General features: G+C 47.3%; 1 protein-coding gene across 1 annotated transcript; it reads left to right on the top strand.

The window, feature by feature from the left end:
- Nucleotides 1-18,034: 18,034 nt before the first annotated feature.
- On the top strand, nt 18,035-66,762 carry LOC143956812 (uncharacterized). The gene is made up of 2 exons (XM_077466985.1): nt 18,035-18,157; nt 62,912-66,762. Exon 2 carries the CDS (start codon nt 63,146-63,148, stop codon nt 64,124-64,126), a length of 981 nt encoding a protein of 326 aa, XP_077323111.1. The 5' UTR covers nt 18,035-18,157; nt 62,912-63,145; the 3' UTR covers nt 64,127-66,762.
- Nucleotides 66,763-72,089: the final 5,327 nt, after the last annotated feature.

The raw sequence follows: 72,089 nt of genomic DNA, 5'->3' as shown, positions 1-72,089 counted from the left end.
CTCTCCACCCTCCGACAGGGACAACTGACTCATGTGCCCTGTGTGGCTCACGTTCTTAACCTGGTGGTGCAGCAGTTCTTGGGCAGGTACCCGGGCTTACAGGATATCCTGAGGCAGGCCAGGAAAGTCTGTGTGCATTTCCGCCAATCATTTAATGGCAGTGCTCGGATGGCTGAGCTCCAAAAGGAGTTGAACCTGCCCAAGAACCGCCTTATATGTGACATGTCCACCAGGTGGAACTCAACGTTGGCCATGCTGCAGCGGCTGCACACGCAGCAGAGGGCCATCAATGAGTACCTGTGCGACTACGGCACCAGGATATGGTCAGGGGAGCTTGGTTTTTTCTCACCACGCCAGTGGGGCATTAAAAGGGATGCATGCACTGTCCTGTCACCGTTTGAGGAGGCCACAAGGATGGTGAGCAGTGACAGTGCATGCATCAGTGACACTGTACCTCTTGTCCACCTCTTGGAGCATACGCTGCGTGGAATAATGGACAGGGCACTTGAGGCAGAATAGAGGCAGGAAGAGGAGGACTTCCTTGCCTCTCAAGGCCCCCTTTATCCAGACAGTGTTCCTGCTGTCCCACCCATCACACAGGAAGAGGACGAGGAAGAGGAGGAGGATTGTATCAGCATGGAGGTGGAGGCTGGCACTCAGCCTCAGCAGCAGCAGTCTTTTAGGGATGATTTACAGTCCCAAGAAACACGTGGACTTCTACATGGCTGGGAGGAGGTGGCTGCGGATCATGTTGTCCTTAGTGACCCAGTGGACTCCGGACCGAATGCCTCTGCTAACCTATGCTGCATGGCCTCCCTGATCCTGCAAAGCCTGCGGAAGGATCCTTGTATTTTTCGGATCAAGGAGAGGGACCATTACTGGCTGGCCACTCTCCTTGATCCACGGTACAAAGGTAAGGTTGTGAACCTTATCTCGCTGTCGCAGAGGGAGCAGAGGATGAGACATCTCCGGGAGGCCTTGCAGAAAGGTCTGTGCAACGCGTTCCCAGAGACTGGGAGGTTACAAACTCCTGGTCCTGGAAAACGTGTTGCTGAGGCTTCGTTCAGAAGGAGCGGTGGAGAAGATGGCCGTCTGACCGATGCGTTCCGACAATTTTTTAGTCCGCAGCCCCAAGGTATGATCGGTTCCAGCAACCATCGCCAGCGTCTGATTTACATGGTGCAGGAATACCTAGGGGCAAGGTCAGACTTGGACACCTTTCCCACCGTAAATCCTCTGGCTTACTGGGTCTTGAGGATGGATCACTGGCCAGAGCTTGCACAGTATGAAATTGAGCTACTGGCCTGTCCTGCATCCAGCGTTCTTTCGGAATGCACCTTCAGTGCTGCTGGTGGCTTTGTAACCGATCACAGGGTGCACCTGTCCACCGACTCAGTTGATCAACTGACCTTCATCAAGATGAATCAGTCTTGGATCACCACCAGCTACCAAGCACCTGAAGCTGATGTAACCGAATATTTTTTTTTTTGAAATGTCACATCCCTTCAAGACTGCCTATGCTGATGCTGAGTGACTGTCCTGTTATGTTGACTGACTATCCTCTTCCTCCTCAATGATCCTGCTGATTTCTTGGAAGAACATTTTTGGTTCTGGGTGATGCCACCAGCCCAATTTGTCAGCCCCTGTTTTACAGGGACATGTAATTACAGTGTTTGATGCAATGCTTTGCAGCAGGGCTCATTCCTGCACTCCAAATAGAGTATATGGGAGAGGTTGCAGTGTTGTGGTACCAGCACCACTGCCTAAGGCCAAATCTTTCAACCCATGTTTAACAGGGGCATGTAATTACAATTCTTGATATAATAATTCACAGCAGGGCCCGTTCCTGCGCCCACCGAGAGTAACTGTGAGGACTTATAGTGTCGTGGCACCAGCACCACCACCACAACCACCAAAGGCCCAATTTTTCTACCATTGTTCAACAATGGCATGTAATTACAATTCTTTTTTTTTTTTTTTTTTTATAAATTTATTTTTATTGAAAGTTTTCAATACACCAATAACATACAAACATACCAAACGGTCCCAAAAACCTCCCCAAACCCCCCCCCCCTCCCTTCCACCCTCCCCCTCCCCCCACCCAACCAAACTCCCTCCTGTGAAGCCCTCCATCCTTCCTCTTAGTTCAGTCTATAAACACCGACAGTACCACTCATATAAGAAACACATAGCCTGTACTGTAACTGAATAGTGAACTACTTGGAATGAGGATATAACCAATCCAAGGGAAAGCACCTCCCTGCCCCGCCCCTCACCCAAACCTCAAGGAGAAAACCCCTCGCCTAGCGATTAATTCACAGTATCTGCGGCATCAAGCCAGCTCCGCCACACCCTCTCAAATTTGTTAGGGCACCCTCTGCTAAGATAGGTGGCTTTGTATAACGGCAAAGCATTATTAATTAAACCTTTCCAATAAGAAACCGTAGGAGGTTCGGGTTTCTTCCAACCCAACAGGATAGCTTTACGTGCATAAAACAGCGCCAGAGAAATCAGAGTCCTCTGCGCCCTTCGAGGTGCCAACTCCTCCACCAGTCCGAGCAAACATACCGCAACTGTGACTGGAATCGGCACCGAAAGGACAGATTGTATAACCTGTGTCACTCCCTTCCAGAACTCCTCAATCCGCGGGCACTGCCAAAACACATGGTCAAAGTCAGCTCGGTCAGCTGTGCAGCGCCAGCACCCCCCCGCGCCGGTACCGTAAATCCTAGCCAGTCTGGCTGGGGTATAGTATACTCTATGCAGAATTTTAAACTGGATAAGTCTGTCTCTGGCCAATACTAGGGTCTGAAACGGGTGTCCCCACATGTCGTCCCAATCCTCCCCTCCAAAGTCAGGTATTAGAGCACTCCAAACATCTCTACAGTTTTGGACAGGCTTCGGCCTGTCCGGGAACAGCATGCTGTATACAACGGAGAGAGGCTTTTTCAGGTCCTCTGTCCGCAGCACAGTCTCCAGAGGCGAGACTTCCACCTGTAAAACCCCAGGACCGAACTGAGAGAGAAAAGCGTGCCGCAACTGTAAGTATCTAAAAAAATACCAATTTGGGAGATCATGATTTGCCTTAAGCTGATCAAACGTCAGGAGCTGCCCCCCTCTCACCACATGCTTCAGTTGCTTAATGCCTACCCTAGCCCATATTACCGGATCTGGTATGTCCCCAAAATGTGGCAATTTAGGATTGAACCATAGAGGAGTGTCAGGAGACCAACTCCCCCCTGGCTGTTTCAACAAAGTCTGCGCTTTTTCCCAGGCCCGTATCGTTGCCCGCATAGAGGCCGTCAGAGCTAATGAAGCCCCCGAACCCCTATACACCAGATAGGACAGGCTCTCATAGGAGCCCAAGAGGGCCGCCTCCAGTACATTCGCCGAATCCCCGTCCTCCCGTGTCTGCCACCGTCTGGCGACCACCATTTGCCCAGCTAAATAATATTTAAAAAGATCCGGCAATGCCAAGCCACCTTGACCCCATGGCTCTTGCAAAACCCTGAGACTTATGCGGGGGTGCGCAGCGGCCCATAAAAAGGATCCAAAGAGACTATTAACCCTCCGAAAGAAAGAGCAGGGAACCCAAATAGGGGAATTACGTAAAAAGGTAAAGGAACACAGGCAGAACCTTCATTTTGAGCAAATTAACCCTACCTATGAGGGACAGCGGCAGATGCTTCCAAGCTTCCAGCTGCCCCTTCACCCTGGCCAGCAAGGGAAGGAGATTCAGAGACATAAAGTCGCCCACTCTTGGTGAGACTCTCACTCCCAAGTATTTAAATTCTTGCACCCAGGCGATGGGGACCCTAGTGGTCGCCAACTCCCGCGCCTCCCCGTCAATAGCCAGCACGTTGGATTTCTCCCAATTGACCCGGAGCCCGGAGAACTCTGCAAATTTGTCAAGCACCCCAAACACCGCCTCTAAAGACGGCCCTGCATCCTTCAAGAAGAGAAGCATGTCATCTGCATACAGCGCCACACATTCCCTAATGCCCCCCACCTCCAATGCTCCTACCCCAGGTGATAGCCTCAGGGCTATAGCCAGCGGTTCTATTGATAATGCAAAAAAAAACGGGGACAAAGGACACCCCTGACGCGTGCCCCTGTGAACGCCGAATTGGGGTGAAACTAAGTTAGCTATCTTGATACCCGCCTGTGGAGAACTGTAGAGCAAAGAGATCCAGGTCACATAGATCTCCCCAAAGCCCATTTTCCGCAGAACTGTCAACATGTATTGCCAGTCTACTGAATCAAAGGCCTTGGTCATATCCAGGGAGACCACCACTCTAGATCCCCTGTCTGCGTTTTCAATCTGTAGGTGAGCAAACAATCTGCGCAGATTAGTATCAGTAGATTTCTGCGGTATGAAACCCGTCTGACCTATATCCACCAGAGTCGTGATAACCTGAGAGAGTCGGGTAGCCAGCACCTTGGTTAAAATTTTTAAGTCCTGGTTCAGCAGTGCAATCGGTCGGTATGACGAGCATAATAAGGGGTCCTTGCCCGGCTTCGGCAGCAAGATCACCTGTGCCTCCAGCAAAGAAGCCGGGAGACACCTGTGTTCCAAACAGTAGTCATATAGGTTTTTAAGTCTAGGAACCAATTCTTCCAAATGCTGTCTATACCACTCGATGCAGAAGCCGTCGGGCCCTGGGGATTTACGGGGAGGAAAGGACCTAATAGCTTTTTCAATTTCTTCTGTCATTATGTCAGCCTCCAAAAAGTCCCTATCCGCCTCAGACAGCCTCGGGATCTGCAACGATGCTAACACCCTGTCCAACTCCGCCATGTCATAAGTCGGAATGGGTGCGTATAGAGTCTTGTAGTACTCCACAAATGTGTCCAGTATGTCCGTCGGGGTTGTCAACAGGTCACCCTGAGTGTTCTTGATACAAGGGATATTAGTCTGTACCCGTTGCTCAGCCACCAGCATGGCTAACAGCTTACCATTCTTATCCCCTTGTTCAAAGATGGCTTCAGCCATTTTTGTCCTAGATGTGTGTGTTAGATCAGAGTAATGAAGTGCCAGATCACGCCTTGCCTCCAGCAGTGCGCCATAGGTAACATCAGACTGATTATTCGCGTGCTCCATAGCACACACCCTCTCCCTGTCCTGCAATTCTTGATCTATCTGATTATGGGACCTGCGGGCCTGTTTAATGGCTGAAATATAGTGCCCCCACATGCAGGCCTTAAAAGCATCCCAAACTATGGCGGCGTCGGCAGACCCCTCGTTATCCTCCCAATAATGTGCAAGGTGTGGCGCTACATGAGAGGACACCTCTTCCACCTCCAGCCACCCCGGGTTCAATCTCCACCCCCTCCCCGTAGGACCAACAGTGGATCCAATATAGATTGACAAGGGCGAATGGTCTGAAATACCCCCCGCTAGATATTGTGCCCCCCCCCCCACTAATTGCAGCATAGAAGCATTTGCAAATGCTAAATCTATTCTCGAAGAGGATTTATGAGTTTTTGACAAGTATGAGTAACCTCTGGTGACAGGGTTTTTCCAACGCCAGAGCTCCGTCAGGGAAGCAACCGCCGCCCAGGCAGAGAGATCGGCCGACGCCACCCTAGAAGCCTTGGACGAGTCCAAGGCAGTAGAGAGGATAGCATTAAAGTCCCCGGCTATAAGGAGAGGGAGATGCGCGTAAGGCGCCAATTTACCCAAAAGGTCATACAGGATCTGAATCTGGAAGGGGGGTGGGACATACACATTCACCAATACCATTTTGCACGCACCCACATCCGCCACAAGCACCAAAAACCTACCACCCGGGTCCGAGATCACATGATGGATGGTGCACGGTACCGCCTTGCTGATTAAAATTGATACTCCCCTGGAGTAGGTAGAGTATGTAGCATGTAACGCCCTCTGTACCCAGGCTCTGCGCAAGGCCAGCACCCTGCTCCCATCCAAATGCGTCTCCTGCAAAAACACCACATGAGGATTGAAAGTTTTTAAATATTGAAACATTAAAGCTCTACGGAATTTATCATTAAGACCTCTAACATTCCATGAAACTACATTAAACCCCGATCCCGCCATCATTCCCCACATAACTCGTTAGACGGTGAATACAGTACCAACAACAGCAGTGATACATACAACGGCAGACTGAATTCAGAGATAACATTAAACATATAGATAAACCATTTACCTTGGAGGGCTGCACCTATCACACCCATTACCCCGTGAACCCCAAAAACACCCTGCTGCCGTGTAACAACACAAAAAAACATGTACACGCAGCTTATCCCCAAACTGAGTCCAAAAACAGTCCCGGAAGGCATAGCCTTGATGGGTCAAAAAGGACCACAAGACAAAAAGTAAGAAAACCCCTATAACCAAGAAAAAAAGGGGGTCAAAAGTCCAAAATAACACGGACATAGTGTTCATGTGCCTGGAGCTCCCACTCCCTTCACAGCCCGTCTGTCCCTCGGTATGAGCATCCGGAAAGCCTGTGACGCCCCGTGCCTACCATCAACTCGTTCATCCAGGTGGGGGTAAACACAAAGATAATACAGGCAATCATGGCAGGCCGCCCCACCCGCGGCAGGGAACCTGCAGAAAAATGTACAGGAGAAGCTGCCTCCGACTGCCACCACCCACCCCCCACCCTGGCCAAAGTGCGTCAAGCTTCTTGGTAGGTATCAAGGATATTCCAGCTGGGGACATATGTGTAGAGGAGGCAGGCCCCCCCGACTGGGGGCACCAACCACACGGCAACCACGAAGAAGAAAAAAAAAAGGAGCAGGCAGCTACCAAACAATCCACCACTTGATGAGCAGGAGTGTCATAGCAGGCCAGTTACAGTGATTGCAGCCATTGATCTGCTTCCGCGGGAGACTCAAAGAATTTCACCGATCCTCCATGTTGCACCCGCAGCCGGCTGGGATAAAGCATAGAATATTTCAGCTCACGCTCACGGAGCTTCCTCCTGACGTCAGTAAATGTCTTGTGTCGTCTCTGAAGATCCGCAGAAAAATCAGGATACAGGTGCACCACCGTGTTTTCAAAAGGCAGAGTCTGATGTTTGCGGGCCTCACGTAGGATCCGATCCCGGTCCCGAAAATTGAGAAAGCGTACCAAAAACGGTCTAGGGGGGGCCCCCGGAGGACCCCGACTTGTCGGGACCCTGTGAGCTCTCTCGACCACATACGTTGGAGGGACATCAGTCAAATTAAGCAGCGATTTAAAGAAACCTTCAGCAAATTCAGCCGGATGGTCCCCCTCTGCCCCCTCCGGTATGCCCAAGACCCTGACATTGTTTATGTGTAGACGGTTTTCAGCGTCATCAGACTTGGCCACCAGAGTCTGGACCGTGCGCTGCAGTGCTTGGATGGCCGCATCGTGGCGGTGAGTAGTGTCCTCCGTTGCAGAGATGCGCGATTCAGTCTCCGAGAGCCTGCCCCGGAATTTATCAAAATCTGCTCTTATAAGGTTGCATTCCTCCGCCAGGTGATCTATACGCACCAACAAAGAGGTTCTGCTTTGCTCAATCGCTGCAAGAATAACAGTGGTATCATTCGTGGGAGGTACCGTGGGTGCAGATGTGTTAGCCTCCTGTGGGGCCGCCTGCTCCATATCCGCCATGAGAGCCTTAAATTGATTTAGAAAGTCACTAGGGGTCTGTGCAGGCTGTAACGCTGCTTTCTTAGCTGCCGACTTGCCTTTGGAGGGCATGAGGAAAAGATAGCGGGCAAGCTGGCTGTGAATACACTTGTGAGTAGAGAGGGTGGTGCGGCCCTTTAAGGATATGTAACCGCTGGGATGTAGCAGAGAATGATGATGATGACAAACAGCACAATTCTGGTAGCCCGCTAGCCACTCACAGCCATAAGCAAAGCAGTACAGAATGCAGACAGACTTGCTATATACTAGGAAGGTGGAGTATGGCCCTTTAAGACAGTCAGTTCATGCAAGTCATCAGTTCAGCAGGTAAAACAGCAAAAAATGTCACCAAGGCTGCTACCCTCTCCCCCTCTCCTCTCTCCACCGCTTCCGTGCAGATAACAATGCCCCCCAGTTAAGGACTCACCGCCCAGCAAAGTTAATACAGGGCCTCCACAGAGCAGACAGTCCTCCCCGCAGTACAGGCGCCTCTGCGCGGCTGTTCGGGACGGATCTTGGCCGTCACGGAATCCGTTTTTGGCGGCGGGGCCCGAGGATAGTTCTCCTTCCCTCCGTTCCGCTCCCCTGTGCGGCCGATTCCCGCACTCGGTACTCCACCGCGGCCGGTCCGAAGGCTCTACAGGCCGCAACATGGCGGCCGGACACCGCAGATCAGCTAGGCCGCAAGCCTCGAGGCCTCCAGGGACACCGCTCTCCGCTCCAATAACACCTCCCCGCAGCCCAGCGGAATGTCAGCAGCACAGGAGAGATACTTTGGCTGTCCCCAAGGTCAGACAGGCGAAGGATGCCACAGGATTATGATCAGGATGGCAGGAGCTCCAGCACCACATGTCCTCCTAGGTCTACATCCGGCCACGCCCCCGTAATTACAATTCTTGATATAATCGTTCACAGCAGGGCGTTCCAGCGCCTACCAAGAGTCACTTTGAGGGCTTACAATGTTGTGGCAACACCAACACCTTGTTCCGCCATTTCTGCAGAGCATATAGGGCAGGCTCCTACTTTCAAACATCCAACTTACAAACATCTCCTACTTGCAAACGGAAGGAGACAACAGGAAGTGAGATGAAAAAAGATGGACGACAAAACAAATTATACAGGGGTGATAACCCTTCCCTATGTTTTCCAAAAAGCTTAAAAATAGATTTTTTGACTGGAGCTACACTTTAAAAATGTACCAGTTCAAAATTACAAACAGATTCAACTTAACACAACAAACCTACACAGTCCCTGTCTTGTTTGCACCGCCTGTATACTGCTGTTCTGGGTATATAGGGCCTGGGGTCACCACACCTTTCTTTTCTTTTTTTTTTGGGTACGGGGTTCCCCTTACAAGACCCTAAGGGGCTGGTAATGGGCAGGCGGGGCTACCCATGCCATTTTTCTCAATGATTTTCATCCATATTGCCGGAACCAGATATAACATTAAAACCGCAAGCAGTTTTAAATGACTTTTTTTTTCCGTTAGATGTCACTTTGTGCAGGGACTGTTCTAAACACGGGAAACACGTGGCACTTCACAGGCATACTACAGACACCCCCCAGGCACCATATTTAAAGGAATATTTTACTTTTTTTCACTTTAATCGCCATTAAGATCAGTGCTCCCAAAAAAAACAGCCATTTTTAAAAACATTTTAGGCATTGACCCATGTCCCCTGGGGCAGGAGCCAGGTCCCCAAACCCTTTTTAGGACACTATCTTGTATATTAGCCATTAAAATTAGCACTTTTAATTTCGAACGTTCGAGTCCCATAGACTTCAATGGGGTTCTAACGTTCGTACGAATTTTTGTTTCGTTTGAAAGTTCTGGTGCGAACCGAACCGGGGGGTGTTCGGCTCATCCTTAATAAAGAGGAATAAAACTTAAACTTTTATGCCGCGTACACACGACAGGACTTAAGTCCGGCAGACTTTCGACGGAGTTCTGATGGAGTTCTGACAGAGTTCTGACAGACTTTCCGAATGAACGGACTTGGTCACACACAATCACACCAAAGTCCAACGGATTTGAACATGATGACGTATGACTGGACTAGAATAAGGAAGTTCATAGCCAGTAGCCAATAGCTGCCCTCGCGTCGGTTTTAGTCTGTCAGACTAGCACACACCAGCGGATTTCTGGGTCCGGCAGAGTTCTGTCAGAAAAATTTGAAACATGTTCCATTTCTAAAGTCTGTCAGACTTTTGCAAATCAAAAGTCCGCTGCAGCCCACACACGTTCGAATAGTCTGCCGGAATCATTCCGTCAGACTTTTGATGTTGAAAAGTCTGGTCGTGTGTACGGGGCATTACTGTTTGGTGTCATGTGTGTGTGATGGGGAACGGAAGCGGAGTGGTTGGCAAGTAGACATGGGTGCCGTCAAAATTTTTTATTTTGTTCCATTTCATTCCGTACAAAAAAAAAAATTGTATTTCGGAATTTGTTTATGAAATTAAATTCGGATTCATACGAAATACGAATTTTCGTTAGTTTCGTAAACTTTTTGTTAAAATAATGAAAGTTCCTTATGGATTTATCATTATGAGGGGCTCCCACCATCCCTGTGCTGTGCTGACTTCCTGGGTTTTTAACTTTTAGTTTTGTTAACTTTTCGTAACAATTATGAATGTTCGTTATGATGAATTTACCATTATGAGGGGTTCCCACCATCCCTGTGCTGAGTTCCCGGGTCTGTACACCCACTATGCCCATTATGAGGGGTTCTCACCATCCCTGTGCTGAGTTCCCTGGTCTGTACCCCCGCTGTGTCCATTATGAGGTGTTCCCACCATCCCTGTGCTGAGTTCCCGGGTCTGTACACCCGCTGTGCCCATTATGAGGGGTTCCCACCATCCCTGTGCTGAGTTCCCAGGTCTGTACACCCGCTGTGCCCATTATGAGGGGTTCCCACCATCCCTGTGCTGAGTTCCTGGGTCTGTACACCTGCTGTGTCCACTATGAGGGGTTCCCACCATCCCTGTGCTGAGTTCTCGGGTCTGTACCCCCGCTGTGCCCATTATGAGGGGTTCTCACCATCCCTGTGCTGAGTTCCCGGGTCTGTACACCCGCTGTGCCCATTATGAGGGGTTCCCACCATCCGTGTGCTGAGTGCCCGGGTCTGTACACCCGCTGTGCCTATTATAAGGGGTTACCACCATCCCTGTGCTGAGTTCCCGGGTCTGTACACCCGCTGTGCCCATTATGAGGGGTTCCTACCATCCCTGTGCTGAGTTCCCGGGTCTGTACACCTGCTGTGCCCATTATGAGGGGTTCCCACCATCCCTGTGCTGAGTTCCCGGGTCTGTACACCTGCTGTGTCCATTATGAGGTGTTCCCACCATCCCTGTGCTGAGTTCCCGGGTCTGTACACCCACTGTGCCCATTATAAGGGGTTACCACCATCCCTGTGCTGAGTTCCCGGGTCTGTACACCCACTGTGCCCATTATCAGGGGTTCTCACCATCCCTGTGCTGAGTTCCCGGGTCTGTACACTTGCTGTGCCCATTATGAGGGGTTCTCACCATCCCTGTGCTGAGTTCCCGGGTCTGTACACCCGCTGTGCCCATTATGAGGGGTTCCCACCATCCCTGTGCTGAGTTCCCGGGTCTGTACACCCGCTGTGCCTATTATAAGGGGTTACCACCATCCCTGTGCTGAGTTCCCGGGTCTGTACACCCGCTGTGCCCATTATGAGGGGTTCCTACCATCCCTGTGCTGAGTTCCCGGGTCTGTACCCCCGCTGTGCCCATTATGAGGGGTTCCCACCATCCCTGTGCTGAGTTCCCGGGTCTGTACACCCGCTGTGCCCATTATGAGGGGTTCTCACCATCCCTGTGCTGAGTTCCCGGGTCTGTACACCCGCTGTGCCCATTATGAGGGGTTCCCACCATCCGTGTGCTGAGTGCCCGGGTCTGTACACCCGCTGTGCCTATTATAAGGGGTTACCACCATCCCTGTGCTGAGTTCCCGGGTCTGTACACCCGCTGTGCCCATTATGAGGGGTTCCTACCATCCCTGTGCTGAGTTCCCGGGTCTGTACACCTGCTGTGCCCATTATGAGGGGTTCCCACCATCCCTGTGCTGAGTTCCCGGGTCTGTACACCTGCTGTGTCCATTATGAGGTGTTCCCACCATCCCTGTGCTGAGTTCCCGGGTCTGTACACCCACTGTGCCCATTATAAGGGGTTACCACCATCCCTGTGCTGAGTTCCCGGGTCTGTACACCCACTGTGCCCATTATCAGGGGTTCTCACCATCCCTGTGCTGAGTTCCCGGGTCTGTACACTTGCTGTGCCCATTATGAGGGGTTCTCACCATCCCTGTGCTGAGTTCCCGGGTCTGTACACCCGCTGTGCCCATTATGAGGGGTTCCCACCATCCCTGTGCTGAGTTCCCGGGTCTGTACACCCGCTGTGCCTATTATAAGGGGTTACCACCATCCCTGTGCTGAGTTCCCGGGTCTGTACACCCGCTGTGCCAATTATGAGGGGTTCCCACCATCCTTGTGCTGAGTTCCCGGGTCTGTACACCCGCTGTGCCCATTATGAGGGGTTCCTACCATCCCTGTGCTGAGTTCCCGGGTCTTTACACCTGCTGTGCCCATTATGAGGGGTTCCCACCATCCCTGTGCTGAGTTCCCGGGTCTGTACACCCGCTGTGCCCATTATGAGGGGTTCTCACCATCCCTGTGCTGAGTTCCCGGGTCTGTACACCCGCTGTGCCCATTATGAGGTGTTCCCACCATCCCTGTGCTGAGTTCCCGAGTCTGTACACCCGCTGTGCCCATTATGAGGGGTTCCCACCATCCCTGTGCTGAGTTCTTGGGTCTGTATACCCGATGTGCCCATTATGAGGGGTTCCCACCATCCCTGTGCTGAGTTCCCGGGTCTGTACACCCGCTGTGCCCATTATGAGGTGTTCCCACCATCCCTGTGCTGAGTTCCCGAGTCTGTACACCCGCTGTGCCCATTATGAGGGGTTCCCACCATCCCTGTGCTGAGTTCTTGGGTCTGTATACCCGATGTGCCCATTATGAGGGGTTCCCACCATCCCTGTGCTGAGTTCCCGGGTCTGTACACCCACTGTGCCCATTATGAGGGGTTCCCACCATCCCTGTGCTGAGTTCCTGGGTCTGTACACCCGCTGTGCCCATTATGAGGGGTTCCCACCATCCCTGTGCTGAGTTCCCGGGTCTGTACACCCGCTGTGCCCATTATGAGGGGTTCCCACCATCCTAATGCTGAGTTCCCGGGTCTGTACACCCGCTGTGCACATTATGAGGGGTTCCCACCATCCCTGTGCTGAGTTCCCGGGTCTGTACACCCACTGTGCCCATTATGAGGGGTTCCCACCATCCCTGTGCTTAGTTCCTGGGTCTGTACACCCGCTGTGCCCATTATGAGGGGTTCCCACCATCCCTGTGCTGAGTTCCCGGGTCTGTACACCCGCTGTGCCCATTATGAGGGGTTCCTACCATCCCTGTGCTGGATTCCCGGGTCTGTACATCCGCTGTGCCCATTATGAGGGCTTCCCACCATCCCTGTGCTGAGTTCCTGGGTCTGTACACCCGCTGTGCCCATTATGAGGGGTTCCCACCATCCCTGTGCTGAGTTCCCAGGTCTGTACACCCGCTGTGCCCATTATGAGGGGTTCTCACCATCCCTGTGCTGAGTTCCCGGGTCTGTACACCCGCTGTGCCCATTATGAGGGGTTCCCACCATCCCTGTGCTGAGTTCCTGGGTCTGTACACCTGCTGTGCCCATTATGATGGGTTCCCACCATTCCTGTGCTGAGTTCCCGGGTCTGTACACCCGCTGTGACCATTAGGAGGGGTTCCCACCATCCCTGTGCTGAGTTCCTGGGTCTGTACACCCGCTGTGCCCATTATAAGGGGTTCTCACCATCCCTGTGCCGAGTTCCTGGGTCTGTACACCCGCTGTGCCCATTATAAGGGGTTCTCACCATCCCTGTGCTGTGCTGACTTCCGCTGATTGGGGAAACAAAATGCCAGTCATGTCTCTGTTAATTTGGATATGAAATTCCGAAATTCGTTAACGAAATTTCGTATTTCGTATAAAATTCATAAGCATAGAAATTCCCCACAGGGTTCCCACCATCCCTGTGCTGAGTTTCCGGGTCTGTACACCCGCTGTGCCCATTATGAGGGGTTCCCACCATCCCTGTGCTGAGTTCCTGGGTCTGTACACCTGCTGTGCCCATTATGATGGGTTCCCACCATTCCTGTGCTGAGTTCCCGGGTCTGTACACCCGCTGTGACCATTAGGAGGGGTTCCCACCATCCCTGTGCCGAGTTCCCGGGTCTGTACACCCGCTGTGCCCATTATAAGGGGTTCTCACCATCCCTGTTCTGTGCTGACTTCCGCTGATTGGGGAAACAAAATGCCAGTCATGTCTCTGTTAATTTGGATATGAAATTCCGAAATTCGTTAACGAAATTTCGTATTTCGTATAAAATTCATAAGCATAGAAATTCCCCACAGGGTTCCCACCATCCCTGTGCTGACTTCCTGGGGTTTTAACTTTTAGATTCATTAACTTTTTTCACAACAATTAGGTATTGAAATTCGTAAACAAAATTTTGTATTTCGATCGGAATTTGTGTGCATAAACATTCGTATTTCGGATTCTTGCAAATGTACGAATTTCCGGAAATTTTGACGAATTTTCGTTTCGTACGAAACGAATTGCACATGTCTACTGGCAAGATGAAGATGAACAACCCAGCAGCCCCCATGGGGGTACCACTACAATAATCAACAGTATAACACCGTGCAAAGCCCCCCTTGTATTCTTCCATGAAATATCCACCCTATTGAATCGGGCCTAACATGGAGTGCTGAAGTGACCAACAAGAGAGCTGCAGAGGCATGCCGCAAAGGACCGAACAGACCCTGTTAAGAAACACCTCTGGTACCAGATACACAAAGGGGTGTGCACGAGGTGGATCGGTGAAGGGGTAGCAGTTGAAGGTTTATGCACTCTTATTACTGGTGGATCAGAAGTCTTCTTCTTCTTCTTCTTCTTTTTTCTTTCTTCTTCTTCTTCCTTCTTCTTCCTTCTTCTTCTTCCTTCTTCTTCTTCTTTCTTCTTCCTCTTTCTTCTTCCTCTTTCTTCTTCTTCTTCCTTCTTTCTTCTTCCTGCTTCCTTCTTCTACTTCTTCTTCTTCTTTTCTTCTTCTTCTTCTTCTTCTTCTTCTTCTTCTTCTTCTTTTCTTCTTCCTTCTTCTTCCTTCTTCTTTCTTCTTTTCTTCTTCTTTCCTTCTTCTTTCTTCTTCTTCTTCTTCTTTGTTCTTCTTTTTCTTTCTTCTTCTTTCTTCCTTCTTCTTCTTTGTTCTTCTTTTTCTTTCTTCTTCCTTCTTCTTCCTTCTTCTTTCTCCTTCTTCTTCTTTTTTCTTCTTCTTTCTTCTTCTTTCTTCTTCTTCTTCTTTCTTCTTCCTCTTTCTTCTTCCTCTTTCTTCTTCTTCTTCCTTCTTCCTTCTTTCTTCTTCCTTCTTCTACTTCTTCTTTTCTTCTTCTTCTTTTCTTCTTCTTTTCTTCTTCCTTCTTCTTTTCTTCTTCTTTCTTCTTTTCTTCTTCTTTTTTCTTTCTTCTTCTTTCTTCCTTCTTCTTCCTTCTTCTTTCTCCTTCTTCTTCCTTCTTCTTCTTCCTTTCTTCTTCCTTCTTCTTCTTCCTTCTTCTTCCTCCTTCTTCTTCTTTCTTCTTCCTCTTAATTCTTCTTCTCCTTCTTCTTCTTCTTCTTCTTTTCTTCTTCCTTTCTTCTTCTTCTTCTTCTTTTCCTTCTTTCTTCTTCTTTTTCTTATTTCTTCTTCTTCTTTTGTTTTATTGAACTGTCAATAGGAGGAGAGGATTCATCAAATCTCTCTCTCTCTCTCTCTCTATATATATATATATATATATATATATATATATATAAACATGAGTGATTAGATGGACAGTTTGAGTAGAAGTTGGATCTCTTTATTCTTGTTATATGTTTTTTTTATTTTTTTTTAATTATTATTATTTATTTATTTTTTTTCTAAATATCTCTATTTACCAATAAAAGAATAATAAAAAAATAAATAAATACATAGACTTGTTCCTGTGATACAATATCTGACACGTTCGGAATACATTTAGGAGGTGTATAAGGACATAAGATAGACACACTGAATAGTCTAACAAATGTGAACCTCGTGTTGCTCCAGTTTTTTGGGGGACCGACTGAGGGGGGATCAGGAGAATACTCCATGCACCCCTTTTGGGGATCATGCTGTGCCCAGGGAATACCCCCCCCAAACCCCCCCCCCCCCCCCCGTGGTAGAGACTGGCTGAAGGTTCCCGACAACCAAGGCTGCCGGGAAGGAAGCGTTGGAGCTGAGGCCTCATGTCCCTTTAGGTGGGGGCCTGTTATATACTCTTTTTATTCTTGTTTTTATAAGCAAGACATGAGGGAATTTAACTATTGCACTATATGAGATATTATATTGGTGGATGTTTTTTATTCATATAAGGCGCTGTTAATGCTTGGTTTTAAATTAGGCACATAGATTGTTTCAGGCATGTACTGGCCATCGGGACTACCGGGAGTTTCCCGGGGGGCCGATGGCTCAGTGGGCCAGTTTTAGTTATAGCCAGGTGGGATCACTAGGGTGGGACTTTTGGGGCTATAGCCCTGAATATGGGGCTCATGGCCCAGAGTCAGACCAGGAGTCTCCAACTACAGGGTCCCGGCCCATTACCGGGCCATGGGCTCTCTGCAGCCGTGCGGCAGGAAGTACAAGAGAGCTGGAGAGCGGGCAGGCCCTCTCTCTGCTGACCCTGATGTAAGGAGGGGGCTCTCTGGGGACCTGGATGTAAGGGGGAGGCTCTCTGGGGACCCTGATGTAAGGAGGGGCTCTCTGGGGACCCTGATGTAAGGAGGGGCTCTCTGGGGACACTGATGTAAGGAGGGGCTCTCTGGGGACCCTGATGTAAGGGGGAGGCTCTCTGGGGACCCTAATGTAAGGAGGGGCTCTCTGGGGACACTGATGTAAGGAGGGGCTCTCTGGGGACCCTGATGTAAGGGGGAGGCTCTCTGGGGACCCTAATGTAAGGAGGGGCTCTCTGGGCTCACTGATGTAAGAGGGGCTCTCTGGGGACCCTGATGTAAGGGGAGGGCTATATAGGGCCGTTGATGTAAGTGGGGGGCTCTCTGGGGACCCTGATGTAAGGGAGATGCTCTCTGGGACCAGGATGTAAGGAGGGGCTCTCTGGGGACCCTGATGTAAGGAGGGGCTCTCTGGGGACACTGATGTAAGGAGGGGCTCTCTGGGGACCCTGATGTAAGGGAGATGCTCTCTGGGGACCCTGATGTAAGGAGGTGCTCTCTGGGGACCCTGATGTAAGGAGGGGCTCTCTGGGGACCCTGATGTAAGGAGGGGCTCTCTGGGGACCCTGATGTAAGGAGGGGCTCTTTGGGGACCCTGATGTAAGGAGGGGCTCTTTGGGGACCCTGATGTAAGGAGGGGCTCTCTGGGGACCCTGATGTAAGGGGAAGGCTATATAGGGCCGTTGATGTAAGTGGGGGGCTGTCTGGGGACACTGATGTAAGGGGGAGGCTTTTTTTGCACAGTTTATACAGTTTATATACTGTTTTTTTGCGTGTTTGCAAAATTAAAGTGGGCCGGTCTGGATGAAGTCCAGGGCCAATTTTTTGTCCCAGTCCAGCCCTGGATTGTTTCTGGATTTGTATTTTATAAGTGCAGTTAGCTCATTCCATTTGTTCGCTGGGTTCAGGACTACTTTGTGTTTCTGATTTTTTTTATATGTAAAAGTTATAATTGAGTTAATTTACTAATCTATAGTGAAACCAAATTAGTGGAGTATTACAAGTTCGGAGGGGGATGCTCCTAGACCCCGAGACATGGTATGTTCTCTATAGGGGGGGGGGCTCGGGAAGAGGGGGACGGTCCTTCTTATGATAAAATATCCAACCTAATGGTTTATCTAAAGCTTAGATGATTTCACAGATCCTACATATTACTCAATATACATCGATCGCTTCGATTCTTTAATAATCACACCTGACTGTTTATATTGTTTCTGTCATATAAAAATATTTTATGTTCTTTTTTTTCTTTGTGAAAAACAAATGAAAATATATAAAAAAAAAAAAGGAATCCGACGGTTAACTAGAAGGGGTGTAACTCCGGCAATGCATATGTGCCAAGTCTGACGTAGAAAAGTTCTGAATAATCTATTTTCTTCACGTTGTTTTTATACTTTTCAGCTATGTGGAGCAGCACCACCTAGTGTCCGCTCTGCATACTGCGCCCCTCTGTATTAATCAGTTCCGTTATTTTAGTGAGACAAATACAGGAAATACCAGACTGAGGACGTAATAATTGGGTGACACCCTTTTTTTTTTTTTTTAATATCTGTTTTCGGCCATTTTAGATCTGCTTCCAGAAGGTTGAACAGCTTCTCCGTCTCCATCTTAAACACACGGCCACCAGCATCGGATTTTCTCCACGTCAGACCACACAGGTAAGTCATGTGGATGTCCTATTCATAGTACAGGGCTCCTGTCCCTGCTATAGACAGACCAATCATCTGTGACCGGCTCCTCCCCCTTGTATATGTATATGTGTGTATGTGTATATATATATAGAGAGAGAGATTGTTTTCCCACACTCGGCCTCTGTCTTGGTAAAGAGGGTCACCGCACTCTCTCAGGTCCCCTCACACGGGGGGGGGGGGGTCCTCTTTGTCGCTCAGCGGGGGAAATCGCTCCGTTTGTTCCCAGTTGAGCAGTCGGATGTCCGGTTGGTCTGCGATCCCTGTGCAGAGACCTGTCAGTGTCCCTCTCTCCTCTATGGGGAGATCGAATGACAACAGACAGACTGTTCATTCTCATCCGACCCGCTGGACGGATAGGGAGCGTAGCGCCATCCGTCTGTATTCAGAGGATTTTGTCGGATCGGATGTCAGGCGGGTGTCACCAGATACATATCCACTGACATTCTCTTCCCCATAGAGGACAATGGGGGGGGGAGGGGGGTCTGATCGGGTCCATCTGACAAATGGGCAGGCGGACGTGATCGATTCGATCGCGTGAAAGAGGCCTAAATATTGATTGAGATATTTTTGCTGATTTGTGATTTCAGATTTTACTTCTCAATGTTGGTTTCCTCTCCTATACGTACTGACCACCAAACTACCCTCCACACTCCTCTCCTCTACATACTGCCCACTGTCATACCCCCCACACTCCTCTCCTCTACATACCGCCCACTGTCATACCCTCCACACTCCTCTCCTGTACATACCGCCCACTGTCATACCCTCCACACTCCTCTCCTCTACATACTGCCCACTGTCATACCCTCCACACTCCTCTCCTCTACATACCGCCCACTGTCATACCCTCCACACTCCTCTCCTGTACATACCGCCCACTGTCATACCCTCCACACTCCTCTCCTCTACATACCGCCCACTGTCATACCCTCCACACTCCTCTCCTCTACATACCGCCCACTGTCATACCCTCCACACTCCTCTCCTGTACATACTGCCCACTGTCATACCCCCCACACCCCTCTCCTGTACATACCACCCACTGTCATACCCCCCACACTCCTCTCCTGTACATACCGCCCACTGTCATACCCCCCACACTCCTCTCCTGTACATACCGCCCACTGTCATACCCCCCACACTCCTCTCCTGTACATACCGCCCACTGTCATACCCCCACACTCCTCTCTGTACATACCGCCCACTGTCATACCCTCACACACTCCTCTCCTGTACATACCGCCCACTGTCATACCCTCACACACTCCTCTCCTGTACATACTGCCCACTGTCATACCCCCCACACTCCTCTCTGTACATACTGCCCACTGTCATACCCCCCACACTCCTCTCTGTACATACCGCCCACTGTCATACCCCCACACTCCTCTCTGTACATACCGCCCACTGTCATATCCTCCACACTCCTCTCCTGTACATACCGCCCACTGTCATACCCCCCACACTCCTCTCCTGTACATACCGCCCACTGTCATACCCCCCACACTCCTCTCCTGTACATACTGCCCACCATCATACCCTCCACACTCTACGGATTCCCCGACTCCTCCGTTCATCCACCTCTGCTTTTTACTGCACCTAATCACTCTCTCCTCTAGCAAGCTCCACTCCCGTCCTCAAATTACTCTCCTTCCCGGGACACTTCACCTTCTTCCTTGTTACTTTCAGCTCATCTCCGCTCCGCCCCGTCTCCACCTCGCTCCACTTTTCCTTTACGATCATCATAGTAAGGCTCCTTTCACACTGAGGCTCTTCTAAACTGCCAATAAAACACTGAGCACTTTTGAAGAGCTTTTCAGGCGCTTATGAAAAGCGTTCCATTCATTTCAATGGAGAGGGTCGTTTTTTCACCGCCCTGCCAGCGCACGCCCCCCCCCCCCCCCCGTGTGAAAACATTCATTGATTGTAATTGAAATCGTTTTTCGGGAACTTTTCAGGCATTTATTTATTTATTTATTTTAAGCGTGAAATCGCCCGAAAAAAGCGCCTCAGTGTGCTGGCCATACACGGTTAGACAATCGCTTGGAAATAACTTTCGCAATTTGAAAAATCTGTCCAACGTGCATGCGAGAACGCCATCGTTGTATCAATAGATGCCGCCCAATATTCGACATATTATCGATCGATAACAACATAAATAGTACATTTGATCGATTATATGATCAGCGGAAATATTGTAACAAATATTCGACCTTTGAGAATCCTCCCGCTGAAACCCGTCGGATATCGTTGCCGCGCGCGATATTTTATATTTGCCGATGTGAACGAAAAGTCGATAACTAGAAAGATCTTTCTGTTCCTTACTTGTTGAACTGACTTCCGGGGGTTACATTTTAACATGCACATGCGCCGTGGGCTCAAATAGGCTCCCTGATTAGAGCCGTGGGCTCAAATAGGCTCCCTGATTAGAGCCGTGGGCTCAAATAGGCTCCCTGATTAGAGCCGTGGGCTCAAATAGGCTCACTGATTAGAGCCGTGGGCTCAAATAGGCTCACTGATTAGAGCCGTGGGCTCAAATAGGCTCCCTGATTAGAGCCGTGGGCTCAAATAGGCTCACTGATTAGAGCCGTGGGCTCAAATAGGCTTCCTGATTAGAGCCGTGGGCTCAAATAGGCTTCCTGATTAGAGCCGTGGGCTCAAATAGGCTCCCTGATTAGAGCCTTGGGCGCAAATAGGCTCCCGGATTAGTGATGGCCGAACGGTTCGCCCGGCGGTCGTTTCGCGGCGAATTTCCGACATTCGCGGTCCGCACGTTCGAACGCCTTTTTCCGTCGTTCGCCGCGGCGGACTTACGTGTTTAATGTATACAAGAACTTTAACCTTTGGTGACACGTTTATCATGTGATACAGGACAGCCAATTGAGACATGACAGCACATGGACACTTGTACATTCCCCCTAACCTATAAATACACCCGATCCGGTGGCCATTTTACATTCTTTCTTCTGTTAAGATAGGGACAGGTTCCTGTGTGGAGTAGGGAGAGATAAACCACTAGCTATTTGGTACACAAAAGTTCTTTTCAGGACTGGTATAGGTGTTAGGTGTTGATAGGTTTGCTGTGCTGCTGATTCTTGCAGCAGCCTGAGTGTCTTTTGTTAGTTTAGAGAAAGGGAAAGGACGGTGTATGCTACAGGGACAGCCAGATTAGTCTTTCATCATCATCATCATCATCATCATCATTAGCTGTTACTATCAAGGTCCACAAAAGAGCTGTTCCAGTAACCACTAATCGTTCTCTTTTTTTGCCAATTTGTATAGGGACAGGAAGGAAGCAGTGTTGTCAGGCAGTGAGGGTAATTTTAAAGACTTGCTGTTATTATTAGTTCCACAAAGGTTCTTTTCAGGACTGGTATCAGTGGTACAGTAATAGGCTTGTACATGTATAATATTCTTTCTTCCAAATATAGAAAGGATATTATACTTGACTGCTGCCCTTCTGCTGCAGTCTGCTAAACATTCACAACTCACTTGTTCCACAAAAGTTCTTATAAGGACTGGTAACTTGGTATAGGGTGCTACGGTACATAGGCTTGAGTGCGGTACAGTCTGCTGTTCTGTAAGGACCGCTATCGGTCCACAATAGATAGGGTTGACGTGCACCACTGCTGACCGCTGCCCTATACTGCAGCAGTCCTTCAGCGGTATAGGGACTGACGTACAGTCTGCTAATCACTAACACACAACCTGCTTGTTCCACAAAAGTTCTTATAAGGACTGGTAACTTGGTATAGGGTGCTACGGTACATAGGCTTGAGTGCGGTACAGTCTGCTGTTCTGTAAGGACCGCTATCGGTCCACAATAGATAGGGTTGACGTGCACCACTGCTGACCGCTGCCCTATACTGCAGCAGTCCTTCAGCGGTATAGGGACTGACGTACAGTCTGCTAAACACTAATACACAACCTGCTTGGTCCACAAAAGTTCTTATAAGGACTGGTAACTTGGTATAGGGTGCTACGGTACATAGGCTTGAGTGCGGTACAGTCTGCTGTTCTGTAAGGACCGCTATCGGTCCACAATAGATAGGGTTGACGTGCACCACTGCTGACCGCTGCCCTATACTGCAGCAGTCCTTCAGCGGTATAGGGACTGACGTACAGTCTGCTAAACACTAATACACAACCTGCTTGGTCCACAAAAGTTCTTATAAGGACTGGTAACTTGGTATAGGGTGCTACGGTACATAGGCTTGAGTGCGGTACAGTCTGCTGTTCTGTAAGGACCGCTATCGGTCCACAATAGATAGGGTTGACGTGCACCACTGCTGACCGCTCACCTATACTGCAGCAGTCCTTCAGCGGTATAGGGACTGACGTACAGTCTGCTAATCACTAACACACAACCTGCTTGTTCCACAAAAGTTCTTATAAGGACTGGTAACTTGGTATAGGGTGCTACGGTACATAGGCTTGAGTGCGGTACAGTCTGCTGTTCTGTAAGGACCGCTATCGGTCCACAATAGATAGGGTTGACGTGCACCACTGCTGACCGCTGCCCTATACTGCAGCAGTCCTTCAGCGGTATAGGGACTGACGTACAGTCTGCTAAACACTAACACACAACCTGCTTGGTCCACAAAAGTTCTTATAAGGACTGGTAACTTGGTATAGGGTGCTACGGTACATAGGCTTGAGTGCGGTACAGTCTGCTGTTCTGTAAGGACCGCTATCGGTCCACAATAGATAGGGTTGACGTGCACCACTGCTGACCGCTGCCCTATACTGCAGCAGTCCTTCAGCGGTATAGGGACTGACGTACAGTCTGCTAAACACTAATACACAACCTGCTTGGTCCACAAAAGTTCTTATAAGGACTGGTAACTTGGTATAGGGTGCTACGGTACATAGGCTTGAGTGCGGTACAGTCTGCTGTTCTGTAAGGACCGCTATCGGTCCACAATAGATAGGGTTGACGTGCACCACTGCTGACCGCTCACCTATACTGCAGCAGTCCTTCAGCGGTATAGGGACTGACGTACAGTCTGCTAATCACTAACACACAACCTGCTTGTTCCACAAAAGTTCTTATAAGGACTGGTAACTTGGTATAGGGTGCTACGGTACATAGGCTTGAGTGCGGTACAGTCTGCTGTTCTGTAAGGACCGCTATCGGTCCACAATAGATAGGGTTGACGTGCACCACTGCTGACCGCTGCCCTATACTGCAGCAGTCCTTCAGCGGTATAGGGACTGACGTACAGTCTGCTAAACACTAATACACAACCTGCTTGGTCCACAAAAGTTCTTATAAGGACTGGTAACTTGGTATAGGGTGCTACGGTACATAGGCTTGAGTGCGGTACAGTCTGCTGTTCTGTAAGGACCGCTATCGGTCCACAATAGATAGGGTTGACGTGCACCACTGCTGACCGCTGCCCTATACTGCAGCAGTCCTTCAGCGGTATAGGGACTGACGTACAGTCTGCTAAACACTAATACACAACCTGCTTGGTCCACAAAAGTTCTTATAAGGACTGGTAACTTGGTATAGGGTGCTACGGTACATAGGCTTGAGTGCGGTACAGTCTGCTGTTCTGTAAGGACCGCTATCGGTCCACAATAGATAGGGTTGACGTGCACCACTGCTGACCGCTGCCCTATACTGCAGCAGTCCTTCAGCGGTATAGGGACTGACGTACAGTCTGCTAAACACTAATACACAACCTGCTTGGTCCACAAAAGTTCTTATAAGGACTGGTAACTTGGTATAGGGTGCTACGGTACATAGGCTTGAGTGCGGTACAGTCTGCTGTTCTGTAAGGACCGCTATCGGTCCACAATAGATAGGGTTGACGTGCACCACTGCTGACCGCTCACCTATACTGCAGCAGTCCTTCAGCGGTATAGGGACTGACGTACAGTCTGCTAATCACTAACACACAACCTGCTTGTTCCACAAAAGTTCTTATAAGGACTGGTAACTTGGTATAGGGTGCTACGGTACATAGGCTTGAGTGCGGTACAGTCTGCTGTTCTGTAAGGACCGCTATCGGTCCACAATAGATAGGGTTGACGTGCACCACTGCTGACCGCTGCCCTATACTGCAGCAGTCCTTCAGCGGTATAGGGACTGACGTACAGTCTGCTAATCACTAACACACAACCTGCTTGTTCCACAAAAGTTCTTATAAGGACTGGTAACTTGGTATAGGGTGCTACGGTACATAGGCTTGAGTGCGGTACAGTCTGCTGTTCTGTAAGGACCGCTATCGGTCCACAATAGATAGGGTTGACGTGCACCACTGCTGACCGCTGCCCTATACTGCAGCAGTCCTTCAGCGGTATAGGGACTGACGTACAGTCTGCTAAACACTAATACACAACCTGCTTGGTCCACAAAAGTTCTTATAAGGACTGGTAACTTGGTATAGGGTGCTACGGTACATAGGCTTGAGTGCGGTACAGTCTGCTGTTCTGTAAGGACCGCTATCGGTCCACAATAGATAGGGTTGACGTGCACCACTGCTGACCGCTCACCTATACTGCAGCAGTCCTTCAGCGGTATAGGGACTGACGTACAGTCTGCTAATCACTAACACACAACCTGCTTGTTCCACAAAAGTTCTTATAAGGACTGGTAACTTGGTATAGGGTGCTACGGTACATAGGCTTGAGTGCGGTACAGTCTGCTGTTCTGTAAGGACCGCTATCGGTCCACAATAGATAGGGTTGACGTGCACCACTGCTGACCGCTCACCTATACTGCAGCAGTCCTTCAGCGGTATAGGGACTGACGTACAGTCTGCTAATCACTAACACACAACCTGCTTGTTCCACAAAAGTTCTTATAAGGACTGGTAACTTGGTATAGGGTGCTACGGTACATAGGCTTGAGTGCGGTACAGTCTGCTGTTCTGTAAGGACCGCTATCGGTCCACAATAGATAGGGTTGACGTGCACCACTGCTGACCGCTGCCCTATACTGCAGCAGTCCTTCAGCGGTATAGGGACTGACGTACAGTCTGCTAAACACTAATACACAACCTGCTTGGTCCACAAAAGTTCTTATAAGGACTGGTAACTTGGTATAGGGTGCTACGGTACATAGGCTTGAGTGCGGTACAGTCTGCTGTTCTGTAAGGACCGCTATCGGTCCACAATAGATAGGGTTGACGTGCACCACTGCTGACCGCTGCCCTATACTGCAGCAGTCCTTCAGCGGTATAGGGACTGACGTACAGTCTGCTAAACACTAATACACAACCTGCTTGGTCCACAAAAGTTCTTATAAGGACTGGTAACTTGGTATAGGGTGCTACGGTACATAGGCTTGAGTGCGGTACAGTCTGCTGTTCTGTAAGGACCGCTATAGGTCCACAATAGATAGGGTTGACGTGCACCACTGCTGACCGCTCACCTATACTGCAGCAGTCCTTCAGCGGTATAGGGACTAAGAGTTTTGTCACAGGGTCATTTAAAAAATGACATGCAGAGGAAGAGGCAGGCCCTTCCGCAGGGGTGGTAGGGGTAGGGCAGGAGCAACAGGCTTGAGCCAAAGTGGGAAGTTGCAGAAGGTGCGTTCAATTACTTTAAAGGATGCACCAGACTTGGTTGAGTGGCTCGCTCAGCCTTACTCTTCTGCACCCTCCTCATCCTCTCGATCTGCACCCTCTTCTTCACTCTCTGCTATGTGCACCCCCAAAGACACTACCACCAACAACACGACCACCACCACCACCACCACATACCTTCCGCTTGAGTCACTGGAATTATTTTCCGATCCATATCAAGAGGACATTTCTGATGCGCAGCCACTCTTGGTATTGGATCAGGAAGAGGAGGTAGCAACAAGCGCTACTCAGCAGTCTGACGCCAGTACCCAGATCAGCCCAAGGAGGAGGTTGGTCCCCGGTGTTGCTGCCTACTCTACTTATAGCGGTGGGGAAGGTGACGTTGATGATGACGTGTCTAGTGATGTCACGTGGGTGCCCACAAGAGAGGAAGAGGAGGGGAGTTCAGAGGGAGATATGGACCAGCAGATAGGGAGGAGAAGCAGCAATGACTTACATTGCACAGCAGGGACAAAGCAGACTGCAAATGTATCAGGAGCGAGTCATCGACCATGTACGGTCACATCTGGCGCTCCCAGGACACCGGCACATGGCTCCGCAGTGTGGGCTTTTTTTAACGTGTCCGCTGCTGACAATAGCGTTGCCATCTGCAATCTTTGCAGTCAACGCGTTAGTCGCGGTAAGCCCAATACTCACCTAGGGACGACCGCCTTAAGAAGGCACATGAGCAGCCATCACCGAGCCCAGTGGGAGCAACGGAACACACAAAGCCACACTGCAGGCTCTCACCGTCCAGCCTCGTCTTCTACTTCTCCTTCTCCTCTCTCCTCACAATTGTCCTCCACTCCACCTTCCATCACGCCAAGCTCACATTTTTCTGCAAAAAGGCAGGCTTCCGTGGGCCTAATGTTTGAGCGTAAAAAAATGATGACGCCGGATAACCCTCTTGCCCAACGGTTGGCGGCTGGCTTGTCAGAACTCATAGCCCGCCAACTACTGCCATATAAACTGGTGGACTCGGAGGCCTTTCGCAAATTTGTGGCCATTGGAACACCACAATGGAAGGTCCCAGGAAGGAAGTATTTCTCAGAGAAGGGCATCCCAGAGCTATATGGCCATGTTCAGCGGCAAGTGAATGTATCTCTGGCACACAGTGTCGGTGCCAAGATACATCTGACCACAGACACGTGGTCTAGCAAACACGGGCAGGGAAGGTATATCAGTTTTACTGCCCACTGGGTGAACCTTCTGACGGCCGTCAAGCATGTAACCCGTGGCACCCGTGTAGATTTGGTTTTACCGCCACGGATTGCATGCAGGCCTGACTCTTCTTCTCCTCCTCCTACTCCATCCTCCTCCCTCTCCTCCTCAGCTGCCTCCTCCTTTTCCGCTGCTAGCGTCTCTTCCACTGCACCGCCCAAGCTCCCCAGAACCTATTCCACATGCCAGGTGAGACGTTGCCATGCCGTGCTGCGTCTGTTGTGCCTGGAAGCAAAGAGCCACACTGGCCCGGCACTCCTTTCAGCTTTGCGTTCACAGGCAGATGAGTGGCTAACACCGCTCAATTTGACAGTTGGTAAAGTGGTGTGTGACAACGGTGCCAATCTGCTTAGCGCATTGAAACAGGGCAAAATCACGCACGTGCCGTGCATGGCACACGTCTTAAACTTGGTCGTGCAGCGATTCCTTGTCAAATACCCTGGGGTCCAGGACATCTTGCGGCAGGCAAGGAAAATCTCGGCCCATTTCAGAAGATCTTACACGGCCATGGCTCGCCTTGCTGACATTCAGCGGCGACACCATCTGCCGGTCAGACGTCTTATTTGCGATTGCCCGACGCGATGGAACTCAACCTTCTATATGCTTGATAGGCTGCTCCAGCAGAAACGTGCAGTTAACGTCTACCTGTATGAACTCTGCGAAAGAAACGGTTCTGGGGAGCTGGGTTTTTTTTCACCGCGCCAGTGGCTGCTCATGCGCGACACATGCAGACTTCTGCGGCCATTTGAGGAGATCACCAAACTGGTCAGTCGCAGCCATGGCGCCATCAGTGACATGGTACCTTATGCCTTCTTTCTGGAGCGTGCATTGCGTCGTGTCATTGATCAGGCTGTGGAGGAGCAGGAGCGGGAAGATGAGGAAGTCGCAATGCTGGATGAATTCCCAGGGGGGGCTACTCTATCTGAGACAAGTCAACAACAGGAGTCTGATGAGGAGTCAGAGGAGGATGGTGCCGGGGCGGATGAGCAGGAGCAAGAAGAGCATGCTTTAAACCTTTCTGGGATCCCTGTTGTGCGAGGATGGGGAGAGGAGAATGAAGAGGACGACATTATCCTGGATGATGAGCAGGAGCCAGGCCACCACACCGCTTCCACTTTAGTGCAAATGGGGGCCTTCATGCTCCAGTGTTTTAATAGGGACCCCCGTATAAAAAGCATGAGGGTCAAGGACCAGTACTGGGTGGCAACGTACTTAGACCCCCGGTACAAACACAAAATGGCGGAAATGTTACCGCCGTCGCAGAGGGCTGTCAGAATGCAGCACTTCCAGGCCTTGCTTCGAGAAATGCTGCATTCTGCTTTTGCGTGCGCTGGCAGAGGAGCAATTCCCACTCCCAGAGAAGGATTTGCGGGTACCAATCCAACAGCGCCTGCAAGAAGAGGCCGGTTTGAAGATGTGTTGGTGACTTCGGATATGAGGTCATTCTTTCAGCCGACCCATCGACAGGTGTCATCCGGATCCAGCATCAGGGAACGCCTAGACCGTCAGGTGTCCGACTACATTGGGTTAACGGCCGATGTGGACGCTCTGAGGAGTGATGAACCCCTAGACTACTGGGTGGGCAGGCTTGACCTCTGGCCAGAGCTTGCCCAATTTGCAATCGAACTGTTGGCTTGCCCCTCATCCAGTGTCCTGTCCGAAAGGACGTTCAGCGCAGCAGGGGGGATTGTGACCGATAAGCGTACTCGCCTAGCTCACCACAGTGTTAACTACCTCACATTTCTAAAAATGAATGAGGCATGGATCTCGGAGGAATTCAACACATGTGATCAGTAGACCATGTATATGTCTATAAACAATTTTTGGAATCAAGCACACAGACCTTCTTAATTCATTTGGCTCACTTCCCTGACCCAAAAAAGCACACCGTACTATATGCCCCTACCCTCCTCTTTGAAGAGGTTGAGCGGTGTCATATTTCTACTGGGGCTGCTTATTATGAGGGGTTCCCACCATCCCTGTGCTGTGCTGACTTCCTCCTGGGTGTTCTTATTATGAGGGGCTCCCACCATCCCTGTGCTGTGCTGACTTCCTCCTGGGGGTTCTTATTATGAGGGGATCACACCATCCCTGTGCTGTGCTGACTTCCTCCTGGGGCTGCTTACGGTGCTGCTGTCAGCGCTGTATGTCACGGAGCTGCTGTCAGCGCTGTATGTCACGGAGCTGCTGTCAGCGCTGTATGTCACGGAGCTGCTGTCAGCGCTGTATGTCACGGAGCTGCTGTCAGCGCTGTATGTCACGGAGCTGCTGTCAGCGCTGTATGTCACGGAGCTGCTGTCAGCGCTGTATGTCACGGAGCTGCTGTCAGCGCTGTATGTCACGGAGCTGCTGTCAGCGCTGTATGTCACGGAGCTGCTGTCAGCGCTGTATGTCACGGAGCTGCTGTCAGCGCTGTATGTCACGGTGCTGCTGTCAGCGCTGTATGTCACGGAGCTGCTGTCAGCGCTGTATGTCACGGAGCTGCTGTCAGTGCTGTATGTCACGGAGCTGCTGTCAGCGCTGTATGTCACGGAGCTGCTGTCAGCGCTGTATGTCACGGAGCTGCTGTCAGCGCTGTATGTCACGGTGCTGCTGTCAGCGCTGTATGTCACGGAGCTGCTGTCAGCGCTGTATGTCACGGAGCTGCTGTCAGCGCTGTATGTCACGGAGCTGCTGTCAGCGCTGTATGTCACGGAGCTGCTGTCAGCGCTGTATGTCACGGAGCTGCTGTCAGCGCTGTATGTCACGGTGCTGATGTCAGTGCTCTGTATTACGGTGCTGCTGTCAGTGCTCTGTATCTCCTGCACCCTCTTGTTTGCCTACCCTGGTCCCTGACCTTCCCTCTCCTCCATTGCCTTCATTAGCTCCATAGTCCTGAATTGTCAGAACAATTTCCCAAATAAAAAAAAAATGCTTGTAGTTATCGATCCCAAATTCACCTCATACATGTATTATGCTATTGTCCAGGTGGTGGGACTACGTGCTACCCCCTAATAATTACCCCGTGGCCGCAAATTCGACCTAAAGGTTTGCGAAATTCGCCTCCCATTGAAGTCAATGGAGCCCGCGGCGAACGGTCGTTTTCGCGAACGTTTGTGTCCGTTCGCGTTTCGCGTTCGCGAAACGTCCCGTCGGAAGTTCGTCCATCACTATCCCGGATTAGAGCCGTGGGCTCAAATTGGCTTCCTGATTAGAGCCGTGGGCTCAAATAGGCTTCCTGCATTTGATGGCACATTGGCTGCGTTTGATGGCAAAGTGGCAGCATTTTGTTGTTTTTTTTTTTTTTCAATATTTTTTCAGCTTCACCCCCCACACATCTGATAATGCACACATTTTTACACACACGCCAAACTAAGACTGAAACTAATGATTGTTTCATAATCGATTACTTGGCCGATTATTGCTTTGATTAATCGTTTAATAAACCTAAGCCCCCTTTCACACTTATACGACTTGTCCCACGATTTTGCAAAATCACATGACAAGTCATTCTCCATGATTTTGAATGACCACCATTCATATTGGCACAAATTTAAGTCGTGCCGACTTCAAAGTAGTTCCTACACTATTTTTTTTCCCCATCCTGTGTGTGTGTGCTCACCCATCCCATGTGTGTGCTCACCCGTCGTGTCCTGTGTGTGTGCTCACCCATCCCATGTGTGTGCTCACCCGTCGTGTCCTGTGTGTGTGCTCACCCATCCCATGTGTGTGCTCACCCGTCGTGTCCTGTGTGTGTGCTCACCCATCCCATGTGTGTGCTCACCCGTCGTGTCCTGTGTGTGTGCTCACCCATCCCATGTGTGTGCTCACCCATCCCATGTGTGTGCTCACCCGTCGTGTCCTGTGTGTGTGCTCACCCATCCCATGTGTGTGCTCACCCGTCGTGTCCTGTGTGTGTGCTCACCCATCCCATGTGTGTGCTCACCCGTCGTGTCCTGTGTGTGTGCTCACCCATCCCATGTGTGTGCTCACCCATCCCATGTGTGTGCTCACCCGTTCTGTCCTGTGTGTGTGCTCACCCATCCCATGTGTGTGCTCACCCATCGTGTCCTGTGTGTGTGCTCACCCCCCCGTCCTGTGTGTGTGCTCACCCCCCTTGTCCCATGTTTGTGCTCACCCATCCCCTGTGTGTGCTCACCCGTCGTGTCCTGTGTGTGTGCTCCCCCTGTCCCGTCCTGTGTGTGTGCTCCCCCTGTCCCGTCCTGTGTGTGTGCTCACCCGTCCCGTCCTGTGTGTGTGCTCACCCGTCCCGTCCTGTGTGTGCTCACCCCTGTCCCGTCCTGTGTGTGTGCTCACCCCTGTACCGTCCTGTGTGTGTGCTCACCCCTGTACCATCCTGTGTGTGTGCTCATCCCCCCATTCTGAGTGTGTGCTCACTCCTCCCGTCCTGTGTGTGTTCTCACCCCTCCCGTCCTGTGTGTGTGCTCACCCCTATCCCGTCCTGTGTGTGTACTCACCCCTGTCCCGTCCTGTGTGTGTACTCACCCCTGTCCCGTCCTGTGTGTGTGCTCACCCCTGTCCCGTCCTGTGTGTGTGCTCACCCCTGTCCCGTCCTGTGTGTGTGCTCACCCCTGTCCCGTCCTGTGTGTGTGCTCACCCCTATCCCGTCCTGTGTGTGTGCTCACCCCTGTCCCGTCCTGTGTGTGTGCTCACCCCTCCCATCCTGTGTGTGTGCTCACCCCCCCATTCTGTGTGTGTGCTCACCCCCCCATTCTGTGTGTGTGCTCACTCCTCCCGTCCTGTGTGTGTTCTCACCCCTCCCGTCCTGTGTGTGTGCTCACCCCTCCCGTCCTGTGTGTGTGCGCTCACCCCTGTCCCGTCCTTTGTGTGTGCTCACCCCTGTCACCCCTAAAAACAAACAAATCATGCAGAGCACACAGGACACTGACACCAAGAGCTCTTTAGAAACAGCTGCAAATCGTCATGAACACTGTCACACTCTTTCAGCGTCGTCCAGAAGTCTAATAATTATCAGTGTGCTCCCCCGTCCATCCGAAGTCGGATCAAAGTCAGATTCCGTATTAACTGATCCGACTCTGGCATGTGACTTGTGCATAAAGGGGAACTCCACACCATTTTTTTTTTTTAAGAAAAAAACGGCATGGGTTTCCTCTTTACGAGCATGCCGGGCCCTTGGATCTGGTATGGATTTCAAGGGGAAACCCACGGTGAAAATGCGGCATCGGGTCCCCCCCCAAAATCCATACCAGACCCTTATCCGAGCACCAGCCTGGCTGGTCAGGAAAGGGGGTGGGGACGAGCGAGCCCTGCGTTCCCCCCACCCCAAAGCACCTTGCCCCCATGTTAATGAGGACAAGGGCCCCTTCCCGACAACCCTGGCAATTGGTTGTCGGGGGTCTGCCCCTACACATTTACCTGGAGGAAAAAAGTGTCAATAAAAAAACACACTAGACAGGTTTTTAAAGTAATTTATTAGGCAGCTCTGGGGGTCTCTTCCAACTTCTACACTCTCTTCTCCCACTCTCCGGTGTCTTCTACCGCTCTCAGATTCTTCTGCCGCTCTCCGGTGTCTTCTACCGCTCTCCGGTGTCTTCTCCCGCTCTCCGGTTCTTCTCCCGCTCTCCGGTGTCTTCTACCGCTCTCCGATTCTTCTCCTGCTCTCTGGTGTCTTCTACCGCTCTCCGATTCTTCTCCTGCTCTCTGGTGTCTTCTACCGCTCTCTGATTCTTCTCCCGCTCTCTGGTGTCTTCTACCGCTCTCTGATTCTTCTCCCGCTCTCCGGTGCCTTCTACCGCTCTCCGATTCTTCTCCTGCTCTCTGGTGTCTTCTACCGCTCTCAAATTCTTCTCCCGCTCTCTGGTGTCTTCTACCGCTCTCTGATTCTTCTCCCGCTCTCCGGTGTCTTCTACCGCTCTCTGATTCTTCTCCCGCTCTCCGGTGCCTTCTACCGCTTTCCGATTCTTCTCCCGCTCTCCAATGTCTTCTGCCGCTCTCTGATTCTTCTCCTGCTCTCTGGTGTCTTCTACCGCTCTCAGATTCTTCTCCTGCTCTCTGGTGTCTTCTACCGCTCTCTGATTTTTCTCCTGCTCTCCGGTGTCTTCTACCGCTCTCCGATTCTTCTCCTTCTCTCCGGTGTCTTCTCCCGCTCTCCGGTTCTTCTCCCGCTCTCCGGTGTCTTCTACCGCTCTCTGATTTTTCTCCTGCTCTCCGGTGTCTTCTACCGCTCTGTGATTCTTCTCCTGCTCTCCGGTGTCTTCTCCTGCTCTCCGATTCTTCTCCCGCTCTCCGGTGTCTTTTACCACTCTCCGATTCTTCTCCCGCTCTCCGGTGTCTTCTACCACCCTCCGATTCTTCTCCTGCTCTCCGGTGTCTTCTACCACTCTCCGATTCTTCTCCCGCTCTCCGGTGTCTTCTACCGCTCTCCGATTCTTCTCCCGCTCTCAAGTGTCTTCTACCGCTCTCTGATTCTTCTTCTGCTCTCTGGTGTCTTCTACCACTCTCAGATTCTTCTCCCGCTCTCTGGTGTCTTCTAACGCTCTCTGATTTTTCTCCTGCTCTCCGGTGTCTTCTACCACTCTCCGATTCTTTTCCTGCTCTCCGGTGTCTTCTACCGCTCTCCGATTCTTCTCCCGCTTTCTGGTGTCTTCTACCGCTCTCCGATTCTTCTCCCGCTCTCCGGTGTCTTCTACTGCTCTCCGATTCTTCTCTCACTCTCCAGTGTCTTCTACCGCTCTCAGATTCCTCTCCTGCTCTCCGGTGTCTTCTCCTGCTCTCCGGTGTCTTCTACCGCTCTCCGGTTCTTCTCCCGCTCTCCAGTGCCTTCTGCTGGGCTCCTCCTCTATCTTCTTCCTGCTCTTTTACTAGCATTGGCCCGGTCTTCTGCGTCGTCTTCTTCCCTCTTCTCTTCTTCCGATGTTGAAACAATGCTCTCTCCTGCTGTAATGCCGTGTGCGCAGTATACAACTATTTATAGGTGGGTGCTTTGTATGCCCCAAAGCACCCACCCCCCATATTGTGGGCATGCGGCCTGGTACGACTCAGGAGGGAGGGGGGGCGCTTGCTTGTCCCCACCCTCTTTCCTGACCGGCCAGACTGGTGCTTGGAGAAGGGTCTGGTATGGATTTTGGGGGGACCGCACGCCGTATTTTTGGCATGGGGATTCCCCTTAAAATCCTTACCAGACCGAAGGGCCCAGTATGTTAATGAAGGGGGAAGCCATGCCGTTTAAAAAAAAAAAAAAATTGAAGTTGTACTTCATGTCGGATCCACAGTCGTATGACTGTCTTGTTAAAATCGCTGTAAAATCACGCAACTTTGAAGTAGCACAAGTGTGAAAGGGGCCTAAATGGTGTATAATTTAGTTAATATGTAAAGTTTAAAAAAAGGCAATTTATTCTTAAATATCTCTATGCACCTCTATGGTAAATATAAATAACCAACTATATGGTTTGGGAGCAAAATATAAAATCCACTCTGACAATAACAGATAGAAGAGATATACTGTATATACTATTAGAGGAGATGTATACTGTATATACTAGTAGATGAGAGATATACTGTTAGAGGAGAGATATACTGTATATACTATTAGAGGAGGTATATACTGTATATACTATTAGATGAGGTATATACTTTATATACTATTAGAGGAGATATATACTGTATATACTATTAGAGGAGAGATATACTGTATATACTATTAGATGAGAGATATACTGTTAGAGGAGATATATACTGTATATACTGTTAGAGGAGATATATTGTATATACTATTAGAGGAGAGATATACTGTATATACTATCAGAGGAGGTATATACTGTATATACTATTAGAGAAGATATATACTGTATATACTATTAGATGAGAGATATACTGTATATACTATTAGAGGAGGTATATACTGTATATATTATTAGAGGAGGTATATTCTGTATATACCATTAGAGGAGATATACTGTATATACTATTAGAGGAGAGATATACTGTATATATACTGTATATACTATTAGAGGAGGTATATACTGTGTATACTATTAGAGGAGATATATACTGTATATATTATTAGAGGAGGTATATTCTGTATATACTATTAGAGGAGATATACTGTATATACTATTAGAGGAGAGATATACTGTATATACTATTAGAGGAGATATATACTGTATATACTATTAGAGGAGATATATACTGTATATACTATTGGAGGAGATACAGTATATACTATTAGAGGAGAGATATACTGTATATACTATTAGAGGAGATATATACTGTATATACTATTAGAGGAGATATATACTGTATATACTATTAGAGAAGAGATATACTGTATATACTATTAGAGGAGGTATATACTGTATATACTATTAGAGGAGATGAGGTATATACTTTATATACTATTAGAGGAGATATATACTGTATATACTATTAGAGGAGGGGCAATTATGCCATTCTAACTGCACCTGCAAGAGCCCGGGAGAAAAGAAATTCCACATGCCGCTTAGATACTGTGTGTAAATAAGGACGGGGGAGTGATTGTGCACACTGTGACAGCCTGATCTGGGGGGAGGGGAGGTTGTGGCTGTGCTTAATGGGACTTGCTGATCTGAGGGGGGTTGCACACTGTGACTTGATAATCTGGGGGGGTTGCACATTGTGATTTGCTAATCTGGGGGGGGGGGTTGCACACTGTGACTTGCTAATCTGGGGGTGGGGGGGTTGCACACTGTGATTTGCTAATCTGGGGGGGTTGCACACTGTGATTTGCTAATCTGGGGGGGTTGTACACTGTGATTTTCTAATCTGGGGGTTGCACACTGTGACTTGCTAATCTGGGGGGTTGCACACTGTGACTTGCTAATCTGGGGGGTTGCACACTGCGACTTGCTAATCTGGGGGTGGGGGGGGTTGCAGACTGTGATTTGCTAATCTGGGGAAGGGGGGTTGCACACTGTGATTTGCTAATCTGGGGGGGGGGGGGGTTGCACACTGATTTGCTAATCTGGGGGGGTTGCACACTGTGATTTGCTAATCTGGGGGGGTTGCACACTGCGGCTTGCTAATCTGGGGGGGTTGCACACTGCGGCTTGCTAATCTGGGGGGGTTGCACACTGTGGCTTGCTAATCTGGGGGGTTGCACACTGTGATTTGCTAATCTGGGGGGGGGGGGTTGCACACTGTGACTTGCTAATCTGGGGGGGGGGGTTGCACACTGTGACTTGCTAATCTGGGGGGGGGGGGGGTTGCACACTGTGACTTGCTAATCTGGGGGGGTGCACACTGTGACTTTCTAATCTGGGGGGTTGCACACTGTGATTTGCTAATCTGGGGGGGGTTGCACACTGTAATTTGCTAATCTGGGGGGTTAAACACAGTGTTTCGCTGATCCTGGGGGGATTGCGCACTGTGACAGGCTGATCTGGGTGGGGGGTTAGATTTTTTTAATCTGGGGGGGTTGCACACTGCGGCTTGCTAATCTGGGGGGGTTGCACACTGTGGCTTGCTAATCTGGGGGGTTGCACACTGTGATTTGCTAATCTGGGGGGGGGTTGCACACTGTGACTTGCTAATCTGGGGAAGGGGGGTTGCACACTGTGATTTGCTAATCTGGGGGGGGGGGGGTTGCACACTGATTTGCTAATCTGGGGGGGTTGCACACTGTGATTTGCTAATCTGGGGGGGTTGCACACTGCGGCTTGCTAATCTGGGGGGGTTGCACACTGCGGCTTGCTAATCTGGGGGGGTTGCACACTGTGGCTTGCTAATCTGGGGGGTTGCACACTGTGATTTGCTAATCTGGGGGGGGGTTGCACACTGTGACTTGCTAATCTGGGGGGGGGGGGTTGCACACTGTGACTTGCTAATCTGGGGGGGGGGGGGTTGCACACTGTGACTTGCTAATCTGGGGGGGTGCACACTGTGACTTTCTAATCTGGGGGGTTGCACACTGTGATTTGCTAATCTGGGGGGGGTTGCACACTGTAATTTGCTAATCTGGGGGGTTAAACACAGTGTTTCACTGATCCTGGGGGGATTGCGCACTGTGACAGGCTGATCTGGGTGGGGGGTTAGATTTTTTTTTGTACACACTGTAATCATACAGTATGTCCCCAATATAATCCCCCAAGTCAGTCTGTCCCCTAGTGCAGTCCTCCCATTTCGCAGGTCAGTCTGTACCCCAGTATAGTCCCCCCACATCAGTATGTACCCCAGTATGATCCATCTAGGTCAGTATGACTGACCTGGGGGGATTGTGCTAGGAGACAGATTGACATGGGGGGGATTATAATGGTGACAGACTGACCTGGAGGCAGTGACAGAACTACCAGGGTCACAAAGGTCACACTTTCGACCTCCCCTGGTGTCCCGGCACTGTACTGAGCCCCAGTGGGGTTGCTGACCCGAGGGCTTTGAATTGAGAGTGTCTCTCTCATAGAGCCCAGAGCCTGCACTGACAGTTCCCCCTCCCTCCTCACTTGCATGGATGGGAGAGGAGAGAGCCAATCTGCTCCTTCCCCTCTTGCCCCTCTCCCCCTGTGTGCACCGCGGGAAGTGTGAAGCCCAGCAGCTGTATTTGATCATTCACACTCCCTGTGGTGCACACAGGGGGAGAGGAGTGGGAGGAGGGAGAAGGAACTGAGGTGTGAGGGGGAACTGTCAGTGCAGGCTCTGGGCTCTATGAGAGAGATGATCTCAGCTCAGAGGTGGCACTGGTAGGCAGCATCAGTGAGCATTGATAGGTCGCACTGATAGGCAGCATTGAAAAGCACTGATAGGTGGCACTGGTAGATGGCATTGAGCATTGAAAGGCGGCACTGATGGGCAATAATGGGTGGAATTGTACATATAGAGGACCCCTCAACCCTGCACTCTTCACATAGCGCATCCCTCAACCCTGCACACTTCACATAGCGCATCCCTCAACCCTGCACTCTTCACATAGCGCATCCCTCAACCCTGCACTCTTCACATAGCGCATCCCTCAACCCTGCAATCTGTACTTAGAGGACTCCCCAACCCTGCACTCTGCATATAGTGCACTCCTAAAATCCTGGCATATAACAACGCCTCACTGTTTAGAGCAGTTTAGCCACACCCACAATTTGATGCAGATATAATGATGTGCAATGATGACCTCTAGCAACCAATCAGTGAGCAGTAATGATGTGCAGCAACCTCAAGCAACCAATTAATGAGCGGCAATGATGTGCTGCATCCTCTGCCAACCAATCACAATTGCTACCTGATCTGCTGCAGTAAACTGATTTTGAGTCTAGCTGCTATATATTGTATTTCTTAGGTGGGAGGGGGGCCCCAAGAAAATGTTTTTCCCTGAATGTCCACTCAGAAGGAGAGAGCGCCCACCCGGACGTACCTGTGCAGTGGCCGGGTGGTAAGTGGTTAAGGAAACAAGGGCCATCTTTCCCATTTATGGAAGAAATCCGGGAATTGATGGAGGATGAATGGGAGAAGCCAGAGAGAAAGGCGAGAATCCAAATCGCTTTAATAAACTCTATCCCTTTAACCCCTCAGATGCCTCTTTTTGGTAATTGGCACCAGGGATAGATGCAGCCCTACAACGCCTTGCGAGGCTTATCTCCCTCCCGATGGAGGATTCCACAACATTTAGAGATCCCATGGATAGAAAGATAGACGCTGATCTTAAAAAAATTTATGCTGTTGCAGGAGCAGCCTGTCGCCCATCCATAGCCCTAACATCAATCTCAAGAGCCCTAAAAGTCTGGATTTCGAATGTGGAAATGGCACTGCAGTCTGGAGTGGAAGCAGCTAAAGTTATTGACGCACTGGAGGAACTCAACCTGACGGAAGTCTTTTTGGCCGAGTCTTCGATTGATCGGCATCTAAACAGGTGTTATGCGATCTTCCATACAATGGTAAGATGTTGTTCGGAAATACCCCGGAGGAGGCAATCAAGCGGGTCACAGGTGGAAAGTCAGGCCTGTTATCTCAGACCTCTAAGAAAAGACAGCAACCTTTTTCGGTCGGGTCAGTTTGATTCCAGAAGGGGCTGCAAGGCCAGGTCATATAGACCAGGCCGGGAATACAACAGACCGCAGTGGAGGGGTACACAGAGCTCTTCTCTGTGCAAAGTGAAGTCGACCGCAAGACAGGCGGCAAAAAAGTCTGAAAAGTATTTTTGACGGTTAATCCGTCCAAACCCTCCAGGTTGGAAAGATACTGGAGGGAATGGGCAACAAATGTGAAGGACCGCTGGACCCGACAGACAGTCAAACATGAACACAAGATAAAATCTCGAAGGCAACCTCCAAGCATCTTTGTCCAAACTCATTATCCACAGTATCCGAAGAAATGCAAGTGCCTGAAGGAATACATTGCCTAATTATCTCGGAAACAAGCAATTATGCCAGTGCCACAGGAGTGCCAGGGCAAGGGAGTATATTCTTCAATATTCCTAGTACCCAAAGCATCCGGAGAGCTCAGACCAGTGTTGGACTTGAGGTCCCTAAACCTTTTCATCATGCCCAAAAGATTCAAGATGGAATCAATATTTACAATAACATCAGTAGTTCAACAAGGAGATGGGGGACACCCAGTGTAGACCTTATGGCCACTCCGTAGAATGCTCAAGTACCAGAATTTGTCACAAGGTTCAGGTACAATGGGGCAATAGCCCTAGATGCCTTTTTGATCTTGTGGTGGTTTCCCCTAGTGTACCTGTTTCCTCCAATCTCATTAATTATGAGGACCTTACTGAAGATCAAGAAGGAAGAGGTGCATACCATCTTAATTATACCCTCCTGGCCCAGGAGGCCATGGTTTCGGCTGCTTCTAAAGATGGCATCAGCCCCACCAGTACACCTCCCCTCAGGAGAGATCTGTTACAGCAGCAGCAATGGATGCACCCCAACCCGCAGAGATTGAGGCTTATGGCCTGGCTGCTGAATTGGCTCGACTGAAGGCACAGGGCCTCTCGGAGGAAGTAATTGCTACCTTACTAGGGGCAAGGAAGTCTACAACAAATACCACGTATTCCAGGATCTGGAGGAGATTTGCGGACTTTACATTACAGCATAATTTCTCCCCATTAACTCTGGGTATCGCGAATATTTTGGAATTTCTACAGACAGCACTAACTATAGGCTTGGCATACAACTTGATAAAAGTCCAAGTGTCAGCCCTGCCCTGCCTCACCGGACATAGATGGGCTAAGGAACCTTTGATAAAGCAATTCCTCAGAGCCGCAAAAAGAGTACGGCCACCAAGGAAGAGCCTCTTCCCAACTTGGGACTTGGGCAAGGTCCTAAAAGCGCTGTTGCAGCCCCCCCCCCTCCAGTCCGGCAGGCTCATGCACACATCAGGAACAACCATAGGTTAGCATACCCCTACCTCCCGGCCTCCTTTCCATTTTTTACGCTATCCTAGGACGACTATTCCAGATCACAGCAGACTTCTTTTCTGAGCGGAGACCTTCACCTTAAATAAAGGTAGCCGGAACAGCCAGCAACCGAATACAACAACTCCTTCCGCATCCATATAGGCATTTCCTGATCAACTTGCGCGCTAATAGCCTCAAGCATGGCGGCAAGTCTGATACCTAGCCCCACCTCAGGATCAATACCCTGATCAGGATCATCATCTTAGGCCCATAGTACCATCAACAGCATCCACAAACCATGTGCTACTTCAAATACTCAGCTGAAGTTCTGCACAGACTAAGGAACATCAACACCACATTGCCATCTTCCATTAAAAAAATACTTCAAAGAGAACAACTATTAAAAAACGGACGACAAGCAGCTCCCAACCACAGGAAGACATCTACTCGACCACTACAATTAGATTGCGCCTTGATTAACGCCAGGTCTGCAGTCAAACATAGACTGGAAGTACACGACTTCATCATCGAGAACAATGTAGACTGCCTCTTCATCACCGAAAGCTGGTTAACCTCTGACTGCAACACCATCCTCACCGAATTGGTGCCGGAAAACTACAGGATCCTAACCGAACACCGGATAGGGAAAAAAGGAGGAGGCCTAGCAGTGATCTTTAAAGGTCACCTGGATCTCACTAAACCATCATCTCAGAACCCAGTGCCTTTTATGGAAACCCTGACGCTACATCTTCAACCAACACCCCATGACACCACTCATATTCTACTGTGCTACAGACCACCGGGACCAAAGTCCAATCTTCTTTCACCCCTCACGGAATCCTTTGCATTGCACACCCTAAAATTCAAAAATTTCTTGGCACTCAGAGATTTCAACCTTTGGGTAAACGAGCCCAAAGACCCCATCGCGACTGCCTGCATCAATCAACTAGAAGAACTGGGTCTACAGCAACTGATAAAGACTCCCACGCATGGGTCAGGACACACCCTGGACCTCATTTTCAAACAGAACATTGACGTTAACATACTCGACAACATAACTCTGCCATGGACGGATCACCACGCCATCAAATTCAAAATCGCTACCAACATCACCAACGCAAAACGGAAACCTGTAACAACGCACTGGACCAGATCGCATAAAAAACTGTACTCCGAAGCCTTCAAAACCAATCTGTCCAAAAAATATCTACAATAACCTTAAACCACTCTACGGAGGAAACACTCAACTCCCTGAACAAGGCATTACTGCAATCAGCAGACTCGGTAGCACCAAAACGCAGGGCTCTCATCAGGAAGAAAAATGTTGGATGGTTTAATAGCTCCCTCTCCATACTAAAGCAAGAACGCAGAAGAGCGGAAAGAACATGGAGAAGAAATCCCACCGAGGAAAACCTATTTAACTACAAAGGTCTCACTGGGAATTATCGGAAAGCAATCTTCAATGCCAAAAAGGACCACTTCTCATATACAATCTCAACGGCCGCAAACCAACCACAGGAACTGTTTAAACTGGTTAATCAATCAATGAATCCGGTGTGCCTAGAACCCCCAGAAAGCGAATCCCAAGATTACTGTGACAAACTGTCAGATTTTTTCATTGATAAAGTCAAAACCATCAGGGAAACAATTTGTCAGAAGAAAACATCCAACCTCAGCCAGCAAATACATAAAGAGGATGTCCGCACCAACATACCGCAACCGCCAAAATTTTCACTATCCCCAATTACCGTAGACACCGCAAAAAACATCATTAATAAACTGCGTGACAGTACCTCACCTATTGACATCATCCCCACAAAACTACTGAAAGAATGCTCCGACATCGTGGCTCCAACCATAACCCACCTCATAAACCGATCATTCCACGAAGGGATTGTTCCCAGCATCCTCAAACAAGGCATTGTCAAACCTCTACTCAAGAAACCAAACCTGGACCCTCAGGATCCAAACAACCGTAGGCCAATTACGAGCCTCAACACCATTTCTAAGATCATGGAGAAAGCTGTAGTACATCAGCTACAACTTCACCTGGATACTCACAAACTCCTGGACCCGCTGCAATCAGGCTTCCGCCCGGGTCATGGAACAGAAACAGCTCTCCTCAAGATTTGGGATGACGCCCTCGAAGCAGCAGATGACGGAGAGCCGTGTCTCCTCGTACTGCTAGACCTAAGTGCAGCGTTTGATACAGTAGATCACAATACTCTACTCGTCCACCTCACAGAAGTAGCCGGAGTCCAAGACATAGATCTCCAATGGTTTGCGTCCTTCCTAGGAAATCGGTCACAGACAGTGAAACTAGGAAAATTCCTCTCCGAAACTCGGGCAGTCATCTGCGGAGTCCCTCAAGGCTCTCCGTTGTCACCCGTTCTCTTCAACATTTACATTCGCCCACTCCTTCAAATCATCAGATGCTCAGATCTCTGCTTCCACTCTTACGCTGACGACACGCAACTTTATTTCCGGATCAATGGAAAAAAAGATCACCAACAACAACTTGAAAACTGCCTCAAATCAATAGAGGACTGGATGACCACCAACTCCCTCCAGCTGAACCAATCAAAGACAGAGCTTCTTATCTTACACCCAAATCATAAGCCCGCAACCAAAACCTCCTGGTCTCCACCAACCGTCTTTGGGCAGACTATCTCCCCAAAGACCAAAGCGAAGAGTCTCGGGGTTATTTTAGACGCACAAATGTCAATGGATGCACAAATAGGATCTGTAGTCAGTGGATCTCACCATCTGCTGCGCATGCTTCGCAGACTCCTCCCTTTTATCCCAAAGAATGACAAAGCAGTGGTAGTTGGAACAATCATTAATTCACGACTGGACTACGCAAATTCGCTTTACATAGGATTACCACAATATCAACTTGTGCGATTACAACTGATCCAAAACATGGCGGCAAGGCTGATAACATTTCTCCTTCACTGAGGAGCTTACATTGGCTAACCGTAAGAAATCAGATCATGTTCAAGACCCTTTGCCTCACCCACAAATGCGTGCATAGAGAAGCTCCGCAATACCTAATGGAGAAAATAAATCATTACACACCAAACCGCAGTCTTCCATCAGCCAACAAAAACCTCCTCCTCGTGCCCAAAGCCCGGTATAAATCCAAGAGTGATCGGAGATTCGCTGTCCAAGGGCCTCGGCTATAGAATGCTCTACCAATCAACATCCGCCTGGAAGAAAATCACCTGGTTTTTAGGAAAAAACTCAAGACCTTCCTCTTCTAGCAGATGATCAAAGCTCGCCACAGCGCCTAGAGGCGATTCAGTTCACATTGTGCGCTATACAAGTATTTAATTCATTCATATCTTCAAAGGGCATGAAGGTTGTCCACCATCAAGGGTCTTATCCACCTGGATCACAAGGACTATCTCCTTGGCATACAAGCAACAGGGCCTTGCTCCTCCGCAGACTATACGGGCTCATTCTACAAGAGGGGTGGCAGCTTCTTGGGCGTCTGTAGCAAAGATCCCCGGTGGAAGACATATCCAGGACTGCTAGCTGAAGCTCCTGTGAGACTTTTGCTCGGCACTACAAACTAGATAGATGTAGTCACCGCTAGACCTTCAACGTTTGGAGCGGCAGTAGTTTTGACTCCTTTGATCAATTAATTCATTAAAAGTGTGGTTAAGCGTGGAATTAGAAGAGTCGTTGTCGTTTCTTTCCCACCCTATATTGACTTTGGTATATACCATAGTGTGCTGACGGGAGGACGACCAGGAAAACTGGAAATTGTTATCAATACTCACCGTAACTTTCCTTTCCTGGTCCGTCCTTACGTCAGCACAACTTTGCTACCCTCCCTAAGTGGCCTACAAAAGAGCACGAGGGGGAGGGGAGGAAAGGGATTTATAACGCTGGAAGAAGGTGGTCCTGAGGGTTAATGAGGAACAGTTAACCCATAGTGTGCTGACGTGAGGACGGACCAGGAAAGAGAAATGATGGTGAGTATTGATAACAATTTTCCAATATGCATTATATTATATTATAACAGAAACATATTATATGCTTGGCATACAAAAACAATCTCTTCCTTCAAAAAAATGTAATTTTAAGAACGTTTGTTTGATTTTCTAATCGTGAGTGGGGTCAAATCGACGTTTGTTTTCAACCACAGTGATGGGAAAATTTAGAAATAATAGAAAACTTCACCAGCAAAGGAATTTTTTCGGCCCGTGTACGTGGTTTTCGCTCAGAAATAACATTCATTTTAAAACAGAATGTTAAGTGAAGTGAAGTTTTCACTCGTGTCACACCTATGCGGTTTGCTTTTGATCTGTTTCTGCGGTGCTTTTTGCTGTGCGTTTGTTGATTTTTGCAAACGTGATTTTGCTGCGATTTGCATGTTTTTTTTATGGCCAATTTGTCAAAACACAAATTGCTGCAAAAACGCACTACACACTTTTCTGCAGCTTCTCCATTAACCCCTTGCCGCAAGCCGGTTGTCCATATGACGGGCAGGCGGCGCGGCTCTCGTTTCTGGGAGGGCGTCATATGGCGCCCTCGCCTTCCCGGCACCCACCGGCAGCACTCGCGCGCGCCCACCGTGTCACTGGGGACCCAATGCACGTTCCCGCCGGCCACGATGTCCGCCAGGCACCCGCAATTGCCTGGTAACAGATCAGGACTGTGGATCTGTTTGTGTAAACAGAGATCCACGCCCTGTCAGGTGAGAGGAGACCAACCGTGTGTTCTCAGTACAGAGGAACACCGATCAGTTTCCTCCCCTTGTGAGTCCCCGCCCCCTACAGTTAGAAACACTCCCTAGGAACATAATTAACCCCTCGATCGCCCCCTAGTGTTAACCCCTTCCCTGCCAGTCACATTTATACAGTAATCGGTGCATTTTTTATAGCACTGATCGCTGTATAAATGTGAATGGTCCCAAAAATGTGTCAAAAGTGTCGGATCTGTCCGCTGCAATATCCTGTACCCTGTTATTCTTTTGCTGTGGATTTTTTGATTCTGCTTTGATGTGACCCACGTTGTTTCAATTAAAGATGGGATTTCAAGTCTTTTTTCCAGTGTGCGGCTATCCAGAGTTTTGTCCTGCTTGTTTGCTCATGTCCGCTGCAATATCGCAGTCATGATACAAAAATTGCAGATCGCCGCAATTACTAGTGTAGCGTCGGCTCCTGAAGAGCACGCGCTATGTGTTTTTGCCATTTAATATTCCTGGAACTGCAGTTTTGGTTTTGGGTTTAATCACTCAAAATTTTGGTCTCAGTACTAGTCTAGCTGGATTGCATTATGTTCTGCTTGACCATAGGTGGCGCTGTCATCTCTGGCAAGTGCCAGAACGCATGTCAAGTTAGGTGCATTGAGTGCCAGTTCTCTCTTGCAACCAGCCCAGTGGGAGTGCCACTCTTGCTGTGCATTCTGGGAGGGTGAACTTAAGGTGCTGATGTCACGTGCTTCTGGGTTTCCGGTCCAGAAGTGCTTTTGCCTGTTTGGTCCTGGTCCCCGTGACCAGCCCCCAGGGCTCTCATGGCCTGGGGTGTGGATCCACCCAACTCCAAGTCTCTGGGCTGGCTGGACCGAGACAAAGTAACTGAAAGAAGGATTCGGAGGTGGTCCGGTGCCGCCCCGGTTTGTGGAGAGGCCCAGCAACTGTAGAAGCATCCAGGGGAGGACTCATCGGGAGAAGGCCACGCAAAGGCTGGCTTCTCAGCAGGAGGCTAAGTTGAAAGACCTCAAGTGAATCTGGTCTCGTATGGTATCGCCAGACCGGCTGCAAGAAACTGGTACCGTACGAGGGTTCTCTGAGTTGTTTGATTTAACCACCCTGTTGGCTGCTAGGCCTGGTGAGAGAAGGACCATCCGATTAGGGTGAGGATCCATCTGTGAATGGCTATTCTCTGGATTTACTAATGTGAGAGACTCTTTTTTTTCTATTTGACTTAGTTCTAAGAGTACCTGGACTTTCCTACCTAAACCCTCTAATGCCGCGTACATACGACCGGACTTTTTGACAGCAAAGGTCCGACAGGGCGAGTCCGTCGGACAATTCGATTGTGTGTGAGCTCCATCGGACCTTTGCTTGCCAAAAATCCGGCGGACTTTAGAAATAGAACATGTTTTCAATTTTTTCACCGGAACTCCGCCGGACCGAGAAATCCATTCGTGTGTATGCTGGTCCGACGGACAAAAACCAACGCTAGGGCAGCTATTGGCTACTGGCTATGAACTTCCTTATTCTAGTCCGGTCTTACATCATCACCTACAAATCCGTCGGACTTTGGTGTGATTGTGTGTGGCCAAGTCCGTTCATTCGGAAAGTCCGTCGGAACTCCTCCGAAACTCCGTCGGAAAGACCGCCAGACCTATTCCCTCGAAAAGTCCGGTTGTGTGTACGCGGTATTACCCTACTTTGAGAGACTGTGTTTCGTTTACTCTTTTTGCAAATAAAAATCCCTCTAAGTGGATCTGGCGTCAGTCTCTGCAGTTCTTGGGCCATCTACCACGGGGAAACTCAGAGAAACACACGAGGTCAAGAAGGTAACGGTAAGCCCAATTAGCCCAATTAAATCAGTCGCTCCTTCGGGGGTCAGCGCTACACTAGTATAAAATTTAAATAATAATAAAAATTCTATAAATCGATCCCTTATTTTGTAGACGTTATAACTTTTGCAGAAACCAATGAATATACGCTTACTACGATATATTGAGGTGGTTTAAAGTATATTGAACCAAAAAAAAAGCACCGTTTTGCGTTGAAAAAAGCCCCCCGAACCTTTCAAAATACGCAGCGGCTGAAAAAAAGCACGGATGTGAACGTGTCCCGTAGGAAACTGTGTTAAATGAACTGCCGTGTGTCTCTGCAAAAAAAGACACCAATAAACACATAGGAGGGAACCAGCCCTGAGACGTTTAGTAAAATAATGGGGTTAAAAAAAAAACTAAAATTAACCCTTTATAATACAAAGAGCAAATCGCTACTGTAAGCCCCTGTACACACGGGTCGGACATTCTGACAACCAAATCCGTTGGATTTTGTCCGAAACTGTTGCATACACACGGTCGGACAAAGTTGTCGGAAAATCCGATCGTTCAGAACATGACGACGTTATTTCGTTACGATGGGACTACGTTCAGGCTAGTAGCCAATAGCTTTGGTCTAGGAATTTGATCTGAGCATGCGTGGCACTTTGTCCGTCGGAGTAGGCTACACATGATCGGAGCATTTTGTCGGAAAAATTTTTACGGACAAGTTGGAAAACTTGGTCCGTCGGATAATCCGACGGAAACAGTCCGATGCAGACCACACACAGTCGGAATATCCGACAAAACGGTCTGATAGGACACATTCCGTCTGAATCTCCGACCGTGTGTACAAGGGCTTAGGGGTTATTTTTTTTAAGTAATATTTATAGTAGTGATTATTTGCTCTTTTTGTACTATAAAGGGCTCATTTTCTTTTTTTTAACCCCCATTATGTTACTTCATTTCATAATCGATTAGTTGTCGTTTAATCGATTTAGTTGTTTCGGCCCTACACCCAACCACATGGTGCCGCAGTACTGTGTGGTTTGGTTCAGAACATTTTTAGAAAAGGGTCATGGACTTCTTTTCCACAGTGACACCAACAGCCGCTACCCCATATGGGTGCACCCATTACTCTCACATTGCTGCAGTGTAATGCCCCGTACACCCGGTTGGACATTCTGACTACAAAATCCGTCTGATTTTTTCCGAAGGATTTTGGCCCAAACCTGTCTTACATGCACACGGTCATACAAAGTTGTCGGAAAATCAGATCGTTCAGAGCGCGGTGACGTAAAACACGTACATCGGGACCATAAACGGGCCAGTAGCCAATAGCTTTCATCTCGTAATTTATTCTGAGCATGCGTGGCACTTTGTCCATCGGAATTGTCTGCACACGATCGGAATTTAAAAGATCGGATTTTGTTTTCGGAAAAATTTTAAATCTTGCTCTCAAACTTTGTGTGTCGAAAATTCAGACGGAAAAAGTCCGATGGAGCCCACACACGATCGGATTTTCCGACAACACGATCCGATAGCACATTTTCTGTCGGAAAATCCGACCGTGTGTACGGGGCATAACACTGTAAGTACTATTAGGCCGGGTTCACACCGCTGCGATGCGGGAACGCCGCGAATCCGCGGCGTTTTCCCGCATCGCACACCTCCCGCCGGCAGTTCACACTGCCCTATGCGGACGGCTGGGAGTGTCAATGTTATGTTAATGACACCCCCAGATCCGTCCGCATATCGCAGTGCGATCTGCCGACTCGCACAGGAATCGGATCGCATGGTGTGAACCCCCATGCGATCCGATTCTGTTGCGGACCAAAAAAAGGGTCCCGTGCGAGTTTGCTGCGGGACCGATGCGAATTCAGCCATACTATCTGTATGGCTGAACTCGCATCGCTACGGAGATCGGATGTGATTTGCGGTGCGAATCACATCCGAATCTCCCCCCGCAGCAGTGTGAACCCAGCCTTATAGTGCATATCACAAACATTAACCAGTTCTCGACCGGCGCACGCCGATTTACGTCGGCAGAATGGCACGGGCAGACATATTGGCGTACAGGTACGTCCAATCTTTAATGCCGCCCTGCCATCGTGAGCGCCGCGCTGGCGGCACGCTCGTGTGCTGGTCATGACCCCCGTGAGTCCAGTCGCAGGTCCCGCGGACTTGATCGCCGCGATCGTCTCCCCGTTCTGCCTAGCAACAAGTGACGCTGAGCTCTGCTCCATGTGATTGGAGCAGAGATCAGTGTTCAGTAAATGAAAGCCCAACCCCCCCACAGTTAGTAACACACCCCTAGGAACACTTAACACCTACACTGCCAGTGTCATTTACACAGGAATCACTGCATTTGTATAGCACTGATTGCTGTATAAATTACAATGGTCCCAAAAATGTGTTAAAAATGTCCGATGTGTCCGCCGCAATGTCGCAGTCACAATAAAAAAAAAAAAAAAAAAAAAAAAAAAATTGCTGATCGCCACCATTACTAGTAAAAGAAAATATATATTAATAAAAATGCCATAAAACTATCCCCTATTTTGTAAACGCTATAACTTTTGCGCAAACCAATCAATAATCTCTTATTGCGATTTTTTTTACTAAAAATATGTAGAAGAATACGTATCGGCCTAAACTGAGGGAAAACAATGTTTTTTATATATATTTTTGGGGGATATTTATTATAACAAAAAGTAAAAAAGAATGCGTTTTTTTCAAAATTGTCGCTCTATTTTTGTTTATAGTGCAAAAAATAAAATCCGCAGGGGTGATCAAATACCACCAAAAGAAAGCTCTATTTGTAGGAAAAAAAGGACATCAATTTTGTATGGGAGCCACATCGTACGACCGCGCAATTGTCAGTTAAAGCGACGCAGTGCCGAATCACACAAAGTGGTCTGGTCTTTGGCCAGCAAAATGGTCCGGGGCTGAAGTGGTTAAAGACTTTACACCACTATTTGTGCGCAGGGGAGAGGAGGGCCAGTTTGCTATCTTTGCCCTGGACAATGGATGACCTTGCCCCAGCACTGGCTGGACCTACATGTTCAGGACATCTCAGTCCCAAATGACCTCGACAGCCAACGATCATCTCCTCATTTAAAGAAGTGGGGGTTCCCCTTTAATAGCAGGAAGGATTGCCTTCCACTGGAGGATTTGGGAGTCCAGTCTTATTTAGTGAAAGCCGCCTGTTCAAAACTCAAAGCTCGGGTGTGGGGCAGCAGCGGGGGGGGGGGGGGGTGTGACCACCTGGAAGACTTCGCTACACAAAAATTAGGCACAGCAGATAGTAGTGAAGGTGAAAAAACAAAGGTGCAGTTTATTTACACTATGTACAATGGTAAAAAGCAAAACAAAAAGAAACATGAAAATAAATCCTTGCCAACTTGGCCACTTACTACGTAGACAGGTTCCCTGGCTATCAGCTAGGTGCAGCCTTGTGCTGCCCCCAGGACCTATATCGCACTGTTAAAGAGGCTTGCCACACAGGCGTTGTCTCACCGCACATACGGATAACATACGGATAACAGTCTCAACAGGGACACAAAACAGGTTCCAGGATGGAGCACCTCCCTAAACATTCTGGGAGTTTTTGTAAACGTCTTAATGAGCCAATTTACTTCAGCTGGGCTCATTACCTCTACCCCTGCAGGACTCTCAGCACTTCCCCCTAGTGGTACAAATCTGCATAGAGCCTGAATCTAGGACACAAATATTTTCCATCCTGAACACAACCAGGCAATTTTACCTGCCTGCTGTCACACTTGGAAGAGATGAAAATGATTCTTATTAACCCCAGACACAGCAGACTTAAGACTTGTAGACTTCATTTCAGTGGCAATAAAATACTTTTTTTCTCCAATAATAATGTGGATAAATGTATGCAAAGCATTGGCAAATAGGTGTTCACCGTCAAAGGGCACCCACTCCATCAGTTTTTTTTTTTTTTTATTATTATAATGACTCTGAAAACTGCCTCAAATCAATAGAGGACTGGATGACCACCAACTCCCTCCAGCTGAACCAATCAAAGACAGAGCTTCTTATCTTACACCCAAATCATAAGCCCGCAACCAAAACCTCCTGGTCTCCACCAACCGTCTTTGGGCAGACTATCTCCCCAAAGACCAAAGCCAAGAGTCTCGGGGTTATTTTAGACGCACAAATGTCAATGGAATGCGCAAATAGTATCTGTAGTCAGTGGATCTCACCATCTACTGCGCATGCTTCGCAGACTCCTCCCTTTTATCCCAAAGAATGACAAAGCAGTGGTAGTTGGAACAATCATTAATTCAGGACTGGACTACGCAAACTCGCTTTACATAGGATTACCACAATATCAACTTGCGTGATTACAACTGATCGAAAACATGGCGGCAAGGCTGATAACAGGAAAAAAACCCTGGGAATCTATCTCTCCTTCACTGAGGAGCTTACATTGGCTAACCGTAAAAAATCGGATCACGTTCAAGACCCTTTGCCTCACCCACAAATGCGTGCATAGAGACGCTCCGCAATACCTAATGGAGAAAATAAATCATTACACACCAAACCGCAGTCTTCGATCAGCCAACAAAAACCTCCTCCTCGTGCCCAAAGCCCGGTATAAATCCAAGGGTGATCGGAGATTCGCTGTCCAAGGGCATCGGCTATAGAATGCTCTACCAATCAACATCCGCCTGGAAGAAAATCACCTGGCTTTTAGGAAAAAACTCAAGACCTTCCTCTTTTAGCAGATGATCAAAGCTCGCCACAGCGCCTAGAGGCGATTCAGTTCGCATTGTGCGCTATACAAGTATTTCATTCATTCATTCATTCATTCTGTAATACAATAGAGAACCATAGCTGACAAAGCTTGAGGGAATCTCAATTGCCTCCTTTTTGCCTTAAGCCACCTGAGAGTTGGCCAAGACTGCCACCCTCACCCACTTATGTATAAGGTCCTCCATTTGCTTAACTTAAGTATTTACTAAGGGTATTCATAACCTAGACCTGGTGATTATTGGAAGGGGAGGCCTACTGGTGTCCCACCACCTGGAACCTTTAACTCCTGAAAGAGGAAAAACCTCTTGTACTTGTGGTATTTGGAGAGAGCTTTTCTAATTGTTTCCTATGTGGCCAGTGTCTGCAAGTTTAAGACCACTCCCGCCTGCACGTCTGAAGGTGGAACTATACATGTACAGAGGAAAGGGACTGCCCTTGAAAGGACAAAGTCGCTAGTATAAAAATTGTGCCAATTTTGCAAAAAACTGAGCAAGGTGCCTATACTGGCCACTCACCTCCCACACACCACGTACTGCCCCTATATTACATGCTCTTTGGTTTCTTCTCCTATTCTTTCTTTCTCTCCCTTTTCCTTTCTTTCGAGGTCACTCACCTGCCGACTGTCCAGACTCAACATACCATAATCTGCTCTACCCATGGCCCCCATAAATGTTTTATTGTTTAAATGTCAAAGGTCTCAACTCTCCTCTTAAAAGGGTCAAGGCCTTCCAGTCCTTCGCATCCCTAAAAATAGGAATTGTGGCTCTCCAGGAAACCCATTTAGCCACAAGTTTGCCCCCGCTATTTCAGTTACCATTATCTGTAGGTATTACTAGCCAACGCATGCACAAAACATTGTGGGGGTCTTATTGGCTTTTCATTATTCCATCCCCTTTACCCTCCCCTTACCGGGATCAATGATCTGGTGGGTCTTATTCTAGCTGGCCTACTCCAGGATACAGACACCACCCTAGTCTCTTACTGTGCACCCAATGATAATCCCACTTGTTGTAATACGTTGGTAGATTTATGTGGGATATTATATATATATATATATATATATATATATATATACACAGTACAACATTGGCCAGATTTCAGTTGAGTTGTCCAAGCCAACTGAATTTTAACATATCAAAGGGACAGCTGAAGACCCTTTGATGTGTTAATCTTATGCAAGTCTACCTAGGTGTGTGAGGTATGGCCTGTTAATCTAATTGAACATTTCAAAGGATACATTGTTTTAACTTAAGGATGATGTAGGACCATAGAAGAAGTATTTATTGATGGTAACTAGACTTGAGGGGGGGTATTCATGGGAAACATTTGGTTGGAGTCACTTTGTCGTGACTCCAACCAAGTGCTACAACCTCCCTTAGATAAATATCCTCCTTTATGTTCCTGAAGAGCATACTCCCTCCCTGTCCTTCTGCAATTTGCTACAACAGGCTTCCCTGCTTGACACTTGGAGGGGATGCAACCCACTAAAGCGCAAATATACCCTTTACTCCTATTCCCATAAATCCTTTTCGAGGATAGACCCGACGTGGAATTTTATAGATAGGCAACTCCTATCCTCATATTGATTAGTGGTTCCAAATTAATAATAACTACTGCAGTAGGGAGCAGACACAAAAGATACGCTCAGCATCTTTCCAAATAACCGTTCTCCTTTATTATGACACAATTGAAGGTTTTTATACACATGATTACGTAGGTATCACATTAATATTACAATTGTACATTTATGGTAACAAGGGGCGTAACATAGGCAGACTAATTCTAATCAGGACTTGAAAGAATACAAACATGTAATGAAAACATTATTAGTGCCGTGTGCACAGTGAGGGCATTGTGCAATACAGATAAAATAGAATATAATTATATACATAACTTACAAATTTCCTTTACAGACCATATCTCCTGGTTGCATCTTCCCCTAATCTGCTCAGATCTCATATACAGCCTATGCCACGGTCTGACCACTGTGCAGTGATTACTACCATATCATCCATATCAATACCTCAATCCACTGATAGGACCTGGTACATGAATGAAGCCCAGTTGACTAACAAGTCCTATTGCTTCGATATGTAACTCCTTAACCACTTTAAAGCCTTGTACACACGGTCGGAGAATCCGTCGGAATGTGTCCTATCGGACCGTGTTGTCGGATAATCCGACTGTGTGTGGTCTGCATTGGACGGAATATCCGTCGGACCCAATTTTCCAACTTGTTGGAAATATTTCCCGACCAACTGGTTCGATCGGACATACTCCGATCATGTGTAGCGAATTTTGATCAGACCAAGTGCCACGCATGCTCAGATCAAATTCCTACATCAAAGCTATTGGCTACTAGCCTGAATGTAGTCCCATCGTAACGAAATTACGTCATCACGTTCTGAAAGATCTGATTTTTCTACAACTTAGTCCGACCGTGTGTATGCAACAGTTTCGGACAAGATCTGACGGACAGAATCCGATGGATTTGGTTGTCTAAATCTCCGACCGTGTGCACAGGGGCTAAGACCAGGCCTTTTCTGGTCCTTTTGCTTACAAATTTAAATGAGTATTTTTTTTAGAAAATTACTTAGAACTCCCAAACATTATATATATTTTTTTTTTTATCAGAGACCCTCGAGAATAAAATGGCGAATGTTGCAATATTTTCGTTCCCAACAAATTTGCGCAGCGGTTCTTCAAACGCAATGTTTTTGGAAAAAAAATAGACTTTTTTGAATTAAAATAAAATATAGACAAAACCGTAAAGTTAGCCCACTTTTTTGTATAATGTGAAAGATGATACACCAAGTAACTAGATACCTAACATGTAATGCTTTAAAATTTCACACGCAAAGGAATGGCGTCAAACTACGGTAGATAGTCAATGCTTTAAACCTTTTTACAGGTTACTTGTTTAGAGTTACAGAGGAGGTCTTGTGCTGGATTGCTGCGATACCTCACATGTGTGGATTGAAAACAGTGGGCACGACTTACATATGTGTTCCCTTCTGCACACGAGCGCGGAGGGACGGGAGCACTTTATTTTTTTTTTTCTTATTTTTTTTTTATTTTTATCTTTACACTGTCCCTTTTTTTATTTATTTTTTGATCACTTTTATTCCTATTAAAGGGAATGTAAATGTAGCGCTGGCTCCTGACGAGCAGGCGCTATGGTTTCTGAAAAGTTAAGTTGCTTGAAGCCACAGTTGGGCTTTTGGACTAATTCTATAAATATCTGGTTTCAGTTCCAACCCAGCTGGGTTGCACTGGGTTCTCCTTGACTGCAGGTGTCGCTGTCACCACTGGAAAGAGTAGAAACGCAGGCTAGCTGGGTGTATTGAATGCCACTATTCTCTCGGAACCAGCTCAGTGGGGGTGTTTTCCTGCTGTGCATTCTGGGGGGTGGTACCGACGTCATGTTGGTGGGAGTTTTTTTGGTTCCTGCCATTTGGTTCTGGTGGTCCTCCTGACCCAGCCCCATGGCCCTCCTGGCCTGGGGTGCGGAACCATGCATACTGAGTCTCGGGGGCCGTCTGACTCAAGGCTATGCAACTGCAGGGACAGGCCCGAGTGAATTTTGAGGCCTACTGATCCAAGGGTAGTCTGGTGCCATCTCATCTGAAGGGAGAGGCCCAGCAACTGAAGAACCCCAGGGGAGGACTCTTTCAGGAGAAGACCGTGTGCAAGGCTGGTTTCTCTGAAGGAGCCTGGAGGCTTAGTTGAAGGACGCAACCTGGGTCAACACTCATACGGTATCGCCGGATCGGCTGAGAGAAACTGGTACCGTATGTCAGTTCTTTAAATTTATTCATATCCCTCAGTGATGCTCAAGTGTATCTCACAAGTCTGTGGCAGAGACTTTGTCGAGCATCCCACCGGCTGCTAGGCCTAGTGAGAGAGGTCTATCTGGGGGTTGTTAAATCCAGTTGTGAAACAGTTTTTATTCTCCGGATTTTCTCTAAAGACTTCCATCTTGCAATCTAAGTGCCTGATCTCACTCCTAACCCTCTACCCTTTATTGAGAGACTTTGCTTTGTTCTAAATAAATAACCCAAAAGGGGATTCAGGGTCAGTTTCCATATTCTTTGGGCCGTCTACCACGGGAAACCCAAGACGGAGAAGCAAACAAGTGAGGTAACGGTAAGCCCAAATAAAACCAGCAGCTCCTTCGGGGGTCAGTGCTACATAAAGATCCTTTGTAATGTCCCCTGTCAATTACTGCAACCACCTTCCCACTCTATCCTCAACTTCCTAACCCACATCTTCAACTTCTCCCTCTCCTCTGGCACCTTTCCTTCCCCGCTCAAACATGCACTTGTTATCCCCATAGTCAAAAAACCCTCACTAGACCCCACCTGTTTGAATAACTTAAGACCCATCTCCCTGCTCCCATTTGCCTCCAAACTCATCGAATGCCTTGTCCATGACCAAATGAGTCGCTACCTCATGGACAACAACCTTCTCGACCCCCTACAGTCCGCCCACAACATTCTACTGAAACTGCTCTACTAAAACTCACCACTGACCTGCTAACTGCTAAAACCAACGGCCATTACTCCATACTCATACTTTTAGACTTCTCTGCTGCCTTTGACACAGCTGACCACCTGCTCCTCCTCAGCAAATGACACTCCCTTGGTCTCCACGATTCTGATTTATCCTGGTTCTCCTCCTACCTATCTCAGCGCACTTTCAGTGTCACTTACAACTCCATCTCCTCCGCTCCCCTTCCTCTCTCTGTTGGGGTACCCCAAGGCTCCGTCCTTGGGCCCCTCCTATTCTCACTCTATACCCCTTTCCCTGGGCCAGTTGATAAACTCCCATGGCTTCCAATACCACCTCTATGCCGACAACACCCAGATCTATCTCTCTACTCCTCAACTCACCCCCTCAATCTCCTCACAGATCTCAAACTTACTGAATGACATATCAATATGGATGTCACACCACTTCCTAAAACTCAATCTTTCTAAAACTGAGATTGTTATATTTCCTCCTTCACGATCCCCTCCCCCCCCGTGACTTCACCATTAACATCATCAACACAAGCATTGGTCCCTCCACACATGCCAGGGTCCTATCACTGGCTAAATCCTGCCGCCTTAACCTCCACAACATCTCCAGAATTCCTCCCTTCCTGACTAATGACAGCTCCTTGATTATTTCCCACCTTGACTAATGCAACTCTCTTCTTAATGGCCGACCCTTAAGCAGGCTCCTCCCACCTTCATTCTATTATGAATTCTGCTGCTAGACTAATACACCTCACTAACCAATCCATGACTGCTGCTTCTCTCTGCCAATCCCTTCACTGGCTTCCCCTACCCCATTGTGTAAAATTCTAAATGCTAACCATAACATACAAGGCCATTCACAACCTCGCCCCCCCCATCTACATCACCAACCTCATCTGCAGATATCGCCCAAATCGTCCCCTCCGCTCCTCCCAGGACCTCCTGCTCTCTAGCTCCCTTATTACCTCCTCCCATGCTCGTCTTCAGGACTTTTTCAGAGCCTCTCCCATCCTCTGGAACTCCCTGCCCCGGTATGCCCAATCAGCCCCTAACCTGTCCAACTTTAGGAGATCCCTGAAAACTCATTTATTCAGGGAAGCCTATCCCACACCCACCTAACAGCTGTCCCCGAGCCACCCCCCATCAAATCATTCTCTGCAGCTATAACCTTTTGTAGCACCACCCCCTTCCTTTAGAATGTAAGCTCTACAAGCAAGGCCCTCCTGTACCTTTTGTATTGTACTGTACTGTAATTGTGTTGTTCCCTCCTATACATTGTAAAGTGATGCGTAAACTGTTGGCGCTATATAAATCGTGAATAATAATAATATAAATAAGCATGACAGGTCCTTTTTATTGAGAGATCTGGAGGCCAAAAAATACCTCCAATATCACATTTACCTTTAACAGCAAAAAAAAAAAAAAGTCATTTTACATGTAACAGAAAAAAATGGGTCCTTTAAGGCCATTAGGTAGAAGTTACGTCAACATCGCCCGGTCCTCCCAAGGGCATAGAGTCGAGCGGGGGCCATCTTGCCCTAACTCAACTTCCTGCCCATCCCTCCAGAAGATCATATAGTTTCTGCCTTTACTGTACTGTACAGTCAGGATTACAATCATGTTTTTGTTATAAATGATACAATTTTATTAATCCTCAATTAAAATTAATCAAGATATATGTCCACAAGAATGAAAAAAAACAACAGCTCTCAAGTCCTCCCAAAAGCAGGGATATCCTCAGCCTTGTTTGAGGACGGTATCTTTCCAGCAACACCAGCTTAGAACAGTGATGATTTTGGAATTGTTACTCTAATCAATGTTTTTTTTTTTTTTTTTTTTATATTATTCCTATGGACATATGTCTTGATGGATTTTAATTGTGTATTAATAAAATTGTAATTTTTTTTTTTATTGTATTTTTATTAAAGTGCAAGGAACAAACATAACGGTACAAATCGTATGGTATTTTAGGTACATCCATTGAGACTTCATACAATGTGAAATGGTACATCACAGATCATAACAGAAAGGCTAATATGAAAATAAGATAAAAAAAATAAATAAATAAAAAAGAAAAAAAAACAATACCATGAAATGATAAAAATCAACAAAAATCAACAGGCAGTCATATAACTGTAAGGGGGGTGATCATCCAACACAAAATTGTGTAAATTTTTTTTTTTTTTTAACCACTTGGCGCCCATACTACGTCTATTGGCGTCATGGGCTTTCGGTGGTTATATCTGAATGATGCCTGGGGCCACAGACATCATTCAGATATCAACGTTTTCAGCCGGCGATTCCCTGCACCATAAGAATGATCATAACGGCTGTTCCACCGCTTGATCGTTCTTACGGGCGGCGGGAGGGGATCCCCCCTCCTGCCGCCCTACGGTGCTTGTACCGACTCACCGCTTCCATCGGTGAGTCAGTGACAGGATCCGCCGGCCCCCATAAGTTACCATCGAGATTTCCGGTGGACCAGATCGTCCCCGGAGTCTCTATGATCGTTTGGAGGCCGGGCGCGATGTTATGATGTCACTCCCGGCCTCGGTATTCAAATTAACGGCGAATATTTGGCAGGGAAGCCAGGATCGTTTTTTTTTTTTTTTTTTTTTATTCTTCCCAGCCTAGAGGTGAGATGTGGGGTCTTATTGACATATCTCACTGTAAATATGTCCGATCGTGCCCTATTCCTATTACAAGGGATGTTTACATTCCTTGTAATAGGAATAAAAGTCATCAATTTTTTTTTTTTCTTAAGTGTAAAAAAAAAAAAAAAAAGTAAAATTAACAATAAAAAAATAAAAAAAATGTAAAGCGCCCCTGTCCCCGTGAGCTCGTACGCAGAAGCAAACGCATACGTAAGTCCCGCCCACATATGAAAACGGTGTTCAAACCACACATGTGAGGTATCACCGCGAACGTTAGAGCGAGAGCAATAATTCTAGCCCTAGACCTCCTCTGTACCCCAAAACATGTAACCAGTAAAAAAAATTAAAGCGTCGCCTATGGGGATTTTTAAATACCAAAGTTTGGCGCCATTCCACGAGCGCGTGCAATTTTGAAGCGTGACATGTTGGGTATCTATTTACTCGGCGTATCCTCCTCTTTCACATTATGCAAACAAATTGGGCTAACTTTACTGTTTTTATTTTTTTTTTAAGCGTGAAACTGTTTTTTTTCTGAAAAAAACGTGTTTGAAAAAAATTGCTGCGCAAATACCATGCGAGATAAAAAGTTGCAACGACCGCCATTGTATTCTCTAGGGTCTTTGCTAAAAAAAAAACATATATAATGTTTGGGGGTTCTATGTAATTTTCTAGCAAAAAAATTAGGAATTTTACATGTAGGAGAGAAATGTCAGAATTGGCCTGGGGGCGAAGTGGTTAAACAAAACATTATTGTAATCCTTGAGTAGTGAGATAGACCATTCAGCTCCTTTGTAGTGGGCATATGAGGGATGTCCCTAAATCTTCTCTTGATTACGAATATTAAGATAAAGGTAACCCCCATACCTTTTTTATGAGTTTAAACCTCCAAGGTCTTACATTTAACCTAAGATTTTAGGTGACAGAAAAGTAAGGTACAGGGTAAGTACTGAAGTAAATATATGCTATAAATGTTAGGGTTTAATAACACTTTAAATCATATTACGTACTCACCCCATCTTGTGCCAGGGAGTCTGAGTTCAAATCAAAGAGTAGCCATGCCAGTTTCACAAGGTTAAGCACAGTGCTTCTAATTTTTCCTTCCCTGTGCTAGAAATGCAGCACGATGCTCTGAATGAGATCAAAGAACTGCCAAAAATTGTAATAGACACTCGTATACCATAATAGAGCAATATGGTGTCTGTTATAAGGTACAATAGTAAAATGTAAACATGCACTGTTATCTACATCCAAAATTTCATGTTGTGTGGTGCAGAGGGAAACCGCCATTAAGATCTTGATATTTTGGTACAGGACCCCAGCCTTGCTGCATGCTCGCAACCCAGCCATCTCCAATATTTGCTGGAGATGCGGCGAGTCCATGGGTTCTCATTTCCATATATTTCGGGATTGCCCTCTTATTAGCCCTTATTGGACTAAAATTCAGGATCTTTTACAAACGGTACTAATGACACCTATCCCTCTGAATCCCATGCATTTCCTTCTACGCCTCCCTTTTCCGGGAGTATCTAAAGCCTCGCAGAACCTTATGTCCTTTATCCTTCTGGCCGCTAAAAGAGCAATTCCTAGACATTGGCTCTCCACCACTCCCCCCCAAATTCCATCTTTTTCTTTCCATAATGACAGATATACGTAGGATGGAACACTTGACTGCTAAAACAGAAGATACACTACCCTCCTTTTATAAAATATGGAAGATATGGGACGACTCTGAGTTCCCCCTTGAGTCTGATAACCCTCAAACTTCCTGATTCTCATGGTGCCAACTTCTGATTAGGTTGTATCTTGCTATCTTTTTCTTTCTTTTTTTCCTTTGTATTGTTGTTATTCATAACTATATATCCTTTTCCGCTTTCGTTTATCACAGGATATTGTATGCTAATAGTACTTGAATGATCCATAGTTGGAAGATGCTTACTTTATAAACATACCTGTATGTACAATAAACACCTTTGCTATAGGTAACCTCCGCCCGTTAGCCCAGCAAACAAAAAGCGCTTGCACTAAATAATGTGCTTCCTAACTGGGAGCTGTGGAATTTTAGCAGCTGTATTAAAAGGCTTTAAATGTAAAAATAAAGCCACTACAAAACGTCAAAAGAACATCTACGAAGTAAATGAATGAATCAATTCACCCATAGAAAAAACAGCGCATATTACTCTATAAAAGAAAAGTTGTTCTGGTGTGATCTCTTATTCTACGGAGAACATATATGTATACTCCAATTATATATAAATAAATCGTACAAAATTGTTATTGTCCATAATAACTATCAATATGTCCAGTTTATGCTATATACTCAAGGTAGTCCCAGTGCGAAAAGAACTGAAACCAAATTATCTATTACAGTCCATAAGAAGCATAGGAAGCAAAACTGAAACAAAGTTTTCTGTCACAGTTCATAAGGAGTATACAATGCCATCCGTCCTTAACGTGACTAGACTTCCAAACATAAACTACAGTGTTCCCAAATCGCTGCGGGGTAATTCCAAGCCTGAAGCAACCCCCTTTAGTTTTATTCTTACCAGATCTGCCTGGTTACACGAGCTTTCAGATATCACTCTTCATCGGCTGGATCTCATCCGCTTCATGAGCACCAGGTGATTCAAGATCAGATCTGCCTGATTTTGAATCACCTGGTGCTCATGAAGCGGATGAGATCCAGCCGATGAAGAGTGATATCTGAAAGCTCGTGTAACCAGGCAGATCTGGTAAGAATAAAACTAAAGGGGGTTGCTTCAGGCTTGGAATTACCCCGCAGCGATTTGGGAACACTGTAGTTTATGTTTGGAAGTCTAGTCACGTTAAGGACGGATGGCATTGTATACTCCTTATGAACTGTGACAGAAAACTTTGTTTCAGTTTTGCTTCCTATGCTTCTTATGGACTGTAATAGATAATTTGGTTTCAGTTCTTTTCGCACCGGGACTACCTTGAGTATATAGCATAAACTGGACATATTGATAGTTATTATGGACAATAACAATTTTGTACGATTTATTTATATATAATTGGAGTATACATATATGTTCTCCGTAGAATAAGAGATCGCACCAGAACAACTTTTCTTTTATAGAGTAATATGCGCTGTTTTTTCTATGGGTGAATTGATTCATTCATTTACTTCGTAGATGTTCTTTTGACATACCTGTATGTACGCTCAATTTCATAAGTTTATATATACCGTATTTATCGGCGTATAACACGCGCCGGCGTATAACACGCATCCCAAGTTTAGGAGGGATTTTAAGGAAAAAAACTTTTAGGAGGGAAGTTTAAGGGGAAAAAAAAAAAACTTACATTTATATGCCCATCAGTGTCACCTGCAGCCTTGTCCACCATTGCAGCCTTATGCAGCCTTGTCCACCATTGCAGCCTTATGCAGCCTTGTCCACCATTGCAGCCTTATGCAGTCTTGTCCCCCATTGCAGCCTTATGCAGTCTTGTTCCCCATTGCAGCCTTGTCTATTTTATTTGCCTGTTTTTTTTTTTTTTTTAAATGCCGCCGCCAAGATACAGAGCCGGATGTGTGTCTCGGCGGCGTGCGGTAGTTCTCGGCGGGCCTCCGGCGCCTTCGGCTCTTCTCGCCAGCTTTCGGCCACCGAGAATGGCCAAAGGCGGCCAAAAGCTGCCAAGAACGGCCGAAGGAGGCCAAAGCCGCCAAGAACGGCCGGAGGCGGCCGAAAGCCGCCGAGAATGGCCGAAGGCGGCCGAAAACCGCCGAGAATAGCCGAAGGCGGCCGAAAGCCGCCGATAATGGCCGAAGGCTGAAAGCCGCCCAGAGGCTCAGAATTGCGGAAGATCGGCGTATAACACGCACCCACGATTTTCCCCTGCTTTTAAAAAAGTGCGTGTTATACACTGATAAATACGGTACATAGCTTTGTATTATCGAAAGTTGAAATGCTTTTTCTTTATACTGTATTGTACTTTTTTTTTTTTGAAAAATTAAATTAATTAAAACATTAATTTAAAAAAAAAAAACATGCACTGTACATTACATGTATATTAGTTTGTGTATTAAATATATTTAATAAGAAAAGTTAAAACCAAAGAATCACCTTTAATTGAATTTAGCTTTATTTATATCATTTTGGCTTTTCTTTTTATTTGTCTTCGTACAGGTGGATTGACGGGTGATTGTTGGTCTTGATAAGCACAACTGAGTCACGTTGTTGACAAGTCATATCAGTGTTCTAAATGGCATTAGTGTTTTGGTTCCTCTTAAACATTAATCCAGCCTGAGAGGACAACAGGACAGAAGTCGCAATGGTTTTACAGTAAAGTCAAACCCATGTATACACAAGAGGAGTCACAGAGAAGATATATCTTGCTTGTAACGTGATGAGAGTTTAACAATGGAAGCAAATCAAATCACACGCCAGAAGGTTTACAAAGGAGAGAAGTCAAATCTGTGTTCTGAATGTGGCAAAGCTTTTACACATAAGCAAAATCTTACCAGACATATGGCGGTTCACACTGGAGAGAAGCCATATCAGTGTTCTGAATGTAGCAAAGTGTTTGCACTCAAGTCGCAGCTTTTAAAACACCAGAGTGTTCACACGGGAAAGAAGCCACATCTGTGCCTTGAATGCCACAAAGCTTTTGCAGAGAAATCCAGCCTTCTCAGACACCAAAAGTCTCACGATCTAGAGAAGCCATATCCATGTTCTGAATGTGACCTAGCTTTTTCAGAGAAGCCGAATCTTATCACACACCAGCGGATTCACACCGGAGAGAAGCCATATCAGTGTTCTGAATGCGATAAAGCTTTTAAACAGAAGTCACATCTTACCAGACACCAGAGAGTTCACACTGGAGAGAAGCCATTTCAATGTTTTGAGTGTAACAAAGTTTTTGCAGTCAAGTTTAGGCTCTTAAGACACCAGGCGGTTCACACTGGAGAAAAACCATATCAGTGTTCTGAATGCGGAAATTTTTTTGCAAAGAAGATAAATCTTATCACGCACCAGAGAAGCCACACTGGAGAGAAGCCCTATCAGTGTTCTGAATGTGACAAAGCTTTTGCACAGAAGGTCAATCTTACTGAACACCAAAGGATTCACACTGGAGAGAATCCATATCAGTGTTCTGACTGTAGCAAAGCTTTTCCGGTCAAGTCAAGGCTTTTAAGACACCAGATGAGTCACACTGGAGAGAAACCCTATCCATGTTCTGAATGTGACAAAGCTTTTACAGCAAAGGCAGAACTTATTAGTCACCAAGCGTTCCACACTGGAGAGAAGCCATATCAGTGTTCTAAATGTGGAAAAGCTTTTACACAGAAGACCAGACTTATTAAACACCAGATGAATCACACTGCAGAGAAGACATATTAGAGTTCTGAATGTGACAAGACTTTTACAATGAAGAAATCCTATAGCAGGCACCAGCGGATTCACAATATTAATTTTTAGATGCAGGAAGGAAACACTGAAAGAAAGAGGTAAATTAAGGCAGTATCTGGAACGCTGAAAGGGTTTGGGGTGTCTCACAAGTTTCACACCCCACATCAAAAAGCTAATCAGAAGAAAAACAATATAATGCTACTTTAAGAAGCAAACCTACTAGAAGATTTAGACAACTGTAACAGACACGATAACCTCAGTATCTGGGGTGTCCCGGAAACAGTCAGTGATTTAACATCAGCCATGCTCAAGCTTTTTAAAACTTTGCTACCATATTAAGATGCGCAGGGATGGGGTGTGGCTGTACAGCCATACAGCAGTCACCTACCAGCCCCTGTCCATCTCCATGGAGTGGCAACCCACAAGAGGAAGCCTGGGAAGTCACAGCAATACTGTTCTTCCACAGCCATGTGCTGTTTTTTGAAACAGCTGCAGCCAACTGCTTCTCCTCTTGAGACTGGCATGCTCCCTTTCACTTCAGCACAGTACCTGTTGCTCCTACAGACAGAGGAGCCCGACTGGGATCACAAACTGCCTTTCCTCTCCCCAATCAGTGACCTGCCTCCACGCTCCTTTACATTGTCTCCAGATACCAGCTATGGGGAAACAATGTGCTCTAAGGGAAGGACACAAACATGGCGGCCCTCGCTAACTACTACAGCACTGACTCAATGAGACCACAGGAACCTCTCACATCCATTCAATCAGCTATAGACTGCAGCGAGTACACCTACCCAGCCCTGCTTTGATACCAGTTGGCTGACTTCAGCTACTCCAGGGGAATATGCCCTGGTCTTTCCTGCCCACTATGAACACTAAGGATGACTATGAGATGCTAGTGAGCAGGATTGAAATGGTCCTTAGGGAAGGCATGCTGCTAAAGAAATGGCAGAGTGAGATGGTAAACTAGAAGATGCAGTACAAGACAATACTGATATAAGAATGGTTGCCACCACTGTCTAGACCTTACAGGATGCTCTCAGTTCACAAATACCATAACTACATCCTTTTTTTTATCTATGATCTATAAAACCACAGCCACCTAAAGAATATCCAGCTCTTGGAAATCCCAAAGGCCATTGAACAAGCTGATCTGTGGGCCACAGGCATTGACATCTTCAATAGCTATCTGGAGTGCCCACCTCAGACTGAAATTACTATTGACAGAGTCCACGGATCATTACCATCCCCGAGATGTACTATACTGCCTGCATTCATGTACCCTGAAAGAAGGCATTCTACAGAGAGAGCCTAACATAAGGGACTTTGATGGGACCCAAATTCATCATCTCCCAGATGTTTCCAAGAAAACTCTGCAAATGAGAGGATCCCTTAGACCTCTACTGGACAAGCTCAGTTCCCATAGCCTGACATACAAATGAGGCAATCAATTTCACCCTTTTTATGTAATGGTAACTGCACTTTCTCGCCAAAACATCCATCAGGACTATATGCCTTAATTGATTTCACGGGCATAAAACCCCTCCAGATTCCTAATTTGTTAGATTTCTCCAACACTGCACCCCCTATTCCTGCTGACAGGCCCCACAGTAGAGTATGACACCATCCAGGAGACTCGGCTGTCACACCCAACAGTAACAAATCATAGACAGGTGATTGTGGTCCCTGACTCAGTTTTTGAGACTTATGCCCTGTACACATGGTCGGACTTTCTGATGGAAAATGTGCGATCAGATTTTGTTTTCGGAAAATCCGATCATGTGTGGGCTCCATCGGACTTTTTCTGTCGGAATGTCCGATACACAAAGTTTGAGAGCATTATCTAAAATTTTCCAACAACAAAATCCAATCGTATAAATTCAGATCACGTGTAGACAATTCCGACGGACAAAGTGCCACACATTCTCAGAATAAATTACAAGATGAAAGCTATTGGCTACTGCCCTCTTTATAGTCCCGTCATACGTCTTCTACACCATCGTGTTCTGAATGATCGGATTTTCTGACAACTTTGTGAGACCGTGTGTATGCAAGACAAGTTTGGGCCAAAATCCGTCTGAACAAATCTGACAGATTTTGTCGTCGGAATGTCCGACCGTGTGTACAGGCCATAACTGTCGCAAAGTTTTCTCTGGAACACTTCCAGAGGGGATAGATGGTGGGGGCCAGCAACAAGCCTTCACAGGGGTCTAGAGGACCCAATTCCCTCCTCTTATCGCCCTCCTCTCTTTTTTTTTTCCTTCCATTTTTGGATCACCTGGGAGGACATGTTGCAGATAACCTCATACCACATGATATAATTTCCTCTACTCTCAAACCTTTGAGAGGGTACTTTAGGGAATGAGATGAGTAAAAAGGTATCTCGTGCCTGATCTCCAGGGTGTCCCACTTGGAAATAACAAAGGTATGCACCCTCTGTATAGTTGGTTTATAGGTTAGACTGCTATTATAACATGTACTTACTTTTGCTGGCTTTACAAAATTCTTCACAATTATATACTCAATGTGCAATGCTATCTTTACGGGACATTGCTTTGTACTTTAGATTGTCATTATGCCAAAGATGGTAGGCATGGTTCTGGACAATATATGTGCCTTAATATTTACTGCCCCTGTAATTTCTCCTATCCTTTGGGGAAGGAAATATCTCCCTCCTAGAGTAAGAGTGGGAGCTTTGTTGGCCCGATCAACCGGGTTAAACAATGCCAGCCAATAATACTTAATCATTGGCTTGAGACATAACAATTATTGGCTTATTGCCCAGATGTGACCTGGGTGAGCCTTGTCCCACCTGGCCTGATATGTTTGATGTTTTCTATATCTATTTGATGGTTTTGCAATTACAGACAGATGCACATTGTCTGCTTAGTTATGACACTCCTGATTCACCATGCTGTATCTTCAGAGAGCATGGGCTCAAGGTATCATACTGGCTGTCCAAGTGCACATGACTTTTACATGGGGAAAGTCAAGCTGAGTATGCAATATGCAGAAGTCTATTGGATTTATTTCTGCAGATGTATTATTATGTCTTGCTGACCTCTCTCAGGTTCCTTTTTCTATTGTTAACAATGTTTGGGGTCAGGGGGGACAGGCTCTCATATCTCAATCTGCTTCTTGACTGTGTTTTAGATTAGATTTCCCCTTTTTCTTTTTTCCCCTCTGGGCACCGGTCCTAGATACCCTTCCCCACCATTTTTTTTTCTTTGCTTTATCACTATACTCAACCTCTAATCATGACACTGAAAGTAATCTCATGAAATATTAAAGGCCCAAACCTGCCAGAAAAATGGTCTATGTATCTGGGTCACATTTTGAGACAAAATGTATTTTTTTCCCCCAAATCCAACCAGATTTTGTTCCTTGACTCTGTTTTGACCAGGTTAGAAGAATTTACTGAAGGGACTTTAAATCTGGGTGAGGATTTTTAGCTTGAGTAATTTTTATTAACAGTTTTTCTTCATAACAGAGAAGGTGAAAGTACAATAAAACCAAAAGAATCATCCATATTTCCATACATATAGACAGTAGAGGCAAGCAAAGACAGGGCCGTTGACATCCCGTTATATTATATATATTATACTTTATATTCACATTTACCTCTGACTAGTTCGGTAAACCGATCTTAAAGTCGTGTACCCGTGGCATTCAATCTACTCCTCTAATGAGAACACGCACGGCTAAGATACACGGGCCTCAGACCCCCAAGCGCCCCAATTGGGATCCTGCTGCTGACCAGGGGCTGGAGCCGCCTATTCCCACCAGATAAATCATACCCTGCCCCACTAGGGTTTCACAGACCGAGATGCCGATGGACAGCTAGAGCAATTAACTTGCCTGTACTGTGCCTGCTGTCCTGCAAATCTACCCAATAGGGTAGCATCACACTGCACCAAGGGAGGTGTCAAAGGAGGAGAGAAGGAAAATGTGTGAGGGGGAGAGAGAGAGAGCAGAATGTGCTGGTCCAGCGCTAATGGTCCCCGAGAGGCCAGACTACCAGGTTGCATCCCAGGTATAAGGGAAATATTACATAACGTGGCCCATGGCTCCCAGACCGCCCGAAACCTCTCAGTTTTGTCGTTCAGTTTAGCCACCACTTGTTCTTGTACCATAATCCATGTGACCTTTGTTCTAAACATCTTAAAAGGAAACAGCATGTTTCTTCCAGGCCTTGGCTATTGTGATTTTGGCCCCTAGAAAAATAAAAAAAACGCCAGCGTCTGTGATACTTTGGGTAGTTCCGGCTGGGTGAGGATTTTAACTTCATGATGGACCCCACTAAAGACCCCTCTGGGGGTAGGTCTCAAAATGTCATCAACCAGGCAGGAACAGATTGAGTTCTCCATTCTCATTAATTACTCGATGTCTGACGCATTATACACCCCCAAGACAGAGCCTATTCATACTATTCCCCTGCACTACTCATGCATAAGTCTTTTCCCATTCAAGATATGTGTCATGACTCCTAGTTTCTGATGCTGGGATAGGATATATTGCTTTGTCTGCTCACGTTTTTATTTCGAGTTACAGCCAGAATATTTTCCCCCCAAAATCCACTTCATGGAATTTAAATTAAAAGTTATTTTAGGACCAACCGGTTGGCTTAGATCTTGTGAAGGAACTACAAACCTTCTTTGACTTAAATAGAAGACTCATTGGTGATTCTCCTCATGTTACGGGCCTCTCACAAATGCTGCATTTGCAGAGTCCTAATTAAACATGGACATAGGCCTAAAAAAGACAGGATGCATAATACCTCTGACCTAATCATGAAGTTTTTTATGAATATGGTAGTAAAGGCAGCAGAGCGCTATCTCATGTATAGCAGCCACATTCAGATCTTATTATGTGAGCCGGTACAATTTAAACATGCCCCTTGAAGGTGCTCAGTTGGAACACAGATTGGCAGACATAAAAGCCTACCTACCTTCAGAAAAGATGCTCACTCACCTTGATGGTAGATGAAAAATAATCTTTGGTCAAGCCGATCACAGGAGATGAACATCTTCATACAGTATAAACGACTCTAATCGGAAAAGCTCTTGGTAGACATGTGCGATTCTTTTCGTACGAATCTCAAATTCGTACGAACTTTCCTAAATTCGTACATTCGGGAGGATCCGAAATACAAATTGCCATGCGTCCGAATTCTGTACGAGATACGAACTTTTGTTTACGAATCCGAAGTAGGAAGTCAGCACAGCACAGGGATGGTGGGAGCCTCTCATCTAACGAAAATTCGTATTTCGAATAGGAAATTCTTCAACGGAATTTCGTATTTCGGATTAAAAACCAAACTTCCATCAGCATCGACTGTCATATTGAGGTATATATTTTTGCCGTTAAATTCATCGTAACGAACGTTCGTACAAGTTAACGAACCTAACGACAATTCGTATTTCGTACGAATTGAAACGGAATTTCGGACACGAAATACGAAGTACGAATCAATTTTAATACGAACCGTAACGGAACAGAACAAAACAAATTTATTGACGGCGCCCATGTCTAGCTCTTGGTCCAGTGGGCCTCAATACCTCATGTTATGTTGTCTTTCCCCAGTTTACTCCATTTCTAAGCCCTTGTACACATGGGTCGGACATTCTGACAATCAAATCCGTTGGATTTTGTCCGACGGATTTTGTCCGACACTGTTACATACACACGGTCGGACAAAGTTGTCGGAAAATCCAATTGTACATAACGTGATGATGTTATTTCATTACGACGAGACTACGTTCAGGCTATTAGCCAATAGCTTTGGTCTAGGAATTTGATCTGAGCATGCGTGGCACTTTGTCCGTCAGAGTAGGCTACACATGATCGGAGTATGTCCAATCGGAGCATTTTGTCAGAAAATTTTACCGGCAAGTTGGAAAAGTTGGTCCGTCGGATATTTTGTCGGAAACAGTCCGATGCAAACCACACACAGTCGGATTATCCGACAAAACAGTCCGATAGGACACATTCTGTCGGAATCTCCGACCGTGTGTACAAGGGCTTAGAAGTGTTTAACACCATTTTGGAGGGCTATCCTATCAAAAAAGACCTATCGTGGGCCCAGATATCAGTCATTCCCAAGCTGAAAAGCCCCTCACAATGCTCCAGTTATCGGTCACTTTCATTAGTGAATTGCTATCTGAAAATATTCTCTAAAATAAATGCACATAGATTTGGCCCAATCCTTCAACACATTGTTTCTCCAAACCAAGTTGGTTTAATCTGCCCTAGAGAGGCATGTGATAATACTATCCATTCAATCAACCTCATCTCCAAGGCTAGAAACTCATCCATGTCTATGCTTCTGTATTCTACTGATGCAGATAAAGCCTTCGATAGGGTTGATTGAACTTTTGTGCTTTTCACATTGGAGCTCTGGACTCTATGCTCATATCGATTAAGTCTTTATATTCCACACCCTCAGTGACTGTCGGGATCAACAGCAGTCACTCTGCTCCCATTCGACATTTATAATGGAACAAGGCAAGGGTGCCCCCTTTCACCCTTACTATTTGTGATCCAAGCACTTCTCCTACATTATATATGAACAAACTCAGACGTCTGTGGCCTATCAGCGGAAAGATTATCACCACAAGGTTGCCTACGCTGACAACCTTCTTTTCTACATTACTAATCTGATAATCTCCCTTCCAATTCTTCTTCAGGAACTTCACACATTTGGGGCTCTGACAAATTTTAAGATGGATCTGAAAAAACCCTTGGCTTTAAGCCCACGTACACATGGTCAGAGATTCTGCCAACCAAATCCGTCGGATTTTGTCCATTGGATTTAGTCCGACGGATTGTGTCCGAAACTGTTGCATACACACGGTCGGACTAAGTTGTCGAAAAATCCGATCTTTCAGAACGTGATGACATAATTTCGTTACGATGGGACTACATTCAGGCTAGTAGCCAATAGCTTTGATGTAGGAATTTGATCTGAGCATGCGTGGCACTTGGTCCAATCAAAATTCGCTACACATGATCGGAGTATGTCCGATCGGCCCAGTTGGTCGGGAAATATTTCCAACATGTTGGAAAATTGGGTCGGACGGAGATTCGGATGGAATCAGTCCGATGCATACCACACACAGTCGGATTATCTGATGACACGGTCTGATAGGACACATTCCGACGGATTCTCCGACCGTGTGTACAAGGGCTAAGTGTGTGTCTGGATGAGCATACCTTGAAGTCTCTTAGGCCTAGCTTCCCATTCCATTGGGCATTGCACTCTATCAGATACCTGGGTACGCTTGTGCATGCTGATCCCTCTCTGATATTTAAGCTTAATTACCTCCCGTTATTACTCTCTATGCCTTGTCCATCGGATTTTGTCCGAAACTGTTGCATATACACGGTCGGACGAAGTTGTCGGGAATTCTGATCGTGCAGAACATGATGACGTTATTTCATTACGATGGGACTACATGTTCAGGCCAGTAGCCAATAGCTTTGGTGTAGGAATTTGATCTGAGCATGCGTGGCACTTTGTCCGATCGGAATTCTCTACACATGATCGGAGTATGTCCGATCGGAGCATTTTGTCTGAAAATTTTACCAACCAGTTGGAAAACTTGGTCCGTCGGATACTCCGACGGAAACAGTCCGATGGAGACCACACACAGTCGGAATATCCGACAAAACGGTCCGATAGGACACATTCCGTCGGAATCTCCGACCGTGTGTACAAGGGCCAAGACTAACCTAGATTATTGGACTAACAATGCGTTCTAGTTTTGGAGGTCTAATATCCTAAAAATGAATGTAATGTCTCAGCTCCTACACTTGCTTCAGGCTTAACCAGCATATGTACCGAGGGCTTTCTTTTGTGCCTTAATATCAGAGATCGTCAAATCTAGTTTGGCGTGGAAAGGTGCCCCCGAATCAGCCATGATGTTCCGATTAGACTGAAGGTGAGGGGAGGTGT

The sequence above is a fragment of the Lithobates pipiens genome, unplaced genomic scaffold (assembly GCF_037356315.1).
Source record: "Lithobates pipiens isolate NorthernLeopardFrog02 unplaced genomic scaffold, aLitPip1_a1.2 Scaffold_41, whole genome shotgun sequence".
Taxonomy (NCBI): Eukaryota; Metazoa; Chordata; class Amphibia; order Anura; family Ranidae; genus Lithobates; species Lithobates pipiens.
The sequence above is the reverse complement of the archived record's forward strand: the minus strand, read 5'-3'. Positions and strand labels throughout refer to the sequence as shown.

Excerpts from the sequence above, each read along its gene's own strand:
- LOC143956812 (XM_077466985.1), top strand. The coding sequence starts at position 63,146 with ATGGAAGCAAATCAAATCACACGCCAGAAGGTTTACAAAGGAGAGAAG.